A 58,597-nucleotide genomic window follows, 5' to 3' on the forward strand; every position below is an offset into this window, starting at 1 on the left:
TTTAAACATTGATTTTTAATACTCGAAAAACGTTGTACTAGAATTTTTGAAATTATCATTTCGATCATTGATCATTGATACATTTTTGGAAAATATTTAAAAAAAATTGAGATAAAAGATATTTGACAGAGCAAGTGAGTTGAACAACTCAGTTGAATTCAATTGACTTGCCAAAAGTTGAACATGTTCAACTTTCTTTCCGTTCAAGTGAATTGAATTAAGGTGTTTACACGTTCAGTTCGCGTTCGATTCAAGCGACTTGCTCAATTCACTTGCCTTGTCTAAACGTAGCATTATCCTCATTATGACTTCATAATTAACGTTGACTGTCTTGCGATTTTTCCCCACTTTCCCCTAATGGGGAAAACGTGTACTAAAAGCTTAATACCTATACTTATTTTATTTCACACTAACATTTGTATATTTGTATTTGCTGTCACAGTTCAGCAACAATAAGGCATTTTATGAGACAGATCGAAACAGCTGTTTTTCTCGTGTTTATCTACTTTGACAATCAGTGGGAGCCCGATTGTTTGGTAATTTCGCGCCGAACATTCCGATGGGTCCCATCATCAATTCTGCCTGTTTTTCGTCTACCAGGGTTTTAGAACATAGTTTTTCATATGATTCTTAAAATGTATCGTTAGACAATTCATGCCATTGCATTCTAAGCATGAAATGCTGGAGAAAACACGAATGAAAAGTAAAACGTTACAAACATTATTTTGTGTTCGGACCTAACGGAATGTTCACGCAGAAACATACCAAAACAAAACATTAGAAGTAAATAAACGGGCCACCGCGAAACGTCTCATAAAATGCCTTATTGTGCTGGTTGAAAACAAGAAGAAAAAATCTACGAGCTTGCGACTTTTTGTACGCCTGACATGTATTGCGATAAGACCGGACGGACATGGTATATTAAAATAATTCACTTCACTCCAATTGCGATCATTTAGAGAGAATCAGTGAGTGCAACTTGTGCTTTGGATTCAATTGTTCTACATTTAATTAGTCAGTTTTTTTCTGTTTATCTGTGTTTGCTGAATGATGAGTAAAATTGTCGTATTCGGGGGTACTGGCATGACCGGCCAATGCGCTGTTAAATATGCTCTCGAAAAAGGTGATTATAATATTTTGCTTCGTTTATGCAACAGTCAATACAAACGATAAGCATTTGTCCTGTAGGTCTTACGGTTCGTCTTATGGTGCGTGATGAAGCTACAGTTCCGGATAACTTCAAAAATCAGGTGGAACTGGTGAAGGGAGATGTGATCAATTCAGACGATGTGGCTAACGCAATAAAGGGCCAGGATTTGGTGTGTGTTGTCTTGGGGACTCGGAACGATTTGAAACCCACCACCATGATGTCAACTGGCATGCAGAACGTTGTGGAAGCGATGAAGGCGGAACATCTCGCGAAGGTATCCGTTTGCTTATCATCGTTCCTGTTTTTCGCACCGGAGCAGGTGCCGAAAATGTTTGCCCATCTAAATGCTGATCACAAACGAATGCTGGATGTGTTGAAGGCATCAGATCTGGAGTATCGTGCAATTTTCCCTCCACATATCGCTGGTAAGTTGTTTGTTGACGACAGGGTAAATGTGTCAGTTGTCAACGCCGGATCGAGATGATGAATCACGATGATGTTGCGATATTTTCCCAAGTTATCCAAATCTCTGCAATTTTGTTACTTTAAAGGCCCTACAAGTTTTATCACTTTATAAACACGTTCTTGATGTAAAAGTTCGCAAATCTTATTTTAAACTAGTGACAAAGGAATAAACTTTTCACTAATCATCATTTCATTGAATGACTCTTACGATTATGAATAGTCAAATATTGAACGAACATTTACAGCTTTTTTAGTTTGATGGGAACATGCCGTAAACGATACCAAAAATACTCATATTAAACGGGACTTTTTATGAATACTTTTTGTGTCAGGCCCAAACCGCGACCATTCAGCAACGTGGCTTAGGAACGTCTGTTATTCATCTAAAAAACACTCACCGTCTTTTTTTTTTTTTTCAGATGAACCTTCCTCCGAATTCGTTATTGAATACGATAAATCTCCCGGACTGACTCGTGAGATTTCCAAGTTTGATTTGGGAAAATTTTTGATCGAATCGCTATTTGAAGAGAAACATGCTGCCAAAGTGATTGGTCTTTGCACAAAGCCTAAGGCATAATTTGTATCGAGGGCAATAAATACATTTGTGAAAATTGTTAGAAGAGATTTTATTTTTCTGCTTTCATTCAATTTAACAGTTCAAGATGTTTCGCCTCAAAAATCTATTTCATTTTTCTTAATTAAATCTAATTGATCCTTATCACAGACGTCAAGGCTATATGTTTACTGCAAATTCAAATTACTTTGTATTTGAGACCCTGAGACCCATAGTGAAATGATGTCTATTTGTATGTGCGCCAACAAAAAATCGTGCACTCATCCCAATCCATATCCTCAATAAAGTTTCTTACTTAACAAAGAATCCCGTCCCATTGTTTCCTAATGAAAATTGACCAGATAGGAGCACATTGCTATTACATACATTCTTGTACGCAAAAAGCATCCGAAAAGCATTAATTTTCAATGTACTGATTTTTAACCGATTGGTTCTGGCTCGAAAAAAATGGTTTTCGACTCGAATGTTTTGACAAACATACATTTCACTATATATATATTAGAGTGGGGCGTCATGGTCATTTTTTCAAATCAATAGTTTTTCGAAGCCATTCTGGGTCCTGAACAACTGTGCAGAATTTGGGACCGATTGGTTGCTTCCTCGCTTTCCGCATCGCGTTTGAAGTTTGTATGGAAATTAGTATGGGAGAACGTATATTTTTGCATTTATACTACTAGAGGTTTCAGTTCATCGTAAACCAAGTGGCACATTGCGTTAAAGTATAACCCAAAGGATGCCGACAAACTTTGCTGAAGAAAGCACGTTGCTGGAACGTCGACGAAAAAAGTTATAACGTTTCGAAGATTGAGTGTTCAAACCATATGCAAAAAATCGTTTATTCTGCCAGCACTGCCAAACTACGTAGACCAATAATTTAACTGAGTGTTATTTCAAAATAATTGTTCTTATTAGGTTTTAGAGCTCATGGGAGCTATCCTGAATCATTTCACAAAGAAAAAAAAAACGACAAAAAGGGAAATGGGTTTTGCCTTTCGATAACCATAGGTCGTCCGGTAGTGCTGGCAGAAACATAGATTTCTTGCATATGGTTTGAACAATCAATTTTCGAAACGTAATAACATTTTTTGTAGACCTTCCAGCTACGTACCTTCTTCGGCAAAGTCTTTCGGCATCTTCTAGACTATATGCTAACGTATTGAGTCACGTGATTGATGATAAATTGAAGCCGCTAATAGCAAAAATGTAAAAAACTACGTTTTCCCATACTAATTTCCATGTAAATTTAAAACGCGATGCGGCATGCGAGGTTGCAACCAATCGAGTCCATATTTTGCACAGTTGATTGGGGTCCCAACACGATTCAGAAAAACCTTGATCTCACTTGATCGGACGAAGTTTGCGCTTTTCCATACAACTGCGCCCCACTCTAATATATATATATATATATATATATATATATATATATATATATATATATATATATATACATACTATAATAGATTCAATAATTTCGAATTGTTTGTTAATGTTCGCTATCAAATTTGTATGGGTTTGTTTTCTTCAAATTCTGCTTTATAGCATAGGACCAGGCAGAATGAAGACAACAGTTATGTACTGCACGGCCTCCCCGGCCTTTTATTTTAAGAACAAACAAGTACAATTATTCTACATCAAATAGAATGCATATTCAATAACAAATCACAAATGGTATCCTCTTTCTTATAATTGTAAACAATATTTCGAATTTTGCGAATCATGTGGTTGATATCAAGTGTGGGTAGTGTCGTCTTTGTGCCGCTATCGGTAGCATCATTCTTTATTTCAACACTTTGAGGTTGAATTCCTGCAATATTAAGGTAAGTTTCGTCCGCTCCTTCTACGTCCCAATCTGACAGAACCTTTTTCATCCAATGTTTTTTGCTGGAAGTATTTCTGGTGGTATTCATTCCGAACAGATTGATCGCCTTGCAGAATATATATCCCAACTTGGCATAAAAAACTTCCTGACCATCAGTTGCCAAGTAAACATTGTTTATGTTGAGGGTTTTCCTGCAAAACAGCTCGGCCTCCGTTACCAAGTGTGTCCCAATGCCTCGACCACGGTAACGTAAATCTATAACGACTGACTCTAAATAGGCAGCATCTAAATCGGCGGGAACTGGCGACAATTTGGCATGTCCAAGAACAATGTTCTCTCCATTAATCAGCTGCACGAGTATCAACGTTATTGGAAGAGTATCAGTCGATGATTCGAAGCTCCAGAACCGAGCCATTCGAGATCGGGGCCATTCGTTATTGATTAACCGAACGCATTGCTCCTTCAGTTCTGGATGATGATGGATTGGGGTAACCACATAAGGTTCGTTGGAAGTCGGAGGTGGAGGACCCTGAAAATAAATATGAAATATTCGTCCTTTGATTGGCTTTTTATTTTTTAGCATAGGTTAAATCGTGAAATGAAAATAATGTAATCTTTGTATAGTTTGAAACATACATCACCTATTACTTACATCATAAATACTCCGGGGCGGTTTACTGCGTTGCTGGTAGTAAGTTTCATCGTCTTCGTCTTGATTGTAATAGTAATAGTAGTAATAGCTTTGGCGTTGAACGCACAGATCTTCAGTCAGCTTATCCTGCTCTTTTGCAATCCATTCATGAGGGTTTTGTGTTCTTATAAACTTTTTCACTATCTCAGGAAGATTTTCTCGCTGATAATAATAATAGTACTCATATTCCTCAAGGCTCATTTCATTTCCCTTGATCTCAATACCGGACTGATAGAAACTGTGCAAAAATTTCAATCCCAATACTTGTATATCTCGGGTAACAACGAAAATGGTTTCCATGTTTAGATAGTAACAGTGATCATCTCGAACAATTACTTCCAGAAGACACCTCCGGGCGCACGAGGGAATCTTAGATAGCGAACAATATGCCACCACTTGAACCCTGTCCGAGTAGGCACTCTCAAGTATCAAGTACGATGGCAGTGGCTTAACGGCTTCTAGTTTTTTGAGTTCACTTTTTCTTATACGCACCCATTCGCGGTTCAGTTGCCGATTACACTGCTTGTAATACTTATTCTTATCGTGAATTGGCAAAACGAAGGAATAATTTGTCGTTGATATCGGATAGTTGCGGGGGCAATTCTGAAAGGAAAATCGGAATCATTATTAATTTACGCTACAATTGATTTAATGAAATGTTTCTAAAAAGATGAAATCGTTTTGCCTATCGCGTATACTAAGTATACGTAAAGCGAACGTAAAGGCTATTGGATCACTCCAACATTTTGATAGAAAGCTCGGAGACCCATAGTGTTATATACCAATCGACTCAGCTCGACGAATTGAGGTGATGTCTGTATGTGTGTATGTATGTATGTATGTGTGTGTGTGTGTGTACACAAAAATGGGAGACACACTAAGCTAAGTAGCTTTATCCGATTTGTTTGCAACAGGTTGCATTCGACGCGGAATCCTTCCTTATTTTTCGCTATTGAAAATTGGCCCAATCGGCCATTACGTTCCGGAGTTATTAAAAAAAAACATTGTTTTTTCCCCATTTTTCTCAAGGATCCCCTTGGGGAAAAAAAATCAAAATCAACAAATTTTATTCTCAAAAACTGCTGCAATGCATTCAAATGAACGCAAATTAATGTGAATTGATGGAAATACCTGAATCTATCTCCCTAAAGTCCAATTTTGACCCCTCTTTAGTGCTTTTTTTGTTGCTCTTATGTGTTTTCTTGTTTTATAATACACGCGAAAGGCACCATCACCGCTAGGTAGATTATTCTGTTTTTTTATAATGTGGTGTGCAGGGCCGGATTTAGAGAGACCCGGGGCCACGCCCTAAGAACCCATGTTGAACGTCCGCAATTCCCTGGAGCATATACGATCTTGTGATAATGGTACCGGTACTTTGCACACTAGATTCCTCGAGCGCTATACTGCCGTGAATCGCATATTTGTCCCATATGAATAGGAAACCCAGCAAAGATGGGACAGATATGCGATTCACGGCAGTATATTGAACAGTAGATTTGAGAGTGCATCACCTTCCTTGAATCCATCTTAGGTAACGAATGATGTCGATATGTATGTTCGCAAAATAATTCTCATGTTTTAGAAACCCCCCACATAATCCCCCGCCCCAGAGACAAAACTTTTAGAAAAAAAAAATTTTCGAAAAAAAATGTTCAGAAAACTCCCCTCAGACCAATTTTCTGGCTACGCCACTGTCACTATTAGGAACAGAAGTTAGGTATAGTATCTCGATTACTTGTCCATGTACACGTTAATAGAGGAAACGTATTCTAAATGGCGGCAGTAGGGACTCCATGCCAATGCTATTGTTACGGTTGGTTTTATTGTGCTCGTTTAGTTGTAAATATTCGATCAAGTCTGTATCATTTGTGCTATTTTGTGTATGTTTTATTTGTTGATTCTGTGTCTGGACTCAAGAGGAAAGCCTGAAAGTAGGCAATATAATGTTCAGTTGGGATTTGTCCCAGTTCGTTCCAGACACAGACATCGAATCGTTGATGCCAAGTGGCATTAATTGATTCGAGGTGCCCAAATAGGATAAGAATCCTGTACAAAGGCTCAGCTATGAATACGGCAAACTATTTGCTGTAGACAAAAAGCGCAATACGCAATAAAAATATACATGCGGGATTTGACTGATGGACCAAAATCTCATATGAAACCTCGTCATTTTTATGATGTGGTAGGATTTGATAGTGGGCTCTGTTAAACTTCTATAAAAAGCTGAATGTATCTGCAAGCAAACCCCACCAAAGCGACCGCTCAAAGCATACTAGCCTAAGAATCTGGAATCCCGCACGTTTTCCAGTTCCGGATCTCCAGGGAATCCTGGAGAAGATTTGCCGGCTAAAAACAACAATTTCCCTGAGGTTTATCATCTACCAGGAGCGCTATTTAAACATAGTGTGAGGCACTTGCTAAAGCGATGCTGGATAATAACCAACATTTGAAAGGAAGGTTCTGCCGAAAGAATGGATGGAAGGTGTTGTGTGTCCTATCTACATACAGGGCAACAAAGACCTCTCTCAAATCTTTTGCCGTCGACTAGCACTAATTGCAAGAGCTTCGTGAAGCAATACTAGGCGGGATTCAAAAGCGAACGCTCTACCACGGACCAGGTGTTCGCCATACACCAGGTATTGTAGGAATGCTGCGAATATACCCACATATCAACTATTCATCGAATTCAAAGCCGCATATGATACAATCGATCGGGACCAGCTATGGCAGCTAATGCACGATTCTCGGATAAACTAATGCGGCTGTTCAATGCGACGATGGATCGGGTGATGTGTGCAGTTCGATTTCTAACGACGTTTTCGAGTCCTTTTGAATCGCCCAAGGGGTACCACATTAGGTGGTGGTCTTTCATGCCTGCTATTTGACATTGTTTCAAAAGGGTTAATAAGAAGCACAGGGGCAGGGAACTAAGCTATCGGATTAGTCATCGACATGTCGAATATGAAGCACATGATAGGAAGAGGCTCAGGAGAGGACAAAGTAAGCCACCCACCACGTGTTTGTAACGGTGGTGACAAAACTGAGATTACTGATGCCCGCTGAAAACGATACCAGCAAAGAAACTCGGAGAAGCATCGTGGCAAGAATTCGTAATTGGACTCTGCAAGATGCTCCTATCGAATGGTGTTTGCCGCCATACTACATTGACAGATGGAAGACCACGGGAGAATAAACCGGCCAACCACCCAGGGTATGACAAACAATTCGTTTCACTTCATGGTTTATTGCAGTCTTGGATTTGCACACAATTATGATAAAAACAATGTCTGATTGTATACAGATAACAAAATGACTATCGTGCTTAGAATTTAGAATAATTTTCGGGTGAGTAATTTACATGGTTATTATATCCTGTTAGAAATGTTATTTCATAATTGTTTTTTTTTATATAGTTTTGGGTATAATCTGCAATGCTCCAGATGTGGAGCAAGGTATGTATGAAAAAAAATGGTAAGTATTCAATGAGGATGGTCTAGTGGATAAGATTGGATTTATTATTATTTATTCAGACTAAGGCCAAAGTGGCCTGTGCGGTATATAAGAGTCTCCTCCATTCGGCTCGGTCCATGGCTACACGTCGCCAACCACGCAGTCTACGGAGGGTCCGCAAGTCATCTTCCACCTGATCGATCCACCTTGCCCGCTGCGCACCTCGCCTTCTTGTGCCCGTCGGATCGTTGTCGAGAACCATTTTCACCGGGTTACTGTCCGACATTCTGGCTACGTGCCCGGCCCATCGCAGTCGTCCGATTTTCACGGTGTGAACGATGGATGGTTCTCCCAACAGCTGATGCAATTCGTGGTTCATTCGCCTCCTCCACGTACCGTCCGCCATCTGCACCCCACCATAGATGGTACGCAGCACTTTCCTTTCGAAAACTCCAAGTGCGCGTTGGTCCTCCACGAGCATCGTCCAGGTCTCGTGTCCGTAGAGGACTACCGGTCTAATGAGCGTTTTGTAGATTGTCAGTTTGGTACGGCGGCGAACTCTATTCGATCGGAGCGTCTTGCGGAGTCCAAAGTACGTACGATTTCCAGCCACTATGCGTCTCCGAATTTCTCTGCTGGTGTCATTTTCGGCAGTCACCAGTGAGCCCAAGTACACAAATTCTTCTACCACCTCGATTTCGTCACCACCGATGCAAACTCGCATTGTCATTGTCTTCTCTTGAACCTCTTCCTATCATGTACTTCGTCTTCGACGTGTTGATGACTAGTCCGATCCGCTTAGCTTCCCTCTTCAGTCTGATGTAGGCTTCCTCCATCTTCTCAAAGTTACGTGCCATAATATCTATGTCGTCGGCGAAACCAAATAGCTGGACGGACTTATTGAAAATTGTACCACTCGTGTTAATCCCTGCTCTTCGTATTACCCCTTCCAAAGCGATGTTGAATAGCAAACACGAAAGACCATCACCTTGCCGTAACCCTCTGCGGGTTTCGAAGGGACTCGAGAATGCCCCTGAAACTCGAACTACGCACATCACCCGATCCATCGTCGCCTTGATCAACCGTATCGGTTTATCCGGAAAACCGTGTTCGTGCATTAGCTGCCATAGCTGGTCCCGATCGATTGTATCATATGCGGCTTTGAAGTCGATGAATAGATGATGTGTGGGCACGTTGTATTCGCGGCATTTCTGCAGTACTTGGCGAATGGCGAACACCTGGTCCGTGGTGGAGCGTTCGCCCATAAAACCCGCCTGGTACTGCCCCACGAACTCCCTTGCAGTTGGTGCTAGTCGACGGCATAAAATTTGGGAGAGTACCTTGTAGGCGGCGTTCAGCAATGTGATTGCGCGGTAGTTGCTACAATCCAGCTTATCGCCCTTTTGTAGATGGGACACACGACACCTTCCATCCACTCCTGCGGCAAAACTTCCTCCGCCCAAATCTTGGTAATGACCCAGTGCAGCGCTCTAGCCAGTGCCTCACCACCGTGTTTAAATAGCTCTCCTGGTAGTTGGTCAACCCCAGGGGCTTTGTTGTTCTTCAGCCGGCCAATCTCCTCCTGGATTTCCTGGAGATCCGGAGCCGGGAAAATTATGTCCTGCGCGCGTTCTCCCAGGTCCATCACCATACCGCCATCTTCGTCTGCCACATCGCCATTCAGGTGTTCTTCGTAGTGCTGCCGCCACCTTTGGATCACCTCACGCTCGCTCGTAAGAAGGTTCCCGTTTATGTCCTTACACATATCAGGCTGTGGCACGTGGCCCTTACGTGAACGGTTTAACTTCTCATAGAACTTTCGTGTGTTATTAGTGCGGTACAGTTGCTCCGTTTCTTCACGGTCTCGATCTTCCTGCTGGCGCTTTTTCCTCCGGAAAATCGAGTTTTGTCTGTTCCGCGCCTGTTTATATCGTGCCTCGTTCGCCCTCGTGCGGTGTTGCAGCAATCTCGCCCATGCTGCATTCTTCTCTTCCACTAACTGCTCACATTCGCCGTCATACCAGTCGTTTCTCTGATCCGGGGGCACCGTGCCAAGTGCAGCGGTTGCGGTGCTACCAATGGCGGATCGAATATCTCTCCAGTCATCTTCAAGAGACGCTGCGCCTAGCTGCTCTTCCGTTGGGAGTGCCACTTCCAGCTGCTGGGCGTATTCTTGGGCTAGTCTACCGTCTCGTAGCCGCCCGATATTAAGCCGCGGCGTCCGACTTCGACGCGTGTTGTACACCGTCGAGAGTTTTGAGCGCAGGCATACTGCAACGAGGTAGTGGTCGGATTCAATATTCGCACTGCGGTAAGTGCGGACGTTCGTGATGTCGGAGAAGAATTTACCGTCGATTAGAACGTGGTCGATTTGGTTTTCCGTTTCTTGGTTAGGTGATTTCCATGTGGCCTTGTGGATATTTTTGCGGGGAAAGAAGGTGCTTCGGACTACCATTCCGCGGGAGGCTGCGAAGTTTATGCATCGTTGGCCGTTGTCATTCGATACGGTGTGCAGACTATCCGGTCCGATGACCGGTCTATACATGTCCTCCTTCCTACCTGTGCGTTTATGTCACCGATGACGATTTTAACGTCCCGCAGTGGGCATCCATCGTATGTCTGCTCCAGCTGTGCGTAGAACGCTTCTTTCTCGTCGTCGGGTCTCCCTTCGTGTGGGCAGTGCACGTTGATGATGCTATAGTTGAAGAAACGGCCTTTAATCCTCAGCTTGCACATCCTTGCGTTGATTGGCTGCCACCCAATCACGCGTTGGCGCATCTTACCCAGCACTATGAAGCCGGTTCCCAGCTCGTTGGTGGTGCCACAGCTTTGGTAGAAGGTAGCCGCTCGATGCCCGCTTTTCCACACTTTCTGTCCTGTCCAGCCAATCTCCTGCAGCGCCACGACGTCGAAGTTGCGGGGATGTAATTCATCGTAGATCATCCTGTCGCAACCTGCGAAACCTAGCGACTTGCAATTCCATGTTCCAAGCTTCCAATCGTGATCCTGTATTCGTCGCCTAGGTCTTTGCCGATTATATCGAGTCGCATTATCTCTTATATTGTTCGTAATGATTGGTTTTCTAGGCGGCTTATTGGGCCTGCGCAAACCTCCTGTCTCGTCGGAGGGCCGTCGTGTCAGGGCTGTTTAGCGTCCCACCTAACACCAGGACTTGGGCTTGTGCGCTTTGAGCGGCACACGGTCGCTTTGGTGGGGCCTACTTGCGGATACATGCAGCTTTTTATAGAGGTTTAACAGGGCCCACTGTCAAACGCCACCACATCCTAGGCAAGCCCCACAACTCGCAGATGGCCTGGGGAGGGATCGTCAAGCCCTTGGACATAGTCCCTGCTGCCCGAAAAAAGATTGGATTTAGGAGTTATGATATAAGGCCGGAACAAATTTCAAATTTTTCTTTTGTCACCTTTTGTCATGACTAGTAAAGGGGAGGGGAGTAATGAAAAATAAAAAATAATTCCTGTTAATTAGTCACAAAATATTTTAAAAGTAGTAACAAAACAGTATCTTCATTCAAGATACTTATTATTTCTTAACAGACCGTCCATTTGGCATCTTGACCTCGGTGAGTGGCATTTGGCACACAGATAGACTTTGTTATGTAACTCGGGTAACTGGAAAGACATTTTGAGCACAAGTTTCTGTAATATTTCAAGGAAGAACATTGATAATAATGAAGGTGAATTTTGTCAAAGCAGTTAATTTTGGGGTTTTGAAAAATGTCAGTATATTCTTCAAGCTGACTAGCACAAACGTAGTAATCCTCTTCAAAGAAACGTTTGATATCCCTCAATTCCTGTTCTTTCAGGCTAAATCGTGACCGTGAGTAATACAAAAGACGTGGAAACTTGCACTCCGTACAAATAACAATTAGCCGCGCTCAAGTTGGAGCCAATGGCAATGGAGGATGAGACAAACCACCTATTTTCATATTCTTGCTTTTACTCGGCTAATGTTCATCATTTGATTCTGAACCGTAAACTCTTCTTCAAACGACTTGTACTTATCGCCTTGAAGCTTTGGCGTTGGCAGCCAATTAATTTTTATGATTTTATCAAATCGTTTTGCTTTATGATATCCACAACATTCATCTTCGCATTTCTTTACCTCCAAATACAAATTAAAGCAAGATATACAGAAAATAGTCCTTGAAGTGCATCGTTTCTATAGACGAATCCAAGTAAAAATAAGAAGTAGACATACGACATCCCAGAAGCATGTACGGCAAAGACGGACGCTTCGATAATTAAATTATTCCCAAATGGCCCTCGCATACTTTAACGTGCTTTAACACCTTTCAAACCATTTGCACACTTGTCGCTGCCTAGCGATAACATTCGGACTCCGTTTCTTTCCCATCTGCTTTCGCACACACGCTGCTCCCTTCCTTTATACGAGCAGCATGGAAACCGATATGCCAATAAAAAAGTAAGTTTAAAAAAACTCAACGCTGGGTACTTTTTTTCTTCCGTGCACGAGTTGCATCAGCAGTTGGGAGAACCATCTATGGTTCATACCGCGAAAATCGAAAAACTTCGGTGGGTCGGGCACGTAGTTAGAATGTCGGAATCCGGTGAAAATGGTTCTTGACAACGATCCGACGGGAACAAGAAGGCGAGGTGCACAGCGAGCAACGTGGATAGATCAAGTGGAGGACGATTTGCGGACCCTCCGCAATCTGCGTGGTCAGCACCGTGCAGTCATGGACCGAGCTGAATGGAGAAGAATTCTATTCGCGAATACGAAAGTAATGCCTCTACTCACTCTTATGGCAAAAACACATTGCTATCTGTCAGACTGTGCGTGAAACATGGCCGCCGATCACCCTTTCTTGTCCCTCTACAGTAAAATCCCATAAGGAACTGTCAGACTGTGCGTGAAGAATTTACCTTCGTAGTCGCGAATGCACTGCTCAGCCCACTCCGACCTTAGTCTGATAATAAATACATAAATAAACGCAAATTTGTTTCCGATTTTCCAAGTTCGTGTCAGAACGAATCGACGACGAGCACAAAACAGGTAGGCATCATAGAATAAACTGCAAGTTCCAAAGTAGGCTCTTTGTGCATCAACAATCGACGAAGGGCACTCCCGTAAACATCCAAGACGAACGAAATAATGCAAAGCTTGCTGCTCTGTCTTATGCACGTTGTTCAGTAAAGCTTGACTTCCACCGCTAGGTTCGCAAGCGTTTCAAAATCATGGATCACATTCTACGGCAAAGATTTCGAAATTCAGTTTGATGAGTATTATTGCAATAACGAATAATAGAGGATGAAAATTGTCGCTGTGGTTCCCTATCCTGGCCAGGGACGACAGCGACACTCTTCATCTATATTTTTTTACCTCTATTAGACGAACGGTTGAGCTTAGAAATTTCGTCCCGATCACAACAGATGGCAGGACGTGATCTACATAATATTCTACTTATATGAATCATAGTGGTTTGGTTTGGATGAGAGAACAAATAAGTTCGTGAAACGTTCGAGTCAGTAATTGTGTTTGTGTCGTAAGACGATGACGGTGACTGAAGTACCTGAAACAAAAACACTGACGTCAAACTCATACACATCATGAAGTAAATGTTGCCAGAGTTTGATATGTTACGAATCAGATCAGGGATGTTTACACTTTTTCAGCTACTAAGAGCACCTCCACGGGAGTCCCCATCTGGGTCCCTATCGCTATTTCCGGGCCCTTTATAGGGACTCACTTGTACACCGGAGGAATCTAAACGGGAATGTAAAATAAGAACGCAACTCAAAATTAGCCGTGAGTTTCCAAATTTAGCGCCCCATACTGGGTTGCTAAATTTCCATACAGGGTTGCTATTTTGTGAAATGTCACTTTGGTACTGATAAAAAATTGCAGAAAATTTGTTTTTCTTTTTCAGAACAATTTCGACGTAAATTAAACAGCAAGGTAAATATTATTTTTTTGGATCTAGTGCCCCAGTTCAACTTCGCGACGTAATTACAGTAATTAATCAACTATAATGAGAAGCGTTTCGCACCAGCGCCCGCTAGAGCCCGAAATATTCATGGATTTTTCGCGAATGAAAATTCTACTGTTTTTATATTGCAAGGTTATTCGAGGAGGTCTTCCAAGATTCCCTCAGAAAATTCCTTTAGTAATTGTTCTGTATGTCATCAAGTAGAAGTAGCTCCTCCAGAAATCTCCAGAAAGTTTTTTTTTGCTGCAGTTCGTTTAAAAATTATTGTATTGGAAATTCATCTAGGACCCCTAGAAGATTTTTCCGGGAGCTCCCCAGCAATCTTAGTGTTCTTTCAAGAATCATTAGCAGTTCTCCCAGAATAGTTTTAGGCTTTCTTCCAGATTCTTTCGGGATTTTTTTGGTTTTGGAATTGCCCTATAATTATTTTTTTGTGGTTCGTTTGAAAACATATTTTGTTTTCAAGATAATTCTCCGGATTCTTCCGGATGCTGTTACAAATGTTTTCCTTCAAAAACTCTGGAAAAATTCTTGCAGGATTTTGTCAAGAGATTCCTGTATGAAAACTGGTGGAAATTTCAGAAGGACTTTCTTCGACTGGAAGTATAAATTCCCCAAGGAAATTTCCAGGATGAAGGAAATCCAGAAGGAATAATGGTGAAAAAAATTACTATGACGGGTCTCCAGTTAGCCTTACGAGCAAAAGCGTAGAATTGCCCTCCGGAGATGGCGAGCTCTATTCTCGATTTGGCCAAGGATGTTTTCGAGTGGGCTTCTTGGACATAGTTGTCAAACAAAATAAATACATACTCAAGCAAGCTTTCAATTAACAACTGAGGAAATGCTAATAGAATACTAAGTTGAGCAGCTAGCCAAGTTCCGGTTGGAATATAGAGCCATTGAAGAAAATGATGACTACTTTTAGCAACGCCCGGTGAGAACTTGATATGTTTACGAAGTCGCTATACCTAAAACAGAAACCACCGGTGGGAAGATGGGGCGCTATCCTAAAATAGCACTCGGGAAGGAGCGCTATTATAAGAATAGCGATGAGGCCTCCCGTGGAGGTGCTCTAACACGAACAAAAGAGATGCTAAATGCCTATAAAATGAATGACATTGATCCTGCAGCACATCGGGTCCAAATAATTGATTGTAAACAAGCTGTTAATAGTCAAAAAAAATCCAAGATTTTTGTTCACTTTCATAATTTTGATAATTGATTGATGATCAGCAAATTTATTTAAAAGTATTGTAAGTATATGATAAGGAATAAAACCTTATTGTTCACGTTCGAATGCACTTTCGCCTTCCCGTTTACGTTCGCAAAATCCTATTTCGATCGGATTCGTTCTCAAGTTTAGTTCGATCGTAAACAGTTTTGTAATTTGTAATTTATTTATTTATCTTACAACATAAACCTGTTAGTCAGGACTTTAAATCATAGGTCAAGGCAAGGAAGCAATTATTGCGGAAAATGTTTGAAAAGACAAGTGCTTTTGAGTAGTATTATTGTTAACATAAGATTAGAAAATCTAAGGTAAAACTAGGTAATTGTATTTTCTCTGTAATTTGAGTACGACCAGTGAAGAACTACTCTATGCGTTAACATCGTTAACATACACTCTAATAAAGTTTTCATTTTTTTAAAACGATAACGTGATTTCTGTTTCCCAGTTCCAGGAAGGCTTTCTCTCAATAAAAAAATTGAACCTGTGATAGTTGTGTGAATTATTGGTTATTGATTGCGATCTCGTTTGAAGTGCACACTAATGATGCCTGGAAGACTAGGGCTACCAATAACACAGGAGAATCCATTATGGATTTCCTGGCACGATTCCAACTGGATCCCGTTACTGAATCCTGCGAATATAATGGAATACTTTTCGGAAAAATCAAATCCTTTCTACGACCGCACTTGCAACAACGAGATTGTTCGAATGCAGCGACAAAGTCTTGAACTATTGGGGTAGGTTGAATACAATATATTTCGGTTTCCATTTTTTGATAAATTTGTGTCCACTATAGCAATATGACCGGTGTGGAATATATACTGCTGCACGTGCAGGATCCCATCCTGTATGTCATTCGGAAGCAACACAGACACACACCAACGGAAGCTACCCCGCTTGCAGATTATTACATTATTGCCGGAACCGTATATCAGGCACCGGATTTGGCTAGCGTGTTCAACTCGAGGATCCTGTCCACCGTTCATCATCTACAGAGTTCTTTCGAGGAAGCTAGCTCGTATTCCCGATACCATCCCAGCAAAGGCTATTCATGGGATTTTGCTTCCAACAAAGCACGTAAGTATTGAAATTAAATTATAGTTGATGAAGATTTATACGACGTATAAACTACAGAACAGGATGATCGCCTCCGTTTCCATTGTTCTTCCCAACCATATTGGATGCACAACTGTAAAATCGTATGGATTTTGCAACGACATTTTGCTCCCAGCCTATCTCAACCAGCAAAAGATATTCCCACCGGCGACGACAGCGACAATCTTTCTCAGTAGTTTAAAACCTATTCTGAGTTCTGATATGATCCTACTTGGGTTTGCCTAATTGGCCTATCATTTAAAATAATGTATATGACGTTTCATATCAATATACTTATTATTAAGTGTACAACTCGTAGGCAATATTGTCGTTGAATGCAACCCCTTTTCTACTTAACTAAAAACGAAACATGAAATGGCGTTCTTTTGATTACTAAAGCATACTGTCAGCCTGTAACGCATTTTTCTAGTTTTCCTGTTATTAAATATCCGTGGATCATTTAATGTTGGCTCTGAAACAAACTGTGTTAGGGAAGTACTAGCGTCATTCCCGTGTTTGCAACTGAGTAATGTCGCAATTAATAGCCTTTTCCTATTTTATGCTTTACACTAGCTAAACTGTATATCACATATACAATCACATTATGGTAAAAATTAAATGTATAGCCTTTTTACATCAAGATTCCCTTTAACTTAAGGGAAAAAGCTTGTAATATAAATACGCTTTAAGCTATCTATTAATGCATCAAATAATAAGCGAGTATTCAGATTACATCACGTGTATCAAAAGCATTAATGCCCACACATATTATTTTCATTGCAAAAATAATGACGTTTGATATCAGGATTCTATACATTATTTATCACATTTTTATAGTTTGAATATTTTTTAAACATATTCCTCCTTTTTAGTTGCGGAGAAGAACAAAACCGAGAAAAACAAAGAGACACCAGCCAAGGAGGAGCCAAGTTCGTTGTTCCAACGGCAGCGTGTAGATATGCTGCTGGGTGATCTGCTTCGGAAATTCCCCCTTCCACTTCCTCAAATGCATCAGCCGCAGAATGCTTCTCATCAGAATCAAAATGGCAATGTTGGATCGAATAACTCCGACGGACAGGATTCGGTAAATATCAAACAAGAACCGGCTGAGCATGCATCCATTGACCCACACGACACTGGAGTTGGTATTATCATGCCAGGGGTGAAGGAAGAGTTTCGCAGCGATATGAAACCACCGCCAGAGAAAAAGATGAAATTATAACTATTTTTTTTGTATTACACAATGAAGAACACATGTGTGACATATATTAAACGAAGCTACCTTGAATCTTATGCAATCTGTCGTCTTGGACGATTTTCTCAAAGCACTTCTCCTTTTGCGGTTGGCCATGCTTCTCTGGCAAAATCTGTTAGTAAACTGATGTAATCTGAGTCTGAACGAATCTTTGCGATTAGTTTATCGATGTATTTTTATTAGCTCATTGATGGTAAACATTAACATATTTGAATCGGTGCCAACACCGAAAATGCCATACTGTCTAGTCGATCTCAGTCAACACAACGTTTTAGATCACAAGCAAAGCCATGCAGACGCGAGCAAATCAATTTCATCAATAACAGAGTGACACTTACTATAGTTGAAGCCAACATCTCCAACAAAGCCGATTGATCACTGTTGAATTTAATAACGATCGGACGTTACGTTTAAAAGTTATGAAGAAATTTACAAGGGAGCACCATTCAAGGTTGGTGTCTTGACTAAATGCTAGAAAGGCAGTCACTCCAAAATCGCCCTTTTTGCCTTTCTCGTACAACAAAGTTGTACCGAAAGGCTATCATTTCACTCCGAAAACGAACTTTTTATAGAAGCTTCGGAGACCCATAGTGTTATATCCCATTCGACTCACCTCGACGAGCTGAACAAATGTCCGTCTGTCCGTGTGTATGTGTGTGTGTATGTGTGTGCACAAAAGCTATTAAAAACATTAGACAACTTTTCGTATAGTAAACCTTAACCGATTTTCTCGCAACAAGTTTCATTCGACAGGGGACAAATCCTTGTTGATCACTATTGAATTTTATAACGATCGGTCATTGCGTTTAAAAGTTATGAAGAAAATGGTACATCGGACCATATAAACCCCATACATATAAGGTTGGCGTCTTAACTAAATGCGAGAAAGGCACCACCAACACTAGGTGGATTAATCTGGGTTTTTATAGAACTCTCGGAGACCCAGCTCGTCGAACTGAACAAATGTCTGCCAGTCCGTGTGTATACACACGAAAACCAAAAAACATTTGCTACTTTTTCATATAGTAATTCTTAACCGATTTTTTCGCAACAAGTTGCATTCGACGGGGGACAAACCCTAGTTGATCACTATTGAATATAATCACGATCGGTCGTTGCGTTCAAAAGTTTTGAAGAAAATGGCGTGTTGAACCATATAAGCTGGATTGGTTGATTCGCTATACCTACAGCGTTTACATAATGTAATGTAGGCAATTTTTAAACGATGTGTATCACACTAAAGCGAAACCATACGATTGAATCGAGAAAGGCATCGTAACCGCTAGGTGGATTAATCTGGGTTTTTATTTATATTTTTGCGTTTATCTTACAAAGAGTAGACAACGGACTTAAATGCATTAGGCTTTCAGCGATCGTGTACGTACACGCACGTTTCACTCACACTTTTACTCGGTTTGTTTGCAACCACGAGCAGCTATCACGGCAAAATCAAATGGGATTGTTTGCAACTACGAACCTGCGTTCGTGTTGGTGAGAAATGTCGGCGAGACCCTAATTGACCTATGTATCTACACACTTAGTTTTTATTTCTGCAGCTCGGCAAGAAATCCGCACAGCCGTGCGCCAGCAAAATAAAAAACTGATATTTCAGCAAAAATGGCGTTTGTTAGCTGATTTTCGGCAATTTTGACAGAAATCTCGGTAAAAAATATGTTTGCTGGGGCACGGCTGTGCGAATCTCGGTAAAAGTTCAACATTTTGCTGAGATCCCGGTAAAACAAATAAGTGTGTATGTATGTTCGTCCAAATCGAACCACTATTACACCACGTATGGAGAAAAACGGATTGGTTTTCTAAATTGAAATTCCTAAAAGGTTCTAAAATATTGCAACTTGTTAAATTAGTTTTTATTTATTTATTTTCAGACTAATACTATCCTATTTTCCTCCCTCCTTAGCCGTGCCGTAAGACGCGCGGCTATAAAGCAAGTCCATGTTGAGGATGGCTGGGTTCGATTCCCGGTGCCGGTCTAGGGAATTTTCGGATTGGAAATTGTCTCGACTTCTCTGGGCATAAAAGTATCAACGTGTTAGTCTCATGATATACGAATCCAAAAATGGTAACTTGGCTTAGAAACCTCGCAGTTAATAACTGTGGAAGTGCCTAATGAACACTATAGACGAATCCAAGTAAAAATAAGAAGAAGACACACGACGGTGTTAACTTTGACAGATCCTACTGCACAGCATAGGAAGATCATTTTAAAATGCTTATAATAAATTCTCGCTTAACTTTTCAAAAGGACCTAAGTAACATTTTTTTCATGAATTAATTTGAATAGCGCAATCAATAGAACAACATGAAAGCAATTGATTGCTGTATTCAAATTAATTCATGAAAAAAATGTTACTTAGGACCTTTTGAAAAGTTAAGCGAGAATTCTAGACAAAATGTAATTAAAATCTGTTTGAAGTATGATACGGAAATAGTTCCGAACTGTATGATAGATACATTTTTGAAAAATATTCGAAAAATTGAGATAAGCTTCCGAATATGTAATTCAGAACTTTTTCCGTATCGTACATCAATCAGATTTTAATTACAATTTGTCTAGAATTTATTATAAGCATTTTAAAATGATCTTCCTATGCTGTGCTGTAGGATCTGTCAAAGTTAACACCGTCGTGTGTCTTCTTCTTATTTTTACATGGATTCGTCTATAGTGTAAGATGTGAGGCGACTCTGTCCCAGTGTGGGGATGTAATGCCAATAAGAAGAAGAAGACTATCCCATTTTCATGGCTAACATTGTCCTCTCTAGAGCATCTTCCTATCATGTACTTTGTCTGCGACTGATTGATGACTGTCCGATCCGCTTTTTTCTAATGAATGTAACGGAAATCTGCAACCAGACACCTGGGGAGGCGTACCCAGGTAGTGTGCACACTTAGTTTTTATTTCTGCAGCTCGGCAAAAATCCGTACAGCCGTGCGCCAGCAAAAAAAACTGATATCTTGGCAAAAATGACGTTTGTTAGCTGATTATCGGCAAATTAGTGGCTGATTTTCAGCAAATTTGACAGAAATCTCGGCAAAAACATGTTTACTGGGGCACGGCTGTGCGAGTCTCGGTAAAAGTTCAACATTAAAAAAAAATTAAGTATGTAGGGATTACCACTTCCAACCCACTAAAACCAACTCCTTCCTCTCCAGTTATTCCTCCAGCCCACAAGTAAGCAATACTTCGGGGGATGACTATTGGGCATTGCTCCCCCCTCCACGACGTATTCAAGTGCACGTATGCGCCTCAACTCTCCCGGTACCCCCATGCACCACCAGTGCACAAGACATACTGGCACCACATGTGCCCCAACACTCTCCTGCCTATGTTGCTCGAGTGACAGCAATATAAACTACGGATACCTTGCAAGAGGTACCGCATATGCTGCCATCGCACAACACAGACATTCCTCATTCAGTATGGTGATCACCCCGTCCTGCAACAGGTTGGCCCATGTCGTAATCTCTCGTTATATTATTCTGATTTGCTGGAAGGATCGCGCTACTTTTACAAGATGGCGTTTCCTTACAGCATTTGAAAATGCTAATAATATTAACTCTTGGCTCTGATAAGAGCCTTTTACATGTTGCTCAACGCTTCATCCAGCAGAGGGCGGTGCCACCCGCTTGCTCACCGTAATCAAGCGGAGATATCCAGGTTGATGCCGTCGTCCGAAGCCCGATCGTCTTCCTCTTTTGTTACTGCCCAATCGATCCGTCCATCGCTGATAGCTCTAGCTGCATCCAAGAGCGATTCCGAAGCGTCCTGCTTTAGATCCGTCTCTTTCTGCGTCTGTCAATAAACTCGCTCGTCTACAGTCCGTGCACGGTTATTTATGCACATACACAACAAGGTTCTATAGCGATATCCAACGATGTCGCATATATCGAGGCGATTGTCAGACGTACGTTCACATACATACGAAATCGTCGGACGTACGTATTTCTTTTATTATTTTGTTTTTCTTGCATAGCATTGGGGATAGCTTCAAATCATTTTCGATTTTTAACTTGTTTTAAATGCAAACTGTTTAGTTTCACGATTTGCACATTTTATGCTACCATGTAATTGAAATGCTATCGCTGATGTTATTACTAAATGTATCAAGATTGTTTATAATTCATTATGCCTCATCTGTATACCACAGCCCACTTGTCTAACAAGCCAGAGACGACCCTATAGGTTAGTGGCTCCTATGCCGTTTCTATCTTATCTACGAGGCGACCTTTTCACGTCTCCTATCTCTGAGGTGCCGCAGAAGCATCAGCCCCCCGAAACTCCTGCCCGGTATAGCGAGACTTTCGTGTCCCTTAATTCTGAGGTGCCGCAGAGGTATCTTCCCCCGACACTCCTGCCAGGCCTAGCGAGACTTCACACAACCCGTCAATGGCAGCCGGATCACACTACTGCCTAAGCAGTCACTCTGACCACACGTACCATGCTAGGCTTTCTTGTGTGCTCGTTCATACATTTTGTCCCTTTCGCTTACACCACTTATGCACCACTCTCCTGACATTCAGTCTCTCACTCCGTGGGGGTTGTAATACCCCCATCTTCAATTTCTCCAATTTCTGATGTCCCGCAAAAGCACAGGCCTGACCAGATTTCAGTCATTCTATCACTACCGACCATGCGTACCATTATTTCCCCATGCATTTTTACATATGGAATGTTTCCAGGATTTGGGCACGAACAATTTTAAACACGTGGAGACCAAAATCCGTCGGAAAATTTTCCCGACCGTCTTCCGTGTCCAAATCTCAAAACATCGCATTTGTAAAAATACATGGGGACCAAAATCCGCGGATCAATTTCTCAAGGTGTGAGGCTTTTTATCAACAAGCTTTTAACAAATTACGGTGTACTGAAAGTAGATAACCAATCCGAAATAAATTTTAATTAATTTAGAACCACTTATCACATATCACATAAAACTGGCGACAAAGTGAACCCAAGTGAAATCTAAATATATTTTTCGCCTTCGCTGGTCATCAGCTATACGAAAGCTTTCACGAGGACAATCATGCAGCGATCGGAAGATAAGAGTAATTGTAATGCTCGCGCCTCCAGAGATCCGACGATTTTTTTTTTTGAGAAACCCAACACCAACTTGAATAAGCTAACAAACCTATCTATCACCCATCTATCAGTCCAGTATCAGATTCGCGAGCTCAACCAGCATACTACCGGCGCAGGGAATATGCCCGAGGTCAATCGAGGAAACATCAACAAGATTACCGGAAAGGGCAACAAATCACGTCAGACAGATAATCGCTTCTCAACCGAGACACGTGCGGCAATATGCAAGCGCTTCGGACACTATGTCAAGAAAAACCATTTTCTCGCAAAAAAAACGGCGTTCCAACCAACTTCATCTTTACACATCCTCCGAACTAGGTTGTCCGGGGTAGTGTCCAGACCACATGTGGCAAGCATGTGGTCAGTTGGTCACGCATTGCGCGAAAACGTGGGCACACGAACAACACGTGTTCCGCCGTTTCCTCTAAACCTGCGCACACCAAACACTCGGGCGAGGCCGAGCAAGCCAGCTGCGTTACCTGCACTGTGAATTTGCAGCACGCTTAAACGCCGGGCACTTCGAACCCCCCATGGGGTGCTTGCTGTTCACAGCTTTGCTGGAACAAATCAAACAATTGGGAGGGTTCGTGCAGCATTGTGCCTTATGTCCCTCCAATCCGCAGCGTCGACAGAGCTTGCTTCTGTCAGGGCCTTTGCAGTCCCATTGCTTGTGCCCCGGTTCCAGGCACTTGAAGCAAACTTCGGGTTGCTCGTATATGCCCACAGGGCACACCGACCATCCCACCTTGACGCTCCCTAACTTGACTACCTTGGAGGCATCCGCTGCAGATAGCCGAACCAATGCTACCTGTGTCCCTGCCGGACCTTTCCGTAGCCGAACGGCTGCGGTGGGCGTCTCCACTTCACACTGTCGCCGCAGTGCCGTGACAAGCTCTTCGACTTCGGTGATCTCGTCCAGGTCTTTAACCCTTAGATTCACCTCCGTCGTGAGTGCCCTCACCTTGACCGTCTCGCCTAGGACTTCCTCCGCCAACTTCTTGTAGGCGGCGCCCTTTTGCGAGTTGCCCCGCTTCAGTTCGAGGATCATCTCGCCCATCCGGGTTCGTCTTTTTCGACGTACGTCGGAGCCGAGTTCACCGAGCTTGACGTCACTCCTCATCGTCTTCAAGATGTCCGAGTACTTAGCCTCGTCCGTCTTGATGACTAGGGCATCGCCCCTGGAGCGATTGGCGCCTACCCTAGACTTCTTGCTACCCTCATTCGCCTGGGCCTTCTTTTCGGCCCTTGACGTCTTCGGTTTCCTCTTGTTCTTGACCAGGGTCCAGGAGGCGTCATCCCCCTCTATTTCCCTGGTCAGCTTCCCAGCCCCACTACCCTTGTTCGGGGTAGTAACCCTCCGCGTTTTGGGGCGGCTTCCAGGGGGATGATCCCCTGGAGACTGTCTCCCCCGTTTTTGTGTCTGCTCCGTTGGAGCAGTGATCCCCGACGTGCCCGCGAATACTTGAGCCTCAGTCTGGGTAGACTTTGGCACCACCGTCTTCGCTGGCACGCCCTCGGTCGATTCGACCTTGCCCGAGTCCGCGAATGCTTGGGTCTCAGTCTGAGTAAACCTCGACTCCACGGATTTCACGGGTTTACACTTGGCCGTCCTGACCGCCCTCTCCAGCTTGGCGTCCAACATCGACTTTCGAAGTTTCAGAAAGCTTCTCTTGAGGTCCTTACTGATATTATGCTTCAATGGCGTCCAGCTGTTCCGTCGCCAAATCGAAGGCCGAAAGCCCATCGCGTTTGCGGTTCATCGCCTTCACAAGCCTATAACCTATAACCTCTACCGGCGTAGCCTGGGATATGGTTAAGTGACCCACGCTGGCGCTGCACACCGAGCTGCCGACTATTGCTTCTGGCCTCCTACACGGATATAGGCGGAGACCTGAAAAACCCACCTCTTGCGAAGGGGTTGTCGCCTACACTACTACCACTAATTAAAGAATTGACTTGTTTTTCCATTTTGGTCCCACGAGTTGCTCGGGAAAAGAGGTCCACCACGCCAGAGCCCAGCATGACGCGGTAAGGGACAATTACTGTGGAGGGTGCCCAGGTACCCCACAGGCTCCGTTAAAGGCCTAGCTCATTATTTCACCCCCTGGCCATGCATCTCCTCGGCACGGGTCGCTTAACGCCTTGGGATTAGGGGTTAGGGACGATGGTCCCTTTGGTCGCACCCACTCACTCTAGCTGATGTCAGAAGGACAACAGTGCCCAGGCTGCACTACCAGCTAAGTAAAAAACCCTTAGCTGGCGGTCGATTGTCATCGGAAGACCCGTGGAAGCGTGAGATTGGGGTTGTATGTCAAAGCCCAGAATACCAATCCCCAGTTCCCCAGAATGGTATTTCCCAGAATTCCATTTCCCAGAACAACCAATTCTCCAGAATGATATTCCCCAGAATGCACCATTTCCCCGAATAGAAATCCCCAGAATGACCCATTCCCCAGAAAAAAAAACCCGTATGACCCATTCCCCAGAAACTAAAAACCCAGAATGACCCGTTCCCCAGAAAAAGGTATCAGTCTAAGAAACTATGTTTTTCGCTGTCATTTCTATAAATTAAAAATACTAGATACTATATTTATGCAAAAATACTTATATTGAAGTACGCATTTGGCCGGAATGAGGCAAAACGACATGTGGTGCCTTATTTTAAAGCACACATTTACCCGGAATGGAGACCATTTGATATGTTTATTAGGGCTCACAAAGGCAAAAGAGTAGATAACTACTTCTTCAAAAGTATGCATTTGCTCGGAAAAGGTAAAAGAGTAAATCACTCATTTTTTTAAAGTACGCATTTGCTCGGGATAATGCAAAAGAGTAGATGACTCTACAGTGACTATAATAACAGTGTCGTCAAGTATCAGAATTGGAACAGAATCGTCTGTCAGTTCCATACAAATGCGCGTTCTAAACGAGCAGGAGACCTGTCAAACGTGGCACATGACGTTACTCTTCTTGTAGGACTCTAGATGACTCCTTCTTTAAAAGTACGCATTTGCCCGGGATAATGCAAAAGAGCAGATGACTTCTTCTTTAGCTGTATGCGTTTGCGCGGAAAAAGGCAAACGAGTAGGTAACTACTTCTTCAAAAGTATGCATTTGCCAGGAAAAAAGGCAGAAGAGTAAATAACTTCTTCTTTAAAAGTACGCATTTGCCCAGGATGAAGCAAAAGAGTGGATGACTCCTTCTTTAAAAGTATGCATTTGTCCGGAATAAGGCAAAAGAGTAGATGACTCATTGACTCCTTCTGTAAAAGTACGCATTTGCCCAAGATAATCAATTACGAAGTATTTAGTCTAAGCTAGGAAATGGTACATTCTGGGGAATGTGTTTCGGGGGATGGAGGCATTCTGGGAAATGTCTTTCGGGGGATAGGGACATTCTGGGGAATGTCTTTCTGGGGATTGTGGTATTCTGGGGAATGGTTTTCTGGGGAGTAGTGCACTCAGGGGAATTAATTTCTGGGGAATCACTTTCTGGGCAATGGGTTTCTGGGGTATGACATACAATCTGAGATTGGAACTTCTGAGGACCAGAGCGGTGTAGGTCGCTCCTTCCCAGATGTCAACTCACCATTTCGCAGCTGTGACAGAACCTATAGTGATTGCAGGAAAACACACACCAAAATTTGGAAGAACGGAATGCAGTCGTTGAGAGAAGGGGAAGCGGAGCCTATTTCAGGCGGTTCATTTGATTGGATATCTCTGGATATATCTCATCTTAAGAAAATACCCCAAGCAGAAGCCACACACACAAATGGAGTCGCGGACACAGCGCTTGAAGACCCAAGAGCTAGAAAACCACCTAACACAATCTGTAACGAGTATGCCGACCATCTTGGCAACAAGATTACGTTGTTAGTCAACCGTGACCAATGGGAAAAAGGAAGATGTGATGAATTATAAATTTAACAAGGCCTTGAACCGGAGGTGAAGTCAGAGATAAGACAGTTCGGATCGTAGACAGACACACCGACATACGTTCGTGCTCCGATGTACTAGAATTAGTATAACCAAATCGAAAAAAGATACTTGTTGCTCTGCTGTCAAAAACGTGTTGGGTACCGAACTGTCTAATCGTATGTATTTTCCCTTCATTGACATTTAGCACCCTATCCTCGCCATCAAAAGATGTTCCGGACAGCGACGACAGCGGCAAAATCTTTATTTTGTAACTAAAATATCTTTCAACCAAACCGAAATAAATTTCAATTAATAATTCAGAACCATAATAAATTACTATGTGAATATCTATAGACACAAAATTCATTTTTTCAGTAGAACACTCAATCGCTCCACTGTTGATGCCATCAATGACGTCATGTGGTGCACGTCCATCAAACGTGCAGCGGACACTGGGAACCGTACCCAGCACTTCCTTGCAGGAACCAGACTGCTCACGGGCCGCGATGTCGCATAACTCGGGCAATGGTGATGACTTTATCAAACGAAATGTTACCATTGTGTTTGATGTTCATGACCTTCTTACGATCACGGGCGGTTCCTCCAGGGCTTTCACGATAAGCGGAGCAGCAGATGGGACAACCGAGATGTCAGCCTGTCGGTTCTGAATGGTCAAGCAGACGGTGATCTTCAAACCGTTCTAGTCTCCGGCAGTCTTGGAGATATAGTCAGTCAACGTTTTTCTTTGGAAACACACCAAGGGCCGCGTTGATAGGTCGATATCTGGTGCCCAGGTTCCGGAAGAACTCTCCCATTGCGTTAAATTGTCCATTCTTCCTCCTGCGCAGATTTGTTTTGTCACTGCGAGATGTCGCTTATTCAGGATATGTTTACAATTCCCTTCTCCTTCGCACGCTCCTTGCAAGCTTTGTATTTCTGAAATGGATTTTGACAAACAATAATTCTAATAAACGACAATTTCTTTAACTTACCAGAAGTATTGAATGATGAGAAGTTCGCGAGCTTTAATTATTGAGAGAAATTAATTACTTTAAAAGTTAAAAACTCGGTTTAAAACCGCTCAGCGAGCCGCCAGCAATCAACAAAAAAACTAAAATGGCGAATCGATCGCACCGAAGTCACCGAGCAATTTGACCAGTGTTGCGAGATTCAAATTCACATTATCATTTAATGCGATATTACACAAATTATGTGTAATGTTACATTTGATGATCAATATATCTGGGTTGCATTTATTTCTATGTGATATTCAACGTGTTAATGTTCAAATATTACACATAAGCAACGTAGAGGAAAATGATGGATCTGTTTCAGTGTAATTTTTGGGCGATGTAATATAACATCCAAAAATATGCAAATGCACATAGAAATTTCGGGTTTACGTCGGAATTTAGCTACGTCGCCAGATTTACGTTGAGGCACATTACAATTCTTTTTGCTGTGTATATACTGAATATATACACTCCGGTAAAACACCTCTACAGGAAGATTGTCGCTGTCGTCACTGGCGAAACATCTTCAGCTGGCAAGGATAGGGCGCTAAATGTCAACAAAGGAAAAATTAGTACGTTTTGACAGTTGTGTACCCAACATGTTTGAAAACGAGAACAAAAGGAATCGCAGCGAAAATCTTCATCTATGATTTACTTATTGGTAAAACAGATGCAGAACTTTTTTTTTCCTGAGGCAAATGGGGGAATAGAGAATCCAAGTAAAAATAACAGCACAGCATATATGCATATATAGGAAGATAATCCGAACTGTATAATCACAGACAAACAGACATGATATCTGTTGATTTCAGTTAGTTGGGCAAATCACGAACCAGATGGCGGTAGTGAGCGAACGTCAAAATCGAGCAAATCCGATGCGCGCGCCACGAGTGATCAGTAAAATAGTCTATCCAGATAAAAGGTAGAACGCTTTTCATACCGAAGTTAAATTTTTCTCCGGATACAGGCTACTTTCCCAACTTCGGAAGTAGTGCGCTGGATTCACCTAAAGATGCGCTAAACAACGCATCAATTAGTTTGACAGATAAAACTTCGGAAGATAGTTCGGCTCGGAAGTCCCGACTTCCGAATTCTAAGTTGGTGCTACGCCGACAATAAATGACCAGTAAATCAGTGAAAGATGGAAATTTAACGAGTGTTATGTATGTTAGTCTGCGTAAAAGATATTTTAGTTACTAGATAAAGATTGTCGCTACTGTTCCCTTTGTTCTGCTGTCCGAAACATGTGTGGTACATACCTGTCAAATCGTATGGATTTTCCTTCTTTGACATTTAGCTCCCCTATCCTCGCCAGCAAAAGATGTTCCGGACAGCGACGACAGCGACAATCTTTATCTAGTAACTAAAATATCTTTTGTCTGCGTGGTATGATAGATACATTTTCGGAAATTTTTAAATAAAAGCTAAATGGGTAGAAAATCGAAATAAGCGACTAGCGAAGTTGGAATATTGAGTGTGAGAAAAATAATCTCGCATAACTCTTGTAATGCGCAAAAAACGCAATATCTGATTAGAATTTTTAAGAAAAAAAAGCAAAACTATATTCCAGAAAAAAAATAGTTTTCTCATTTTTGAATAAAACTTTTCAAACGTGTTTTTCGCGGATGATCCCTCGGATCCAAACTGTCAGTTATTGTTCTGTCAAAATTGCGAAAAATGCTATGATTTTCCCTCTTGTGTTCGTCGCTGTCGTCCGCTCGAGAGTTTTGCTCCTCTGCTTTTAATTTGCAGATTGTGGATGCAGTGAAAGCCATCAGCAGCCAGTAGGTACAGGAAAGTTTCTTTATCCGTTTGGAAAAAACAGAAAAATGGCTGGTGTAGTTCAGGACTGCTTCTCCATCGGAAGTACCGTGGCCTGTACAACGTGCTACAATCAGAACATCGAAGGCGAAGTGTTGGCCTTCGATCAACAAACTAAAATGTTGATCCTGAGTATCCTTTTCAAAGAGTATTACCTGCAGCAGTTGATGACCATCTCCTGTTGGTACTGTTTTGATTATGTATTTTAGCTTTTCAGCATACGGAACATAAACCTTACTTGAATTCGAATATCGACATATTTATATACTTTTTCCTTAACTAATTACATCAACTACAAAAAGAATGTTCGTCTGCCAGCAACACTTCAAAGTTGAACGATGTGTACATTCTCAATTTGGCGCTCTGTAGCGATGTCCAGGTCAAAAAGGAAGTTAACTCTATACCTGATCCACCACAGTCATTGAATCTACAACGCGTGAGTATAATCCATATTATAAATATATAAATGATGGACACCAAAATACCAATGAAAGTCTTTAAATGTCGAAATCGGAATTACATTCAAATTAAATAAAAATCTGATGCAATTCAATTACCATGAAATCAACCTTTAAAATATTTGAGTAGTATGTTCATGATAAATGAGGAAACATTCAAAAATTGGAATTACCGTTCCATTGCGACAATGTTCTAGAGAGATGAAAATATTGCTAATAATGAAAAAAAAATGGTGAGAGAGTAAGTTTTAAATAGTAAATATTGGATTTGTAAATCTAGATTTAAAATTCACACTATTATTTCTGTATCATTGTTTTAAAACAGTTTGTGTCATATGGAAAATGATCGTATATGAGTCACATCATGTCTTAATAATTAATTAACTGCTCTCATTATTTGCATTGAGTGTTTATATAAAACATTCAAGCTACACATCACAACAGGAAGTCATACGGTTCGTTTGGAATCAACGTTAACACTTTTCACGTCAATTTCTAGTTTTCAAATATAAACTTGAATTTGACCAAATCATATTGGTTAATTTTGGGTATTGCATTTTGTGTCCTTACAAGACATTGATTATAAAGACATTCTCAAGACAGTAAGAGAGATGGCCAATAAGTAACAGATTCCGCTTGTCCTGGGAATGTGACATCCATCCATAGTATATGAGTAAATACTGTTGACCGTTTTTACGGATATTGGAACATGTTAGGGATCTCGAGCTAGCCTTACGAGCAAAAGCGTAGGATTACAATTAAATGCATAATATTCGGCGACTCGGCCAAACGAAAATCAGGCGTAGGATTTCCAATCCGGAGATGGCGAGTTCGATTCTCGATCCGGTGTAGGATGTTTTCGGGTGGGAAACATTCTCGGCTCCCTGGGCATAGTGTGTTGTCCATTGTACTTGCCACACAAGATACATACTCATGCAATGGCGGGCATAGAAAAGCTTTCAATTATTGTCTGAAGAAATGCTAACAGAACTGAGTTGAAAAGCAGTTCCAGTTGAAATGTAAAGCCAACAACAAACCCACTAATTCGGCTTGAATGCAATAAATATTTTCTACAAGATTTTTTTTTATTATCAGCAGATTCAGATTCAGATTTCGAAGTAATTTTTATAAATCCATCGCTACGATAACAAAAGTTTTAATCAAATTTTGATTCCAGCTAAGCACACGAGTACGGAATCAAGTAGAACAGAAGAAGCGGCAAGTTTCGGCGCTGGCTGCCGGAGTCAGTCAGGAAGGTCAGAATCTGTTCCTGGCCATAGCACGAACTATCAACCAGGTAAGCTTTGCTAAATTTTGTTTGTTCGTTCATAGTTTCCATAGTATCATATGTAAATCTTATCCTAGGTATCGTGGCAAGGACCTAACATAGTTGTGTTTCAAGACGTTACCATTACACCTCCCTACAAAGTAGATAATGTAAACGGATCACCCGAATCACGACAGTTGACCTACGTGAAAAAAATAGTAAGTAGAAGTGAACATCCCATATGGAAGCCGCCATTTATATTTTTGTATAGATAGGAATGAAGCACCTTCCTCCAAGCACACCTCCTCACCCCAAAACTGTATTACAGGTTGAAAAGCACGTTAACGATCAGGCCTCGGCGACTTCAAATATACCTTCGGCAACGGTGTCTGCCAAATAGTGATGCAATGAGAATTTGTTTGTTTGTTTGAAGATGAAGAGAATAGAATCATTAGCCTAGAATTTCTGGTTCACTATGAAAAGGTCAATCGAGCAACCGCAAAAACCAACACATCAAAACAAGGTAAGTAAAAGTTCATTTAGAATATAATTTGTTTTGACTGAAAGGTAGCTGGAATACAAAATTCACCAGTTCAATTGAGTTACGTTGACGTAAAAATGGTTGACTGTAAATTTGTACAATCAATTTTCATTCGTTGGGTTCAGCTAGTTTACGACTTTTGTTAGTTGGATTAAGAATTCATCTGTTGAATGTTACAATAGAAATATTCCGAGTCGTCAATTGTGACAATAAAAAATGCAACTGTTGGCGTCATAATGTGACGTTCGCATAACTAAAGATAGCACAATGGATGAAAGTTTATCGTGATTAAAATTAAAAGGTCAGGGTTTGCAGGATTCGCTTTCACATGATATTGACAGAGATCAATTATAAGTAATGAAAACAAGTGTATCGCAATCTGGTACAAGTTTGATCAAAACGGAGAAACAGTCCTCGCAGATAAGCTATATAACACGCCTGTTTCTCGCGCATTCGTCATTTGAATTTTTGCACACAGGTTTTTCAATCAAATTAAAATAGGTACATCATTAGGGCCGGTGTCCATTGTATTCCAAACATTTTTATTGGAATTTATTTGATGTATGGCTTCCAAATCCGATCATTCTTGTATCAGTTTGTGATTGAATAAGCTACATATCGATATTGTATAATTAGATGATAGAAGAAAGATTTTTTCATTTTCCACTGGTTAAACTCTGCAAACGATGTAAATTGATATTAAGTTTTCAGACCATAATTTTGTATTTTTAATTTCAAATTTTATATTCGTTCTCATCTCCTTTCGAACAGTTATTTGGTGACCATCCGCTAAAACTCTAAAAACTTCAATAGAAATCGGACATCATAGTTCTCATCAGTATCAATGACAGCCAATAAATTCAACTATTATCAAACAAACGATGCCATCATCTAGGAAAGAAATATTGTCCCTATAAACAGTCAAAAACGAACATTGATAGCATTGTGTTACACTCAAACCTTCTTTTTACGTCATTCAATGAGATCAAAGTAAAAAGAACTTTTGCTTAGATTACTTGTTTTTCACTAAACTCATTGGTCTTTGGACACTAAAACGCTGCCATCAAAGGAAAAACAGAATCCCATAAATTTAACAGGGCAATGATTGCCAATGACATTTAAAATAATTTTAACAATTACGAGCTGAGATATTTTTGAAAATGATTTATTCCACGGGGTTGGAAATTCAACAAACATCAAAGTAGTATTATTATTAGAGAGCGTGAGAGTAAATTGTCGATTTCCCCTCTTGGTAAAAAATGTTGCAAAAGGCATTTTTTTTGAAAACTTAAGCGAAATACAACCAAATAAAGCATTCACCGGATATAATTATGTCTTCGCTATTGGATGATGTAGTTTTGAAACAAAAATACTTCCCCCATCCAGCTGGAGACTGCTTTTTCTCCTCGGTGGGTGGTTTTATTGCTGGGGGTGGTACGAACACGTGGCTGTCTTTCTCGTCAATGACTGGATGACAGTAATTTGAGCCGTAAGAGGCTCGGATGATTACTTTCAAGAGGTTAGGAGGTTCGGAATCCTCCTTTCAAGAGGCCCGGAAACCGTCTTTCAAGAGGCTCAGAAGCCTACTTTCAAGAGGTTCGGAAACTATCTTTCAAGAGGCCCGGAAGCCTTCCCTTCAAGCCTTTTTCTTTAAGGACATAGTTGGAAGTGTACCATAATGGCAGTCAGTATGGCACCCGTCCACTAACGAGTCTCCACCACCTATCCCCCTCCCCTCCTCCGCCAACATTCGAATGCTACGAATAGCATACCAGTTTTCATACAAACTTGAAACGGCTGGTGCTAAGTCAATTTTTAAGTAAATCGGCTCAGAGGTTTTCGGAGGACACTCGTAGCATGAGACGGAGTCGAGCAAGCGTGGTGTTTATGTAGGAAGGATTATGACCAACGAAAGGATTTTCTTCGTTGACGACTGTGGGTGACTGCTGTTTGTGTCCCAACTCCGCCAATAACCTTCGCAGCCAAATCGCTTCCTGTCCGGCGTCGGACAACGCGACATACTCTGACTCCATCGTTGATGTTGTTACGCAACCCTGCTTACGGCTTGCCCAACTTACGCTTCCATCACCGACCAAGTACACAAATCCGCTGGTGGACTTCCGGTCAGTTGTGTCACCGCCCCAGTCGGCATCGCTGTACCCGATCAGCGAAAGGTTCTTCGTACGGTCACTGCTCAACCTTAGCTGATGGTTTTGTGTGGCTACAAGATAGCGCACCACACGCTTTAACTCAAGCCAGTCCCGTTGCGCAGGCTGGCTGGTCTTTCTACTAAGGATCGAGATCGCCGCTGCTTTATCCGGTCTTGTATTCGTAGCTATGTATAGTAACGCACCGACGAGACTATGATATTGAATGTTGTCAGCCAGTGGCTCACCAGCGTCCAGTCTGAAATACCCGGGATCTAGTGGGTACTTAGACGTCTTCGCACCAGCAAGACCGAATCGATCCGCAACCTCATGAATAAAACACTTTTGACTCAGAGAATATACTCCCTGCTTATCCTTTGTTACATTAATGCCAAGAAACAGCTGCACCTCACCGAGGGAAGAAATTTCAAAATGCTGCTGCAGTTCTCGTTCCAGCTGTGTAATCCGCTGTCCATTCTTGCAGACGATAATCATATCGTCGACATAAATCAACACATAAATCCACTCGCCGCCACTGCATCGTTTGATAAACAGGCATGCGTCCGCTTCCGACTGGCGGAACCCAAGACCAATCAACACTTCCTTCACTGTCGATTTCCAGACCCTAGCGGCCTGCTTAAGAGCACCTCCACGGGAGTCCCCATCTGGGTCCCTATCGCTATTTCCGGGCCCTTTATAGGGACTCACTTGTACACCGGAGGAATCTAAACGGGAATGTAAAATAAGAACGCAACTCAAAATTAGCCGTGAGTTTCCAAATTTAGCGCCCCATACTGGGTTGCTAAATTTCCATACAGGGTTGCTATTTTGTGAAATGTCACTTTGGTACTGATAAAAAATTGCAGAAAATTTGTTTTTCTTTTTCAGAACAATTTCGACGTAAATTAAACAGCAAGGTAAATATTATTTTTTTGGATCTAGTGCCCCAGTTCAACTTCGCGACGTAATTACAGTAATTAATCAACTATAATGAGAAGCGTTTCGCACCAGCGCCCGCTAGAGCCCGAAATATTCATGGATTTTTCGCGAATGAAAATTCTACTGTTTTTATATTGCAAGGTTATTCGAGGAGGTCTTCCAAGATTCCCTCAGAAAATTCCTTTAGTAATTGTTCTGTATGTCATCAAGTAGAAGTAGCTCCTCCAGAAATCTCCAGAAAGTTTTTTTTTGCTGCAGTTCGTTTAAAAATTATTGTATTGGAAATTCATCTAGGACAGTGGTCCCCAGAATGCTTATTATCGAGGGCCGCACTGCAATTTTGAGCTTATGAAGCGGGCCGCAGTACATTTGCAATAAATTAGTTGCAATTTATTTCTTTTTTTATTACAAATTGAATTTCAGTACAACATGATTTTTTATAAGTAAAAAAAAATTTAAACAGAATATTTTATTCCTGTAAATATATTTCGAATAACATTCTTGAAAGGACATTTTATTCTGTAGATTGTATCGCGCCGTAGCTGACTATGAGCCTACAGTTTCTGCTCTTTCAGACCTGATAAGAGAAAATTCTTTCACCTTCACCTTCGGTTCAGTTAGCAGAAAATATTGAGAGCTATTTTTTTCCTAATGATCACAGGATCTTATGTATTTATTTTTAAGGATATATTGTTCACTATAAGTAGTCGCGTGAGAAACGACGATCAAAATAAAAACTCTCCTTTAAAAAAATCAAATTTACAATAAAAAATTGACAATTGCCAATTAAGAAACCAGGGCATGAGAATAAATAAATATACTATTTCCACAAATAATGCAAAATTTCCCACAAACACAAAAAAAGGAAAAATTACAATTATAAACAAAGAATTTCCCATAAAAAATTAAAATGTTCCACGAAAAAAATACAAAATGTCTATAAATAAATCAATATACAATTATAAAATTTTAAGCAATAAACAATTATAAAATTTTTCCTTCACCATTTCATTTTGCTGCCAATAGCGACAGCAAGTTTCAAAAGAGTTTTTCGAAACCAGGTGATCATACCAGCAGTGTTGAATAGAAATCGAATAAATCTGCATTTCGAGCCTTGCATTCATGCTTTCATTTCAATTGGGTTTTCTGAAACCATTTCTTCAACAATGTCGGAAATTCGAAAAAATCTAGATTTTGTTCAATATTATCCGTAGCATAAAGTACGTTGGCGTGACAATTTTCCTTTTGAATTTTGCCGAAACCTTGCTTATTTTCAGGGGTAAAAGCATTCTTCTTACGGAGCAGTATATGGCAATATTATTCATACAAGAAGTTCAACACTAAGCTCGTTTAAATCCGCGAAGAAAATTTGCTATTTTTATAGCCCAGGGCAATAACAACGAAGTATGTTTGCTGTTGGGCTTGGCCTACATAATATTGATGTAGTGATCAATTTAATTAATCATGATGATAACACGGTATATCAACAATGGTGCAATCTAGACAGAATACCCGAATGCAACTAAAAAAAATTGGCACAATGGAAAGCTTCTCTTTTCATATAACGCCTAACAATGGGCCATATGTAGTGTATTCTCTGAAATCCTTCGCGGGCCGCAGGAAAAGGCTTGGAGGGCCGCATGCGGCCCGCGGGCCGCACTTTGGGGATCACTGATCTAGGACCCCTAGAAGATTTTTCCGGGAGCTCCCCAGCAATCTTAGTGTTCTTTCAAGAATCATTAGCAGTTCTCCCAGAATAGTTTTAGGCTTTCTTCCAGATTCTTTCGGGATTTTTTTGGTTTTGGAATTGCCCTATAATTATTTTTTTGTGGTTCGTTTGAAAACATATTTTGTTTTCAAGATAATTCTCCGGATTCTTCCGGATGCTGTTACAAATGTTTTCCTTCAAAAACTCTGGAAAAATTCTTGCAGGATTTTGTCAAGAGATTCCTGTAGGAAAACTGGTGGAAATTTCAGAAGGACTTTCTTCGACTGGAAGTATAAATTCCCCAAGGAAATTTCCAGGATGAAGGAAATCCAGAAGGAATAATGGTGAAAAAATTACTATGACGGGTCTCCAGTTAGCCTTGCGAGCAAAAGCGTAGAATTGCCCTCCGGAGATGGCGAGCTCTATTCTCGATTTGGCCAAGGATGTTTTCGAGTGGGCTTCTTGGACATAGTTGTCAAACAAAATAAATACATACTCAAGCAAGCTTTCAATTAACAACTGAGGAAATGCTAATAGAATACTAAGTTGAGCAGCTAGCCAAGTTCCGGTTGGAATATAGAGCCATTGAAGAAAATGATGACTACTTTTAGCAACGCCCGGTGAGAACTTGATATGTTTACGAAGTCGCTATACCTAAAACAGAAACCACCGGTGGGAAGATGGGGCGCTATCCTAAAATAGCACTCGGGAAGGAGCGCTATTATAAGAATAGCGATGAGGCCTCCCGTGGAGGTGCTCTAAGTCCGTAAAGACTCCGGTTCAATTTGCACTCTAGCTCTTCTTTGCCCGACACTGAATAACCCGGGGGCTGACGCATAAAAATTTCTTCTTGCAACACCCCATTCAAGTATGCATTTTTAACGTCTACATGCCGTACTTGGAGTCCTTGATGACCCGCAACAGTAAGCAGAACACGGAATGTCTGTTGCAAAGCTACCGGTGCGTGCACTTCACTAAAATCTTCACCGAACCGCTGGGCATAACCTTGGGCAACCATGCGTGCCTTGAATCGCACTGTGCGCACGGTTGCGTCCTTCTTCTTTTTATAGACCCACTTCGAACCGATAGCACGACGACCCGGTGGCAAAGGAACAAGTGTCCAAGTATCTTTTGCCATTAGGGATCGATATTCTTCATCCATTGCTCTTGACCACTCCGACTTATTTACACTTTTCATTGCCTCATTGTAGCTGCTCGGATCGCGCTCCTCGATCTTAGCTACGCCCACGACGAAGTTGTCGTATCTCTTCGGAATTGCACCTACATTTTCCCGCTGCGATCTACGCGGCGGCTGATCACATTCACCGTTGTCTTCACCGTGATACAAATCTTCATTATCTGCCGAGTCTTCCGCTTCGTGGAATTCTTCCACAGTGGTGTCAAGTTCCGAGAATCCATGGAAGTCCGGCTCTGTATCGCAATCACTCACTACATCCGCACTATCAACACTCACTTGTTCACTATCTTCGCTTCCTCCTTCTGCACCGCTGAACTGAAACTCCATCAGGTCTTCGGAACAGACTGCTCCCTTCTGCTCGATTGAAGTATTACCTCTTGCTTTCGCCCTCTTCATTGGGCTACCGCTAGACTCCTCCTGCAACTCAGGTCCAAGCTCAAGAAATTTAACGTCTCTACTGATGGTTATTTTCCCAGTCCGCTCGTTAAGGAACCTGTATGCCTTGGTTCCGCAGGCATAGCCGACGAAGATCAACTTTTCCGCTCTGTTTTGCAATTTTCTTCGCTTGACGTCCGGCACGTAGACAAACGCGCTGCATCCGAACACCTTGAGGTGGCTCAAGTCCGGTTTCACACCGCACCATAATTCCATTGGTGTCTTTTGCACAACCCGCGAAGGTAGACGATTCTGGATATAGGCGGCTGCCGCAATCGCTTCACCCCAGTATCGTTTTTCGAGTCCCGCATCAAGCAGCATACAAACCGCCATCTCTTGGAGGTAGAGATTCCGTCGCTCAGCGACGCCGTTCTGCTGCGGTGAATACCCAGCGGTCAGCTGCATCTCTATTCCTTCTTCGCTGTAGAACTGTTGTAGCTCTTTGTTGACAAACTCCGCACCGCGGTCTGAACGGATGATTCGTGGCTTCCGGTTGAACTGATTTTCGACTAGACGCACATAACTTTTGATGCACTGTTTTGCTTCCGCCTTGTCCTTGAGCAGATACAACACTAGATATCTGCTGTAATCATCGATGAGTACCATAAAATATTTATTTCCACCGGGCGTGACGTTGCTCATCGGTCCGCACAGGTCAGTGTGAATAAGCTCTAGTGGTTCAGTTGTTTTTATTTCTGCTTTCTGTGGAAATGGCAGGCGAGCCATCTTCCCTTCCAAGCATTGCTCGCATATGCACTTTATGCCGCAATTCACTAGCTCCATGCCGGTGGCCAAGTTCTCCTTCTCAATTCGGTTTAAAACCGTGTGATCCCGGTGACCGAATCTCCGATGCCACGTATGCTGGCAATGCATAGTGTGACGTCGTCCTGCAGCGACCGCTGCACGCTCCGAGTTATTGAGCACATACAGACCACCACTACGACCACCTACCGTCACCACCTTGCCCATATGGTCGACGATCTCAACACTGTTCCGTTTGAAAAGAACTTCGAAGCCGTTATCGGTAATTTTACTTACCGACAGGAGTCCACTGTCGAGCTCAGGTACGTATAGGACGTTTTGCAGATGAATATCCACCTGATTTCCCGCACCGTTGATACCTGCCACGGAACCAGTGCCATGCCCGTCTGATCGTGTACACTTTCCATTCGCCATCATCGCCTGCACACTCGACGAATGCTCTATAGTGTCGAAAAAACTTTTGCTCCCGGTCATGTGGCATGATGCGCCACTGTCCACCGCCCACGATCGATTGAGCTTCACTGCTGCACAGGTGACATGCGTCTCCTCCTGAGCGAAAAAACTCACCGCTTGCACATTTGTTGCTTGCTTGACCTTCGCTTGAGGATGATTATGCCGACCACCGCTACCTGTCCTGCCACTGGAAGGGCCGCTTTCGTTCTGCTTATCTTTTGCTGCATGCCACTTTCTGCAGTCCTTCTTGAAGTGTCCGGGTTTCTTGCAAAAGAAGCATGTTTTGTCTTTGCTTACATTTTGCGTCTTCAAAACATGTTCGCCTCCGGCCAACTTCCCTTCTCGAGCCAAACGTCGCTGATACTCGTCAACCAATTTTGACCGAACGAGCTCCATTGTGATGTCTTCGTCTGGTCGTGCCTCCAAAGCCGATGCGAGATGGTGGTACGACTCAGGTACACTGCGGAACACCATTGCAACTTTCTTTTTTTCTTGTAACTCCAGCCCGGCATTCTGTACACGCTCGAACAAAGTGTCCATCTCCAGCAGGTGTTTTTCTACATCGCCCCCTTCCGAGAGCTTCGCATCCAACAACCGGATCAGCTGTGATAGCTGTGATGTAACCGTCGATTTTTCGTGGTATGCTTTCAAAGCATCCCACACTGTAACCGCACTAGTACAATCCTTGATTACCGGGTACTGGCTCTGCTCCAAGCACAATCCGATTGTAGCTCGCGCCTTCTTGTCGGCTTTCCCCCAATCCACTGTTTCAGGTTGCGGCTTTGGCTCCTCAATAACATGTCAAAGGTCATCGCGCACGAGGAACATTTCCATTTGAAATTTCCATGTCGCGTTATTCGTGTTGTTGAGCTTCCCCAGCGAAAACTTTCCTGCATCCGCCATTTTGCTCCCGATCGGCAACTTTCCGCCGAGCGCACCACACTGCCGCCGCACCAAATAAAACACGCCGAACCGACGACCGATAAATTCCGATTTTTCCGGACAACCGCTACACTATTTCACGATCCGCGACTGAGCCCATAACCTGTAGGAAGGATTATGACCAACGAAAGGATTTTCTCTCGCAGCGAAATAAAAACTAGCGTGGGAAACGTGAAAATATACTCGATTGAAAAAACACGTCTTTATTAGAGATGAAAGTAGCTTGAACAAAAAGTATATAAAAAACAACATTCTTCCGGTTTCTCCCCGATGACTGAGTATATATGGTACAGTGTATCTGCGCCCTTAGACTGAACATACCGACAGTTTATTTATTTATTGTTGCTACATCAACAAACTAATTTGTCCCAATGATGGTGTGATATTTGGGCGAATATAAAACAAAACTAAAAGTTATACATTTTAAACAATTTACAAAAACATATCAGTCTTCACGTAGTAGAAAAGAACTGGTAGAAACGGCGGCGCAGCGTCTGTCGGGGAATGTTAAAGTCGAACAAGGCTGAGACACGATTGAAGTTTCTCTGCAACCCGCTGATAGCACCATGCCATGTTGTAGTTAGTTCGGCTGAAAGGCATTCTTAGCATTGCGCCGATTCGTAGTGCTCTGGGACGAACGTTGATGCTAATTTGATCCAGGGTAGAGCTACAGTCAATTCGGCCTTGCAAGATGTTAGCAATTAGAAGAGCTCGAGTTGTCTCCCTACGGTGTCGAAGCGGTTCCAAATGTATCAACTGACATCGCGATTCATGGCTTGGAAGACGTTGTGGATCCCTCCATGGAAGTTTACGAAGTGCGGAACGTATCGATCCGCGTTGCACCGACTCGATTCTGTCGAAACCGTTGTTATAGTTCGGGTTCCAAACTGCGGAGCCGTATTTCAGTACAGAACGTACCAGCGAGGAGTACAAGGATTTCAGACAATAAATATCGGAAAAGTCCTTTGTAGTGCGAAAGATATGTACATCCTAACGCTCTGGAAGCCTTGTCCACGACATATGAGATGTGCAGCTTGTACGTAAGTTGGGAATCGAGGATAACCCCCAATTCTTTCACCTGCGTCTTCCGTTCGATCGTGGAGTCAAGTAGCTTTTAATCAAAATTAATTGGTTCTTTTTTCCGGGAGAACGTAATCACAGAGCATTTTATCGGGTTGACCACCATTCGGTTGATGGAACACCAGCCAGAAAATAATAGTAGTTGATTCTGCAAAAACCGACAATCGTTTATCGAGTTAATCCGGAGGAACATCTTCAAATCGTCAGCGTATGAAAGCGTTGGACATTTAATTATGAAGTTCACGTCATTGAAGTATAATAAGAAAATCAGCGGTGCTAGGTGGCTTCCTTGTGGTATTCCCGACGAAGCCGGGAAATCGTCGGATGTGCATTCGCCGACGGAGACCGACAGCCGGCGTCCAGTCATGTATGTACGGAGTCATTCTAAGAAAGAATCACATATTCCAAGCCTTCGGAGTTTTGCTATAGCGATAGAGTGGTTCAGTGGTTGCAGTGAGAAAGCAGAGGTTCCATGAATACAAGTTCGAACAGCTTTGAAATGGAGCTCAGAGACGTTATTCCTCGATGGTTATCCACGTCTCGTCTATTTCCCTTTTTGTGAACAGGAAACATATTAGCAGTCTTCCAGCATGAGGGAAAGTGGCCATTGGAGATAGATAGCGTAAACAGAGCAAGCAAAGGTGTTAGCAAACTAGAAACGTGTTTCTTCAGGAATGCAGAGTGGACACCATCGGGGCCGGGGTTAAATGAAAGCTTGAGTCGTGAAGCTGCAGTCGAGATCATTTCGGTGTCGATGTCGATATTGCTCAGTGCTTGGCCGAACAGTGGGACGTTATTCACTGCGAGACTAACTTCAGCGTCGGACAATTGCTCGTCGATGAAAACGTCAGAGAATTTCAACGAAAAAAGACGGCAAATGTCCTTAGGAGTTGAAGCGGCCTCATCGTGTAACGTCATTTTCGAAGGAAGACCAGATTCTTTCCGTTATTTGTTCACAAAATTCCAAAAAGTCTTCGGATGCGTTTAAAGCTCCGTTTGCACGTTTCTTAGGTATTGCGAGTAGCATAAACGACTGAGTCGCTTAGAATCATAGTTCAATCTCACATAGTAGGATTTAAGTAGAAGTGTACGATGTTTCGTGTATTTCCTAAGAGCAGCTCTTTTGGTGGATTTCAGTTTTCTTAGCTCCTTTGTTTGCCAGGAGGGATGAGAATCTCTATTGTTGATTTTTTTAGCAGTATCAATTTTTTGAACCACTCCACTAATAATCTTTACTGTAATAAATATGACACCAATTTTCAAAAGGCACGGAAGGCTCCTTTCAAGAGACAAAAAAAAAACTTCTTTCAAGAGACCGGGATGTCTTTTTTCAAGAGGCCCGTAAGTCTTCTTTAAAGCTATTCTTTTTAAATTTTCTTCCTCTTTTCAAAATGCCCGGAGGCCTCCATCAAGAGGCTTGAAGCCTTCTTTAAATAAGCTTGGGAGCCTCCTTTCAAGAGACTCGGAAACCTCCCTTCAAGTGGGTCGGAAGCCTCATTTGAAGAGGCTTGAAGCCTCCCTTCTTAAAGATCGGAAGCCCCCTTTCAAGAAGCTCGGGTTATTCCTTTCAAGAGGCTCGGAAGCCTTCTCTCAAGAAGTTCGGAAGACTCATTTCAAGAAGCTCGGAAGCCTTCTTTCAGGAGGCTCGGAAACCTCTCTTCAAGAGGAAATATTTTTTAAAGAGGCTTAGAAGCCTACTCTCGACAGGCTCAGAGGCGTCCTAGCAAGATGCTTAGAAGCCTTCTTTTAAGTGACTCGAAAAACGCATTTCAAGAGGCTCAGAAGTTCTCCTTCAAGAGGCTCGGAAGAGCTGCTTTATTGATCTTCAGCTGTTGGATGGCATCCTTAACTTCCCTCAAGCTAAGGGCTGGTTGGCTTCCATCGTTCGCTGAACTGACGTAGTCATTTGCCTTGACTTTCACTGCCTGTACTCTCAGCGCCATTTAAATGTTCTTTGTAGGGCTGCTTTCACCTTTCGATCACCACCATCGTTCGTCCGTCAAGATGCTCCCATCCTTATCCCTGCACATTTAGGCTCGCGACACGAAGCCTTTGCGGTATGCGTTGAGCTTCTGATAGAACTTGCGTGTTTCTTGAGAACGACACAGCTGTTTCATCTCCTCGCACTTCGTTTCTTCCAGGCGGCGTTTCTTCCCTTGAAAATGGCGGGTCTGCTGTCTCCGGTCCCGTCTATAACGTTCCAAGTTCTGCGGGGTATCTTGCTGCAGTGCGACCGCCTGCGCTGCGTCCTTCTCCTCCAGAATCTGTCTGCACTCTTCGTTGAGCCAATCGTTTCGTCGGTTGTCTCACATACCCGACGTCGTTAATGGCTGCTTTAACTGTATTCCAGCAGTCCTCAGAAGGGGCCGATCGAGCTCACCCTCTTCCGGCAACGCTGCCTCGAGATGCTGCGCGTATGCAGTGGCGACATCAGGTTCCGTCATACCAATCGTTTCTCTGATCCGGGGGTACCGTGCCTAGTGCTGCGGTTGCGGTGCTTCAAATGGCGGATCGAATATCTCTCCAGCCATCTTCAACAGACGCTGCGCCTAGCTGCTCTTTTGTTGGCAGTGCCACTTTCAGCCAGTGTTGGTCATTTCTCATACTTCGTCTTGGAATGTGCAGAGATTTTACAAGTAAAAAGAAGTGTATTGATTCACACTTGAGAGCGTTCACACGTGCGTGTAATTGAAGCCGAGGGAAACATGATCGATAAAGAGTGAGAATATTTTCGGTCGCGTGTGTTTTGCTGTTCTATATAAAAAGGTCTATGTTTAGGCGCTGAAAATAACGTATTTACATGGAAGATTTAGAACATGTACGCATTTCTATAAACAGCAAGTTGCCATTTTCCTGTACACTTTACACTTGGGGGCTTGTGTGATAAAGAGTGGACGTGACGCACGCTCTTTCATTCAAAGATAAAGTGTATTTCTGCACAATGCACTCGGATAACAGATCGAGAAAAAGAAGTTTTTACATCTTCTCTTGAATACTTTTCAGAGCGAACCAACCATGCCAGCTGCTGCGCTTAGTCTTGGTCTAGTCAATCGTCTTATAGCCGTCCAATGTTTAGCTGCGACGGACGACTACGACGCGTGTTGTACACCGTCGAAAATTTTGAGCGCAGACATACTGCAACGAGGTAGTGATCGGATTCAATATTCGCACTGCGGTAAGTGCGGACGCTCGTGATGTCGGAAAAGAATTTATCGTCGGTTAGCACGTGGTCGATTTGGTTTTCCGTTTCTTGATTAGGTGATTTCCATGTGGCCTTGTGGAGATTCTTGCGGAGGAAGAAAATGCTTCGGACTAATATTCCGCGGGAGGCTGCAAAGTTTATTCATCGTTGGCCGTTGTCGTTCGATACGGTATGGAGACTATCCGGTCCGATGGCCGATCTATACATTTCCTCCCTTCTTACCTGAGCGTTCATGTCGCCGATGACGATTTTGACGTCCCGCAGTGAGAATCCATCGTATGTCTGCTTCAGCTGTGCATAGAACGCTTCTTTCTCGCCGTCGGGTCTCCCTTCGTGTGGGCAGTGCACGTTGATAATGCTATAGTTTTTTTATGTCTATATTAGCGAGACTTTCAGCCCAAGGCTGGCTCGTCTCGCTGCTATAGTTGAAGAAACGGCCTTTCATCCTCAGCTTGCACATCAATGCGTTGATTGGATGCCACCCAATCATGCGTTGGCGCATCTTCCCCAAAACTATGAAGTCGATTCTCAGCTCTTTGGTGGTGCCACAGCTTTGGTAGAAGGTAGCCGCTCGATGCCCGCTTTTCCACACTTTCTGCCCTGCCCAGCAGTTTTCCTGCAGCGCTGCGACGTCGAAGTTGCGGGGATGTAATTCATCGTGGATTATCCTGTCGCAACCTTGCAGTTCCATGCTTTCAAACGTGATCCTTTATTCGTCGCCTTTAGAACGTTGCCGATTGTATCGAGTCAGCTAATGCACGAAAACGAATTTCCGGATAAACTGACACGGTTGATGTACGAAATTCGACCAATATAGGAAGATGGATCAGGGAGCACATGACTGGCCATTTGATTAATTTTTCGAGTAACTCCATAAATAAAACAATTTACGGGAATTTTATTGGTTCCAATAGAAGACATACGCTCTTACGCTGCTTCAAACCGGTTCATTTTTTTTTCAAGAAAATGTATTTTTCAGGGCTGGCCAAATTATGCTCTAAAGCTTTGCCCAAAGAACTTCTTCAATTACGTAAATTACGTAAAATTATAATCAGACAATTTTCCGTCATCCATGTGTTTAGATGGACTTGTCGGCATTTGCCTAGTGGCCAAATACTAAACTAATCAATGCCTCATGGCAAAGCACACGCTTTCCTGCACAATTTTCTTTAAAAGGCGCAGTTTAAAAATGATCGATTTTAATTTTCAAATATTACTTACAAAAGCATAAAAAGTCATAGGTTGTGTACCCTTTTATACGAAAACCCCTCTCCGCAAGATACCCACCTACCTAAGGTCAACCTTAGGTAACGTCCTGAAAGATGATTGAATTATCTTCCGAAACACCCCAACAAATTTCCGAGATTGATCAAATATTAAAAAAGTAAAATTTCAATCTGGGGCCCAGAGCACAGACAACGTAAGTTTTTCTGAGCACAGACAGGAGGTCGGTTCTGACCTTCCTTAGCACAAGGCAAGACCAAGACATAGATGAAGTTGGCTGGATTAAATTACCAAAGCTATCTAGAAAATATGTTTGGCTTAACTGGTCATAAAGGTATCACGTATAAAATTGTGTTGTATATAAAATTGTCAAATATGACGTCCACTAATTTCTGTGATTTCTAGACCCCCCCCCTCTGTCAAGCTTTTTTGTATACTTAGTACATATACTGTCTCAAAATTTAGGACCCCTCCCCCCTGGACCTCCAGAAGTAGTACTGGGAGGTAGTTCCTGGGGGAAACGATGGCGGAGCCCAAGGGAGTTTTGTCGGTATTACCGGTACGGTCGAGTCCGACACTCCAGCACACTTCCGTATGGTAGTTTGGCAACTACAATGCACGTGTGCTGGGTTAGTGTGTAAATGCATTCTCCCTTGTAAAAAAAATAGAAAGAAAGGCCCCCTCCCCCCTAAAACCTCCTAAAACCTTTGACGTCAGCCCAATGAAATTTCAATTTGGCATAATAACCTCGCGATTAATAACAGTGGAGGTGTTTAATGAACAAGAAGCTGCGACGCGCCAGTTTTCCGGTGGAGATAATTCCAACAATTGGATTATGGTATGGTGATGACTAACGTAAGATTTGAATGAATGAAAGCATTGAAATAGTTATTAAAATATTTTAATTGATAACTTGAGTGGTTTATTTTACGATGGTAGACCCAATGTTTTCCTCACAATTCGTTTAGCTATCTTATTAAATTCCTCTCTATTTTCACGCCACATTATTGCTGCATCGACGTTTGCTCCGGATTCGTCATTCGGTTCTTGGAAGAGGGAAAAACAAGAAAATTTTATAACAGGTAAAAAAGGAACAATTTGTATGTATTCACCAGCTAACATGCTAACGACACTTAGCAAAATCTTTTCCACACTCTGAACTGGACTCCAGCGTTCAGCAGATAGTTCATATCCTGAAAAGAAAAAACATATTGTAAAAATGTGCTTGCAATGTAGAACTATTTTTTATGAATACCTAATGGATCATCTCCAGGTGCGTGTAGTATTGAGATGCACACTCGACCATCCGCGAAAACTGAAATATTAAAATTATATGTTTAAATAACTTATTCTAAAGGAACGTCCACAAATTATCAATCTTCAGAAACTGTTAGCTGCTTCTATACAGTCAGATATAAGTTTTAGATTCATACATTCCAATTGTAAAATAATAATTGCATGTCATTATCTTTTCTGTGAGAAACATAGACTTGGGTCTTGATGTGCGATATTGAAATGTTCCCAGCACCTAAATTTGACGAACGATGGTCTTAGCCTGTCGGAAAGACAAGCCCAAAGAAGAAAATTGTCGGACTAAATCAAATGATATATCTAACTTGAACCGCTTGATCCTTGGATGTAATTTATACGGAAAGTGCGTTTAGGTATAAAATTACAATACATATACTGCCGTCATACGCATATTTGTCCCATGTTTGCTGGGATTTCCTATATACATGGGACAGTTATGCGTAGAACGGCAGTATAACTATTACACAAAAAAAACAAATTTGACTTACTATTCGGATGAAACATTTCACATGTAAACCGCATTTTTGGAGGACTAAGCGGATAGTCGGGAGGGAATACTAGCTTCGCTGTAAACACACCACCTTCAAAGCAGGTCCCTTCCGGTCCACTGAAAAAAGGCATTTTATTGTGGCATGGATTGATCGACTTTTTGTTCAAATGTAAGTAATCTTACGTGATTAATGCTTCCCATTCGAAGAAATTTTCCTCGCTTACTGGACCAGCAATTATTCCTTCGGGTGGATTCAATGTTAGCTCTGTAAAGTGAAAGTGATGATGAAAAAGTTATATTGTTTTCGACTACCTAAGGCCTTATTAATCGAAGAAGTACTTACGGCGATACTCGGCCATCAAACGCCTGAGGGCAGACCCGGCCATATCTTCAATATAAATTTAAAAATAGTGTAATTTATGGTGAAAGTTTTCCAAATTATAAACCAAAATTTCTTTGTTGACTGCTCAAAATCTGTCAAAAACTGATGTTTATGTGTTGGCACCGCGACATTTCGGTTCTTGAGTGAAATTAACGACTTCGTTTTGACGACCTCATTTTATTTTCGGTGTTTTTGGAGTTGGTGAAAGTAGAGAAACACGCTAATCTGACACAACGGAAAAGTGGCTACACGGAACCCTAAAACTACCCAAAAGTAAATTGTTTTTATTCAAAACCGTAGTTTGGCCCAATAACCCAATTTTAAGTAAAATAGAGCTAGCTGACGTTTAATCAATCTTCTCTTTCAAGCGCACGGGAAGGATAGGATTCGTTTTCATCGACAAATTATATACTTACCGTGCGCGTGCAAGAGAAAGATGAGTAATAACCAAGGGCCTCATACGCCTGTCACTGGCGAACAAAGCTCGTGTACTCTGCATCGAAGCTTAGAACCGGTGTTAGGGCGCAATCGTTAATGCGAACATTTTTATATTTAGTTAGTTACTGCAAATAAATTCTTTTTCGAGTGCCTATAATCAAGCAGGTATCTCAAGCATACCATATCGTTTTAATGCTGCATGATTGAGTGTTTAATTTTGTTAAAATATCGAAAACAAAAGTGTGCATAAAAATTGCTTCGCCATAACAAAAAGGTGGTAGAGAATTAACACTGTTGTTTACAGTTTAGAACCAAATCCAGATGTCGCACATGTTGGGGTAGGTATTCAGTGCTCCGCCTCTCCCCCTGGTAATAACGTCAGCAAGCCATGATCATTGGTGCGAATGTGACTGAGATTTGTAGGATATTGATACCATTCCCTGTTCACACTCACTTCTAGCAGTGAAAACTGAAAATAGTTAGCAACAACAATCAAAGATATAAAGTAAACAAAAGACCTCTTTTCCCATTGCACACGCAGTCCGCAGTGACAGTCCATTCAGTTCACTCGCTGGTGCGTGAATGTGACGGCCCTATATATTGTCGCGCTTATCTTTTTCTAGAATACCGCGGCGGTCTTACGCTCGCAGGCTCGACTGCGAAGGTAAACGTCAAGATAGCCGCCGGGTTAAAAGATAGGGAGAATTTTCCCGCTGAAAACAAAACCACATGTTTTGCCTTTCTCGTACACTAAGGGATCGTTCAAAAATTACGTCCATGATTAAGGGGGGGAGGGGGGTCCGATTTTTGTGACACTTTGTGACAGGGGGAGGGGAGGGGGTCAAGACTAATGTTACGTCCATTAATTATGCGACACCTTTTTAACCAAACAGGAAATATCTTCAGTGTATGATGATATTCAAATTCGTTTGAATTTTTCTTGCCGTGCATACATATTTACATATTTTTATCACTGGGAGTTTATCGGACATTAGAATTTGAATGATTCATTCAAGTCTCGAATTTTTCATTGAGAATTCTCGCGTTTCGCCGTTGATATATCGTTTTTATACTGTAATCTAATCAAAACATTTTTTGGTGGACCACATTTAAGGTAAGATCTGTACACCTTCTGATATATTATTTTATTCCGAATGTTCTTTTAGATGGATCGTGGTAAGACAGTTCAGAAACTTTTCGATGGTTTTTGTAAAGCATATCCTTTGAAAAGTCGACAGGCGAATCAGGATGCATGTCATGCTTATTGGAGGTCTATTAAGGACAAATCTGATTGCGATAAATTGGCGCAACTTAAAATTAAGGAGCTTCAAAACATGTCCAAAGCGCCCAGTGGAACACTAATGAGTTTCTTCAAAACCGTACCGTCCGTACCCTCATTGAACACTCAGTCGCAACTTTCCAGTGCTTCTACGATCGCATCATCAGATGACTCTGAGCTTACTGCGACTCCAAGCTCATCACACCAGACGGATTCGAAATGTGCTACGGAAGCTACCAAGGAGACTAAAGGTGGTAAGTTCGCTTGCCCAAAGCAAGACGAATTAAAAAAGGAATTGGAAGCAGTGAATGCGGAAATCAGCTGTCTTTTATTGCGCGAACGGAATTCAATAATATCAGTTGACCAGGAAAAAGAACTGAAACTTTTGAAGAACAAAAAGTGTAAAATTGAGGCGGGTTTAATTAAATTGAAATCCGACCAGCAAAGGCAACGCGATTTCCGGATCCAAAGGAAACGAGCTATGGATCACGCTTGTGAATCTGATCCGTCATTAGCTAATAAACTGAGATTCAAGAAGGATGTTGGACGTCCGGCAATTGAGGTGAATCAACCACAGTTCATCAAAACGCTACTTGACATTGCGCAACCCGGAGCATCGGCAGATGACCGCCGAAGGTAAATTTCTAAAATATGCTAATAATAAAAAAAAAATCACCTTCCATTTTTATAGATCGGAGACACTGCGGACCGTGAAAACTCTAGATGAACTCACTGAAGGATTGCGTAATGCTGGATTTGAGGTATGTAGAACATCAGTTTACTATCGCCTTCTTCCACGCAACAGTAGGACCACGGATGGTAAGCGCCATGTGAAAGCTGTTCCGGTGAAGTTAATGAAGCCCGGAAAGGATCTGCACCGCATGCACGAAGATGGATATTTTTGCACAGCAACAATTAATGCCTTGGATGAGCTAGCTTCGTTACTAGGTCCAGCGGAAGTAGCCAAGCTGAGTATCGATGACAAAGCTCGAGTTCCTCTAGGTATTGCCGCCGCAACGAGTCAATCACCTCTGTTAATGCACATGGAATATCGAGTTCGACTTCCTGATCACGATTGGGCTGTAGCAGACAGGCACAAGTTGATTCCGTCTGTCTATGCCGGAATCGCTATCAAAGACAACGCATTCGGTGATAGATCTGGTGTGACATATTCAGGACCTACATACGTCGCTATCAGATCCGGAAAGCACAGTAAATCTACCGCATACAGCCACGCTAGAGATTTCGACCATTTGTATGAGTTGGACAGTCCTCATTATATCAGTTGATGGAGGCCCGGACGAGAACCCGCGGTTTCAGAAGAACATTGAAATCGCCATCCATAATTTTTTGACCAGAAAACTCGACTGTCTCTTTATTTGCACTAATGCACCAGGCAGAAGTGCTTTCAATCCAGTTGAACGGCGAATGGCTCCACTTTCGAGACAGTTATCTGGTGTCGTGCTGCCTCATGACCACTTCGGAACTCATCTTGATTCAAGTGGGAAAACCATTGATATCGATTTAGAGCTACAAAATTTCAAACACGCAGGAGAGTGTTTGGCGGACATTTTTCATCGGTAGTAATAGATGATTACCCGGTAACAGCAAAGTTTCTCGACAATCATAACTCCGAAATTCAGAAAAGCTCCTTGATTAGTGCAAGCGCGGAATGGATTAGCCAGCACGTTCGTTCTTCTCAGTATTTGTTACAAATAGTGAAATGTGAAGATCTGGAATGCTGTACAGCATATCGAAGTGCGTACATCCGTTTCATCAAAACCCGGTTTCTGCCTCCACCAATTCCATTGTGCTACGCGCCAGATTTGCAGATTTCAACAGATGTCAATACTTCAAGGTTTGCAACACTTAGTCAAAATTTGGCCTTCTTCAACAAAGATGTTGCTTATGATCAGCACTGTCCATCAATTGCGAGTAAATTGGAAGCGCGTATATGCAGTGATTGCAATTTGTATTGCGCTTCTGCTGAAGAAGCATCAAGCTGTCCATCGAAATATTCGTCGTCTAAAGGAAAGGAAAACTCCCAAACATGATGAACACCAGGAAATGGAAATAGAGTGGCTCGATATAGATGAACTAGATTTGACTGATGAGAACGATTTCATGGAAGATGTTGAATACTTGGATTTCTCTGTCCCTTGGGCTGATGACAACTAAGGAATCAATACGTCACGTAATTTAATTGTTATGTTCATTAACGATGCGAAATAAAATGAAATTAAAAAATAAACATTTCTCCATATGGCCGTACATAAAGGGGGAGGGGGGGGGGTATAATAATTTGTTACAGTTTGTGACATGGGGGGGGGGAGGGGGGTTTAAAATTCCGAAAATCTATGGACGTAATTTTTGAGCGTTCCCTAAGTGTACGTAAAGGCTATAATATTGCTTCAAAAACAAAATTTTGATAGGAGGCCCGGAGGGCCGATTTTTATATACCGATCGACTCAGCTCGACGAACTGAGGTGATGTCTGTATGTGTGTATGTATGTATGTGTGTGTGTGTATGTGTACAAATTTTGTAGACACACTTTTTTGAACTTCCCATTGTCCGATTGGCTCGCAACAAGTTGCAGTCGACGCGGAATTCAGTCCCATTGTTTGCTATTGCTATTGAAAAGATCAATAGCTCATCGCAATCTGGAGTTATGGCCAAAAAACTGTTTTTGCGTATAAAAAAATAGCAAAATGTTCTATACTGATTACACCTAGATTCGAACTGCTGACCTCTGGGGTGGAAAGCGCTTGCTGTACCACATAACCATCGGATCACACTTGATATGAGTAAATATAAGTCGTACAGTATTCATCAAATTGGTATATGTTCATTTCTTTTCCAAGCCACAGAGTTCACTCTGCTAGGGTGACGGTACCAATATTGGAAGTATTATTGAATCAATAAAAGAAAATATGTATTTGATAATTCGAAATTGGTAGTTTTAATGCATTAACTAATAGACAAACTTTGAATTAGCTAGAAATGAAATTGGATTCATTTCGTCTTGATAATTAATCTAAATTTCTTGGAGGTAAAATGAGCTCCACTATACTGCCGTCGCGAGCATAATCGTCCAATATTGATTTTGCTTGGAAGAAAATATAGAACAGTAACGCTTACGGCGGCAGTATATAGGTAGGAAAGCCAATTTGTTGGGGAAATTATTGTTTTCAATTAGTATTTATAATGGCATAATTACAACGTGTCGTTTCAAGTAAAGCAAACGTTCAGTAATGCAATGATGAATAATATTATTAAGAACCCATTGTCTCCACTGAGGGCATGATCGCCCTGCTATAAGTGTTTATTTGGGTAACCTTTAACGAAGAGAAATCTGTTCAATAATTAATAATGTTTCTCTTTACTAAGCGTAATCAGGCTCATTTTTTCTATTATTTTGCTATCATGCGCTCGCATACCCTATATACGAGTGAACTTCTCAAGTGGTATCTTTTTTGTGGCGTGCAATAAGCGTATGGGAGCGTAGTTGGTTTGCGTGAGGACGCTATGCAAGCACATTTCGGCGGGAGCGAACGGCACTGCATTCGCTTCAGTCGCTTGCCGTCGGATGAATATCGCAGAAGGAAGCATCACCAACACACCGCATTGGCCCTGACGAAAGCGAGTAAACAAAGTGGGGGCCGGATGATGCTTTTTTATTTCACCCGGCAAGGGCGTCAATTTTAAAATGATTGGTAAAACGTTAAAACAGATGTTAGCCGAAAATAGTTTAATTTTTCGGGTTCGAAATTTAATTTACTTTTAGATTAGCAACACGAAAGTCTAATTATTTCGATTAAAAACCATGTGTAGATATGTAGCCTAACATATAGGTGAAGATTTCGACTATCTGTTGGTGGTGTTGGATTGCGTGGGAGTGCTCTCGGCTCTCAGATTTGACAAATCGATGTTTTAATCTTAAACGCAGAGAAGTCGTTTTAAAAATTTTATATTGAGTTATAGAAAATAAAAATTGTTTATAAATATGTTTTTGAAAAAAAAAAGTGGACCGAACGAGCGTCGAACATAGACTCTCTGAGTGAGAGCCTAGAACGATACTCCTCAGCTATCTTTGCTTCTTGGAAGAGTGGTGATCGAAGTAGAACAAGTTATACGCAATTTGCACTGATCATCGGCTGCTTGTGCATTCGTGCGGCAACGCGCGGGTGCTGTGTTTAGGTTCCGTGGCATATTTAAATCATCTGACGTTGAAAAACATTACGATTGAGTTTACATCATGTGCTTTTGTGTCAATTCCGTCAATTCATTTAAATATGTCACCTAATATTCATAATGTTTTGGTGTGCCGGGAAGCAACTTCAGAATCAATTTCAACATTTAATTTGAAACCTCTGTAGGCATTCTTCCTAGCGTTGCAGCAAATAATCCATATTGGCAAAACATGGCTGGCCTAACAATTAATTTGTTAATAAAACAATTTATTTTAGTAAATGGTTTTGATTTTTCTATAAATATTAATTTACTATATTCGTACCTTTTCGCTTGCATACCTTCTGTGTGGTTTTTGATAGTTAATCAATTCATGCTATACATAAGTCCTAAATCTTGGACTTCGCTAGACCAATTAATTGGAACATTCATGGTGACAACATATCTGTTTGAAGATTTCAAATAGCACTCGGATTATGTGGAAGAAGCTGAGTTTCGGAAGGATTCGGAGAAAATTTTTCATTCTTGCAAATCAATGGAAATGTATCCAAACTTTTCTACAATCCACGCATATTTTGGATCATGTAGTAATCTAAGTTCGATCATTTAGTTTGTCGATGACTCATTCCGGAGGTTAAATTTCAAAACGTGTTTTATGGTGGACTTCTGGTGCGAATATTTTTCGACAGCTCTGCCCAACAGTTTGTTTTTTTTTAATTTACCTAATAACAGAGTTAAAGCACTAGTGTGTAATAACTTATACTAAATGATAACAATATTATTTTTTTATTGGTCATTATTAGTCAGTATAAGTAAACAAAATGGGGACCGGATGATGCTTTTTTATTTCACCCGGCAAGGGATATAGGGCGTCAATTTTAAAATGATTGTTAAAACGTTAAAACACATTTTAGCCGAAAGTGATTTGATTTTTTGGTTTCGAAATTTAATTTTCTTTTAGATTGGCAACCTGAAAGTCTAATTATTTCGAGTAAAAGACTTGTGTACTGTAGATATGTAGTCTAACATATAGGTAAATTCTTCGGCTACCTTTTGGTGGTGTTGGATTGCGTGGGAGTGCTCTCGCCTGTCAGATTTGACAAATCGATGTTTTAATCTTTGTTTACAAACGCAGAGAAGTCGTTTTAAAAATTTGGCATTTAGTAAAATAAAAATTGTATAAAACTTATTTGTATTATATCAAAAAATTATGTTTAAAAAAAGAGGGTCAGGATGAGTGCCGAGTGCTCTCGGCTCTCAGATTTGACAAATCGATGTTTTAATCTTAAACGCAGAGAAGTCGTTTTAAAAATTTTATATTGAGTTATAGAAAATAAAAACTGTTTATAAATAATATGTTTTTGAACAAAAAAGTGGACCGAACGAGCGTCGAACATAGACGCTCTGAGTGAGAGCCTAGAATGATACCCCTCAGCTATCTTTGCTTCATGGATGAGAGGTGATCGAAGTATAACAGGTTATACGCAATTTGCACTGATCATCGGCTGCTTGTGCTTTCGTGCGGCAACGTACCTGGTGCTGTGTTTAGGTTCCGTGGCATATTTAAATCATTTGACGTTGAAAAACATATACGATTGAGTTTACGTTACGTGTGCTTTTGTGTCAATTCATTCAGATATGTCACCTAATATTCATAATGTTTTGGTGTGCAGGGAAGCAACTTCAGACTCAATTTCAACATTTGATTCGAATCCACTGTAATGCATTCTTCCTGGCGTTGCAATAAATAATTCATATTGGCACAGAATATGTAAAACATGGCTGGCCTAACAATTAGTTTGTAAATCAAACAATTAATTTTAGTAAATGGTTTTGTTTTTTTGCCTTTCTCGTACAACAAAGTTGTACCGAAAAGGCTATCATTTCACTCCGAAAACGACCTTTTTATCTAGGACTCGTAGACCCTAGTGTTATATACCAATCGACTCAGCTCGACGAACTGAGCAAATGTCTGTCTGTCCGTGTGTGTGTCCGTGTGTGTGTGTGTGCGTATGTGTGTGCACACTAAAACATTAGCCAACTTTTCTAGTACTAAACCTTAATCGATTTTACCGCAGCAAGTTGCATTCGATGGAGAATGTTTTCTTTTTGTTCACTATTGAATTTCAAAACGGTTGAATTTCGCAAAAAATAGTAAATATTCAAATAGTTATCACATATGATTATTTCGGTATGAAATGCTCTCGGATGACAAGGTTATGTTCTCCCAAGACACAATTCGAAACTGACAGCATTCAGTTTTATAACAAGTTCAGTCTCAGCATCATGATGTCACATGAAAAGGCCTTTTCCATCGTACACCGGAAGAAAATGTAGCTACACAGAAAAATATAAACCCATAATGAGATAAAAAAATACCCATTTTGAGGTTTTACGCACGGTAAAATTGGAATACTAATTTTCGAGTACTTTCAATTTTCGGAGTACTAATCAATTTAAATAAAATGGAGTCTGTTCAAATATTACGTAACGCAATAGGGGTGGGGGTTGTTCGATTTTTGTTACGCTTTATTAAGCAAAATATAGCAGTGGGGGTCCTTCGAAACATTGTTACGCGGAAGAAGTTATTTTCACAGAGAAAAAAAAAATTATTCCAAAAATATTCATTATCTTTAAAAAAGCATGAATCATACAATAGATAATAATTTATTGCATCGTCGACGGAACCTTCAAATTCTACACAAATTAGGATCTTTTTCATAAAATAGCATTTGTTACGCGTTACGCATAGGGGTGGGGATGGTTCTGAAAATTGTAATGGATTGTTACGATGTTATGGGGGGTTCTCAAAAACAACATTTTCCACGTTACGTAATATATGAACAGGCTCATACCTAAAAAATGCGATCCTTCATATTTATTATTACCGAGGAGTACCCGAATAGAAAATACAATAGAATTACATTAAAATATTATAAAATTACAATAGATTTTATTTATGAACAACCAATTCTATTGTTCTTCTATTGTACCAATTAATTTTCCTTATTGTTGTTCCAATAAACGTACAATAAAATCTATTGACAGAAAAATGTTGACAATAGAATTACAATAAATTCTATTGTAATTGCAAAAATTTGTTCGAGAAACAAACGATTTTTTTATTGTTACGGTAACTAACAACCCCTATTTTCTATTGTAAAACTTCCATTTACAATAGGATTTATGGTGGAAAACAATATTCTTAATTGTTATTCTATTGTGAGCAACAATAGAGTTTATTGTAATTACAATTAAATTTATCGTATTGTTACAATACTTTTTATTGTAATTCTATTGGACTTTTTTATTCGGGTATTTTTCACTTTTTCGAAATTGTATACAGTATCCCCCCGCTGATCCTTAACTAACTTGATACAAGATATTTTAGTTACTAAATAAAGATTGTTGCTGTCCGGAACATCTTTTGCTGGCGAGGATAGGGGATCTAAATGTCAATGAAGAAAAAATACATACGATTTGACAGTTTAGTACCACACATGTTTCGGACAGCAGAACAAAGGGAACCGAAGCAACAATCTTTATCTAGTAACTAAAATATCTTTTAACTTGATCCTTCGAGTTTGACATTTCACTTCAGCGCCTTCTGGTGACAATGTCATATGAATCATTGTTTCGTGTAACATTCTCGCAAGATGGTGGTAGAGGAGTTGAACGATGGATTTTTCAGAAAAATATTTAAGCTGTTACGTCTGTTTGTCTGTGGCATCATTATCGGTCGCGAGCATTTTAATCACTCGCGCAGCGCTGTCATTTTAGTTTCGTCACTCGTTTCTGTATAGGTCACTATTTTCGGCTCTCAATTGGGTTGCTGTATTCCGTACCGGTGACGTTTGACAGTACATCAAATAGCAGCGCTCTTACCGCGCTACCAAATTTGGTCGCCTGTCAGTCGCGCTACCAGGGACTAATACCGGGATCCGACACTCGCGATTTTCTCGTGTTGCGCTTAATTCTCAATCGGTGTGTAGGAGTCCTGACTTTACCCATTAATGGGTACTATGTTATTGTTGATATTATTCCCACCGTGAAAAATTCACCCATTTTCTTGAAAAAGCGCCACTACCCATTTTAATGGGTAGTGGCGCTTTTTCAAGAAAATGGGTGAATTTTTCACGGTGGGAATAATATCAACAATAAAATAGTACCCATTAATGGGTAAAGTCATTTAACCGTGTAGGTATACAACTGAAAAGACACTAAAGACGCTGTCACTTTTCCGCGTGTTTCTCTCACCGTGCATTACTGACAGCATGATGTTTTTGTTATGCTTGTCAAACGCCCGGTTTTTTCTCTCTTCGATCTGTGATTTTTGTAAGTATTTCGTAAGTAATTTTCAATATAAGACGTGAAATAACATTGATTTAATTTCCGTTCCAAGGACGCTCGTCAGCGGTTATCCGGTTTTACAATCACGCTCTACAGCCGGATCTGGACTTAAACACGGCAGCACAGCAGCGTCCTTGCGAGAATCGCGCCAAGCGGCTGAATTTTTCTTCGGATATTTCTGCATCCTTTGATGACTTCCCCTTCGCGCAGGCGGATTCTTCAAGTCCGAATCGCATGGACGCTATTA

General features: G+C 41.5%; 6 protein-coding genes and 1 pseudogene across 10 annotated transcripts; 4 read left to right on the top strand and 3 right to left on the bottom strand.

The window, feature by feature from the left end:
* Window positions 1-812: 812 nt before the first annotated feature.
* On the top strand, window positions 813-2,239 carry LOC134205303 (flavin reductase (NADPH)). Of its 2 annotated transcripts, none has more exons than XM_062680444.1 (4): window positions 813-968; window positions 1,020-1,123; window positions 1,189-1,575; window positions 2,035-2,239. In XM_062680444.1, the coding sequence occupies exons 2-4, from the start codon at window positions 1,048-1,050 to the stop codon at window positions 2,190-2,192; spliced, it is 621 nt and encodes a 206-aa protein (XP_062536428.1). In that variant the 5' UTR covers window positions 813-968; window positions 1,020-1,047; the 3' UTR covers window positions 2,193-2,239. The 2 variants fall into 2 exon arrangements, with proteins under 2 accessions (XP_062536428.1, XP_062536429.1); XM_062680445.1 differs by having other exon boundaries at window positions 817-968; window positions 1,016-1,123.
* A 1,506-nt stretch (window positions 2,240-3,745) lies between these two features.
* Window positions 3,746-17,957, bottom strand: LOC134205301 (uncharacterized). Its single transcript, XM_062680439.1, has 3 exons — window positions 17,732-17,957; window positions 4,661-5,302; window positions 3,746-4,537 (listed from the first exon to the last, which is right to left on the bottom strand). Exons 1-3 carry the CDS (start codon window positions 17,798-17,800, stop codon window positions 3,821-3,823), a joined length of 1,428 nt encoding a protein of 475 aa, XP_062536423.1. The 5' UTR covers window positions 17,801-17,957; the 3' UTR covers window positions 3,746-3,820.
* LOC134205302 (mediator of RNA polymerase II transcription subunit 6) lies at window positions 13,169-17,742 on the top strand. Of its 4 annotated transcripts, none has more exons than XM_062680443.1 (4): window positions 13,169-13,189; window positions 15,800-16,091; window positions 16,151-16,431; window positions 17,322-17,742. In XM_062680443.1, exons 2-4 carry the CDS (start codon window positions 15,895-15,897, stop codon window positions 17,669-17,671), a joined length of 828 nt encoding a protein of 275 aa, XP_062536427.1. In that variant the 5' UTR covers window positions 13,169-13,189; window positions 15,800-15,894; the 3' UTR covers window positions 17,672-17,742. The 4 variants fall into 4 exon arrangements, with proteins under 4 accessions (XP_062536427.1, XP_062536426.1, XP_062536424.1 ...); XM_062680442.1 differs by lacking the exon at window positions 13,169-13,189 and adding an exon at window positions 13,729-13,748; XM_062680440.1 differs by lacking the exon at window positions 13,169-13,189 and adding an exon at window positions 15,219-15,376.
* Window positions 17,958-26,680: 8,723 nt separating the features above from the next.
* LOC134206640 (uncharacterized) lies at window positions 26,681-27,553 on the bottom strand (annotated as a pseudogene).
* Window positions 27,554-29,423: 1,870 nt separating this feature from the next.
* LOC134207528 (LSM12 homolog A-like) lies at window positions 29,424-32,700 on the top strand. Its single transcript, XM_062683231.1, has 6 exons — window positions 29,424-29,687; window positions 29,858-29,991; window positions 31,191-31,310; window positions 31,379-31,498; window positions 31,609-31,803; window positions 32,593-32,700. Exons 1-5 carry the CDS (start codon window positions 29,564-29,566, stop codon window positions 31,678-31,680), a joined length of 570 nt encoding a protein of 189 aa, XP_062539215.1. The 5' UTR covers window positions 29,424-29,563; the 3' UTR covers window positions 31,681-31,803; window positions 32,593-32,700.
* Window positions 32,701-46,796: 14,096 nt separating this feature from the next.
* On the bottom strand, window positions 46,797-48,267 carry LOC134207540 (ubiquitin-conjugating enzyme E2 G2). The gene is made up of 6 exons (XM_062683248.1): window positions 48,056-48,267; window positions 47,896-47,977; window positions 47,711-47,829; window positions 47,167-47,226; window positions 47,024-47,104; window positions 46,797-46,957 (listed from the first exon to the last, which is right to left on the bottom strand). The coding sequence occupies exons 1-6, from the start codon at window positions 48,096-48,098 to the stop codon at window positions 46,839-46,841; spliced, it is 504 nt and encodes a 167-aa protein (XP_062539232.1). The 5' UTR covers window positions 48,099-48,267; the 3' UTR covers window positions 46,797-46,838.
* Window positions 48,268-49,349: 1,082 nt separating this feature from the next.
* LOC134207531 (uncharacterized) lies at window positions 49,350-51,328 on the top strand. Its single transcript, XM_062683238.1, has 3 exons — window positions 49,350-49,646; window positions 49,699-50,447; window positions 50,503-51,328. The coding sequence occupies exons 2-3, from the start codon at window positions 49,699-49,701 to the stop codon at window positions 51,098-51,100; spliced, it is 1,347 nt and encodes a 448-aa protein (XP_062539222.1). The 5' UTR covers window positions 49,350-49,646; the 3' UTR covers window positions 51,101-51,328.
* Window positions 51,329-58,597: the final 7,269 nt, after the last annotated feature.

The sequence above is a fragment of the Armigeres subalbatus genome, chromosome 1 (assembly GCF_024139115.2).
Source record: "Armigeres subalbatus isolate Guangzhou_Male chromosome 1, GZ_Asu_2, whole genome shotgun sequence".
NCBI classification, from domain to species: domain Eukaryota; kingdom Metazoa; phylum Arthropoda; class Insecta; order Diptera; family Culicidae; genus Armigeres; species Armigeres subalbatus.

What these genes read in the sequence shown, in the direction of transcription:
- LOC134205303 (XM_062680444.1), top strand. Translation starts at nt 1,048, where the DNA reads ATGATGAGTAAAATTGTCGTATTCGGGGGTACTGGCATGACCGGCCAA. An exon ending in TAAATATGCTCTCGAAAAAG is followed by an intron (nt 1,124 to 1,188) that starts GTGATTATAATA and finishes TTTGTCCTGTAG; the next exon opens with GTCTTACGGTTCGTCTTATG. An exon ending in TTTCCCTCCACATATCGCTG is followed by an intron (nt 1,576 to 2,034) that starts GTAAGTTGTTTG and finishes TTTTTTTTTCAG; the next exon opens with ATGAACCTTCCTCCGAATTC.
- LOC134205302 (XM_062680443.1), top strand. Translation starts at nt 15,895, where the DNA reads ATGATGCCTGGAAGACTAGGGCTACCAATAACACAGGAGAATCCATTA. An exon ending in CAAAGTCTTGAACTATTGGG is followed by an intron (nt 16,092 to 16,150) that starts GTAGGTTGAATA and finishes TGTCCACTATAG; the next exon opens with CAATATGACCGGTGTGGAAT. An exon ending in TTTTGCTTCCAACAAAGCAC is followed by an intron (nt 16,432 to 17,321) that starts GTAAGTATTGAA and finishes CCTCCTTTTTAG; the next exon opens with TTGCGGAGAAGAACAAAACC.
- LOC134205301 (XM_062680439.1), bottom strand. Translation starts at nt 17,800, where the DNA reads ATGGCCAACCGCAAAAGGAGAAGTGCTTTGAGAAAATCGTCCAAGACG. An exon ending in CAGATTGCATAAGATTCAAG is followed by an intron (nt 5,303 to 17,731) that starts GTAGCTTCGTTT and finishes TTTTCCTTTCAG; the next exon opens with AATTGCCCCCGCAACTATCC. An exon ending in CGCCCCGGAGTATTTATGAT is followed by an intron (nt 4,538 to 4,660) that starts GTAAGTAATAGG and finishes ATTTATTTTCAG; the next exon opens with GGTCCTCCACCTCCGACTTC.
- LOC134207528 (XM_062683231.1), top strand. Translation starts at nt 29,564, where the DNA reads ATGGCTGGTGTAGTTCAGGACTGCTTCTCCATCGGAAGTACCGTGGCC. An exon ending in AGTCATTGAATCTACAACGC is followed by an intron (nt 29,992 to 31,190) that starts GTGAGTATAATC and finishes TTTTGATTCCAG; the next exon opens with CTAAGCACACGAGTACGGAA. An exon ending in TGACCTACGTGAAAAAAATA is followed by an intron (nt 31,499 to 31,608) that starts GTAAGTAGAAGT and finishes ACTGTATTACAG; the next exon opens with GTTGAAAAGCACGTTAACGA.
- LOC134207540 (XM_062683248.1), bottom strand. Translation starts at nt 48,098, where the DNA reads ATGGCCGGGTCTGCCCTCAGGCGTTTGATGGCCGAGTATCGCC. An exon ending in GAATGGGAAGCATTAATCAC is followed by an intron (nt 47,830 to 47,895) that starts GTAAGATTACTT and finishes GCCTTTTTTCAG; the next exon opens with TGGACCGGAAGGGACCTGCT. An exon ending in ACCTGGAGATGATCCATTAG is followed by an intron (nt 47,105 to 47,166) that starts GTATTCATAAAA and finishes TTTTCTTTTCAG; the next exon opens with GATATGAACTATCTGCTGAA.
- LOC134207531 (XM_062683238.1), top strand. Translation starts at nt 49,699, where the DNA reads ATGGATCGTGGTAAGACAGTTCAGAAACTTTTCGATGGTTTTTGTAAA. An exon ending in TCGGCAGATGACCGCCGAAG is followed by an intron (nt 50,448 to 50,502) that starts GTAAATTTCTAA and finishes CCATTTTTATAG; the next exon opens with ATCGGAGACACTGCGGACCG.